Genomic DNA, 70,496 nt, shown 5'->3' with positions numbered 1-70,496 from the left:
GTGTTACGCTCCTAATTGTGTTTCCTGTCAATCATAACTACTTCCACACATTATGGCTGCTAGCTGAATAATTAGGCTGATTTTGTCTGCATTTGGAGGGGTTAAGCAGCATGTCAGTGATTCTCAAATCTACCTCAGAAAAGGGTGGTCCCCAATACGGGGCTTGGGGTCCCACTCAGTGCCACGCAATACAGAATAATGGGTCCTGAGATATTATACAGCAGGGTTCTACGATTAAGTTAATTAAAGTTACTGCCTTGTTATTAAATATGAATTGATTACATACGCCCTAATGTTTTTGAGCTTTATTTCATTCATTTATTTATTTTTATTTCAGGGTCTCCCGTGAAAAGGAGATTGTTAATCTCATTGGCGACTTTCCTGGTTGAATAAAGATTTAATAGATACATTTAATTATGATGATTTTTGCACCACTGATGAAAACATACACTCTTCTTCACCCCTTTTTCCCCTACTGTTCCTAGGTCTGTGCTCTCCAGGTATTTGTTGGAGCCACTCCTTCAGTGTGAGGGTCTTGACCCCCCACAATGACCCCCTGCAAGGACCATGGGTCACAATGGCTAGATAGATAGATAGATAGATAGATAGATAGATAGATAGATAGATAGATAGATAGATAGATAGATAGATTGATTAGATAGGAAGAACAAATGGTAATTGATTGATGATGCCCCCTAGTGGTGATGGCTGGAATTCTGTATATGTCAAGGCTTGCCATAAGGAAATGCAAGGGTATAAAAATAATAAATTTCCTTTTTAATGATGATTACATTGATGTGTGAATTTTGGTCCACTCTTATTTGCAGAATTGTTCTAATTCAGCTCCATTGAATTTTTTTTTTTTCAAACATGTCTATGCCTTCATGTTTGAGTGCCAGAATAATGTTCCTTTTCTTGTCAGAGCCTTCTGGTTTTATGCTTGCAAAACTGCTGTGGGAGACATAGGAGTTTGGTCGTTTGGTCCAAATCTGTCTGATAGATCCGGAAGAACGCTTACAACCCAATTCCCCTGAGGGGTTTTTGCGGTGGCCAAAAATACTTTGTCAAAATACTGCTTGTGGGGCCCATGGGTAGGATTTTAAGGTGTATTTGAGGAAAGGAGGGCATCTGGTATTAGGGTTAGGGTCTTCGAGTCAATACCATTAAGTGTATCAGAGTGATTCACAGCCAGGATCTCGCCTTGAAAAGGGTGGACTGCCTCAAGTATAGGAGTTTGAAATATCTTGATCTCTTGTTCACGACTGGTGGTGGAATGAAGCGGAAGGTGGACAAAAGGATTTGGCCATTTTCTGCAGAGATTCCCTAAGGATATAGATCCTGCTCAAAACAAACAGTCTGAAATCACCTTCCTTTGCAGTGTGGCGGGATTGGGATGTAAGGGACGGAAATAAAAACACTAAATTAGCGAGCCAGTGACCTTTGGCCAAACATAGAAACTGGTTCAAGCTGGGTAAAAACTATGTAGCTGTTTCTGCTATCCTTATTTGCCTTTTAAATATTGTATCATCAGTGTTTGTACTCTCTAAACAGTGATTGTCATGATCAGAAGTGTCTGTTATTGTTTTTCTATTCTTTCTTTTTTTTTTTTTTTTTTTTTTCACACCCAACTAAATCAGAAACAACTGACATATCTGGGTATCTGTAAAATTTTACTTGGAACCCCTAATAACTGATATTGCATATTTATATGTTTATTCTGCAAATCGACAGGCTTTTTGTTGTTATTTGATATTCAAAAACTCAAGTGAAAGAAGTCCTTTGGAGCAGATTAAAGGTGGAAACATACCTGTGCAACTAACTTGAGCAATGGAACAACAGAGTAGTAATTGATTAGTGTTGCCCCCTTGTGGTGATGGCTGGAATTGCGTATCTGTCAAGGCTTGCCATAAAACAAACACAAAACAATGAGTTTAACACAAAATGCAGTTTTAAAATGATGATTACATCACTGTGTGTAGATTACAGGCATTGTTTATCTGTAGAATCGTTCTAATTCAGCTCCATTGAAGGGTTTTCAAACATGCCCACCTTCATGTTTGATTATCAGTATAATTAAAGTTACATTTCTGGTCGCCAATGGAAGCCATTTCTACCCAGTCTCCTTCTTAATGCTTAATCTTGAACACTGACCTTTACTGAGGTAAGTCGGGCCTGCAGTTCCATACATATTGTTCTGGGTACTTTTTTTGGACCTCCTGGGTAAGTCATTAATGGGTTTGGGATGCATTTTTTGTTGTAGCCCAATCCAGGGAATGTTTACCAGTGCTGCCAGTGTTTTCTCTGTTTGTGGATATTTGCTCTCACTAGGGTTCACTTGAGTCCTAAAGCCTTAAAAAAATTACTTTGTAACCCTTTCCAGGCAGGCAGATGAATGATTTTGTTTCTCGTCTCTTTGAATTTCTTTACGATGCGTTTCTTTTGAAGATCTTTGTCGTGGGACTTGTTCTGTTTAAGTGATTTTTTTTTTATTCCACTGCTCAGGCAACAGTCATGCTGAACGATCCTAGGAAAATGTGTATTTTTCTCACAATTAGTTCGTTTAACAAGGAGTTGGTTGTGTTTTATAGGAACAGGTTGGCGTGGATAGCTTTTATTTATATATATATATATATATATATATATATATATATTAATTGGTGGTATATATATATATGTATATATATATATATATATATATATATATTAATTGGTGGTATATATATATGTATAATATATATATATATATATATATATATATATATATATATATATATATATATATATATATATATATATATATATATATATACCACCAATTGAAAATTTCAATTTTAAATAACCCAGAAAATATATGTATATTAAAAATCTGTGTGGGGCAAATACTTTTTCACAGCAGTATAGATGAACGTATGGGTTATGGGTGTTTTCCATTCAGATGGCAATGAACAAGGACACAGGTTGCCACTAGATGGCGCTGCTCTTTGAGCGTGTGTTCTGCAGTTTCCACAGTGCTGCATCCCTCCTCCTCACGCATCCTCCCCAGGTCTCCTCCATTGGTTGAACCCACCAGCTCGTGCAGATCATTTGATTGGCTGCTGATGTGGTCATCATGCTGTGTGCTACCGAGTAACCTCTTCCATTCAATGCCCAGCCTGTTCCAAGAGCCAGAAACACACCTACACGCGTACAATGCACATGTAAGAAACGTTAAATAGAGCCCAACCTTGAGGATGAACGTCAAAAATGGAAAAATAAAGAAGATGAAAAATGGGAACATCATGCATGCATAGGGGGGGAATAGAAAGGAGCCCTGTTTCTATGGCAACCTGATTTCGTTTGAAAGTGGCAGCTATAAAATATGCACACACTTCAATTCACATGCAGGCGCGAAGACGGAGACTCCCTAGATTAAAATAAACGTTTTAAAAGAAATAAACCTGAAGCAGCACCCGCCGCTCTAAAATTAAATGTGTTTTTTTTTTGTTGTTGCAGGAACCATTAGATCTTTGGTAATAAACCTCGCCGCAAAGTGGGACCACTTCGCACAAGTTTCCATACAGTAGACCAGCACAAAGTGGTGTACATTTGTGAGGTTGCATTAAAATAGATGCACGGTTTTTCAAACCTTTTTGCTAATAAAGATCTAGAAGGCAAAGTGCAGCTTCAACTCTTTTACGGCATGCCTCTACCAGCTTTGCAAATCAAGAAACCAAAGGTTTTTTTTATCTATGGTTTTTTGCCAAATAGCTCCGGCTCAGTTGGCTTAGATGAAGAGCCCCCTACAAAAATCAGTATTCTAAATAGTATTCAGCTCTAGACTTTGACTAGGCCATTCTGACACATGCAAATGCTTTGACCCTAAAACACTGCAGCTCTGGCTCTATAGGGTTGTCATCCTGCTGGAAGGTGAAAACCTCTGCCTAGCCGTTAGGTCGTCTGCAGCCTTCTTTCTGTTAAGAAACTAAAGGAAACGCATTCCCACAACATGCTGCTGACACCAACAGGTTTAACATAAGGGTGGGTTCAGGGTGGTGTTTTATCATCAGTCTCCCTCCGCATGTTGGCAGACCCACTTCTTCCAGGTGTATTGCTCTATGCCAGGGGTGTCCAAACTTTTTGTCATGTGGGGCAAGATTGTCAAGTCAAATGTACTCAAGGGCTAACAAAATAAGTAAAATGTGTGGGTTTTTTTATCTGCTCTACAGCGGATGATCATTTCAGTTAAACAAATTAGTAAGATTTTCATTTGGAAATCGGATGTGTAAATTGGTGTAGATGCAGAACCTTAAAAAGGGTTTTGCTCATTTGACTTATTACAAGACGGTCATCCAGTTTGCTAATATATTCAATAAGAATATTGTATATATTTCACACATATATATATATATATATATATATATATATATATATATATATATATATATATATATATAAGTACTGGATTTAGGTTAGGATTTCCTTTTAATATTTGCTGTATTTAGCCAATTTTCATAAATGAATTCAAGCCTTTAATCCACTAAAAATTCTGTATTTGAGTAAAGGTTGTTAGAGAGATGTGGTCATATTTAATATGAGAATATAACAAGTGTGCATTAAAAGAGGATTTTTTTGTGTTGCATTTAACATTTGTAATTTCAAGAATTTAACTTATGTGCAATCATTTTGCCCTAATTAAAGGTCAAATCTTTCTTGAAATGCAGTTAAAGGGCCACACAAAATCATCACCGGGGCCACAAATGGCCCCAGTGCCTGACTTTGGACATCCCTGCTCTATGTACCACAACAGCAATGTTTACTATTGTGATGACCCGAGTAACAGAGAATTTGCACAGGCATGCACTACATGGCATGTGGCTAAATGTAATTGTCAAATTATATTATTTTAAATAACAGACAACCATCCCCTTCCTTTCTTCTTAATTTGGGAGTTATTTTAGTTATCACCTAGATGGATGGATTATTTAAATACTCTAAGCAAATATACAACCAATAAAAGACAGAATGACGTGTCTGTTTAAACCAAGGGTGTCCAAAGTGTGGCCCGGGGGCCATTTGTGGCACCTGTGCTAATGTTTTGCAGCACTCCAGCTGCATTATAAGAAAGATTTGGCCCGACCAGCACTGGTGGCTGATGCAGATAGAAACTTATTATTTTTTATTAGGGTACATTTACTATAGACAAGTTAAAATCTTACAATTGAATGTTTAATTCAATGTCCCTTAATAAGCACGCTTTAATTTCATAGTAAACAGGGCGACCTTTACTCCGATACAGACTTTGGTGCCTTAAAACCTGATCAGAGTTAATTTAATAAAATAGGCTAAATACAGTTTAATATATATATGTTAAATGATCATATTTTGTTGGGCAGGTTAAGGAAAATCACAATATTTTTGTTTATGTTGTTAAATTTTTTTTATTCATCTTTTGGCCCTTGAGTACTTTCGATTTAACAACTTTTGGCCCAATAGGCAAAAAGATTGGGCACCGCTGGTTTAAACCCTATGACCTCTTAAAAGAAAAGGGAGGACATTACTACTTTACTGCAATTTTATGAGCCTTGCTAAATCTTTGACAGATGAGAGAATATTTAGTTTTGGAAAACAGACAAAATCCATCCTTGCCTGGAAACATGGTGGGGACACACTATCATGCTGCAGGCGGGTAGAGGGGGTAAATACAGGGGAGGAAAACCTGCCAGAGCAAGTAAGAGGTGTTTCTACAAAGTATTGAGTCGGGCGGTGGGATTCAAATCATTCTTTTTTTTTTTAAACTGTGCAGTTTTCTTTTGATCTCACCACTATGCGCCCCATGGTCTTGGTCTATGTCATAAAATAAATTCAATTGCATAAAGGCTTCGGGTTGCAATGTGAACATGTGAAAAACTTGAAAGGGAATTCAGCCTTTTGCCGGGTATTGCAAGAGTAGTAATAGCAAGCGGGCAGCAGGTGGCAGTAGTGCGCCGATAGCGCTGATGGCTGGCGGAAAAAGAAGACGAAGAAGACTCAGTTCAAAATTGACTTCCGGTGTTGTTGTTGGTTTTTTTTTTCCCGGCTTCGGTCGGTATCCAGACATGGACAAGTCTCGAACTAGGTACAGTTCTGTGATGTTGTTAGTTTTTTCATGAAGGTGCGAGTTTAGACTCGGTTTATCTCTCGAACTGATTCAACTTGTGGTTTCCTTCGCTGCTGCTCGGATAGTGCAGGGAGAGTCCACAAGGATCAGCTAGCTTAATCCATATCCGCTATTTCATTATTTATGTATTTATTTATCTTTGCAAAGGACGTTCTTTCTAAAACAAACGTTGTGTTCCTTCGTTAATTTTCCTCTGTTGACTTTCAAATGTTACTAAGATGGTTGAACTGTAAGTGGACGTTCTAAGGTACCATATATACTCAGATACTGATGGATCACGAAGTACTAAAAGCAAAATGAATGGTCACATGCCTTCTGCTGTTTGTTTACACTTAAAAAAAAATTAGGGACAGTTTTTATTTCTGATGCAAATGACGATTGGCCAAATTTAGGTCTGCACTTTGCAGTTCTCTCTTGATGTAGCTCTCGCTCAGACCTCAGTGTGGGGTCAAGGGTTGCCAGATCGGACATGCCTGACTAAAAAAAACAAGCAAACAAACAAAATCAGAACCCAGAAATCTCGTCTCAAGCTCTATTGAGCTGACGTTAGAAGCGTAGACCTATTAATAATAAAAAGCACACGACAGCACCATAACAGAGACAAAAGCTGCACACACAGGCTGTGCAATCAGGCAACCAAAAAACCTACACACACACACACACACACACACACACACACACACAGAGTCACGTTGTCATAGCAACCACAAAATAAGCTATCAATAGCCAGCTAGTATGGGTTGTGAATCTAACTTAAATAACTTAAAATAACCCGTCTTTCTCTCTTTCATTGAGAATAGGTCAACCTAACATGTTCACGCCGCCATGAGACGTTTTCAAAGCGATCAGTTGAACTCCTATCCTCGTTTAGGCAGGTTTTACGATTAACGATACCAGTTCATAGGGACGGCTGATCAAGCAATTATTATTAATCATGGAGGATGTCAGCTTTTGACAAAGTCTATGCATCTCATAAGAAATGAACTATAAAAGGAGAAAATGGCATTAAAAAGTGTTTTTTTTTTGTTTTTGTTTTTATTGGCCACACAGTGGCGACTATTTTGATAGAAATTTCCTATTAATACTATCTGAACATTCGCCAGCTGTCGTGAACCCCCACACCCCCCCCCCCCCCAGCCCAACGTGTTCAAAAGAAGCCCACACTGCAAAAACAGAACTAGAAATAAGTACAATTTACTTGAAATGAGTGTATTTGTCCATGATTTGAGCAGGTAGATGAGATTATCTGCCAATGGAAAGAGTAATTTTACCCTTAAAATAAGATAATTAGATATACTGCACTTAAAATAAGTTGATGGAGATGATTTCTTCCTATTTTAAGTGCAAAAATCTTATTCCATTGGCAGATTATCTTATTTACCTCGTTTCAAGAAACTTTTAACTTTTAATAGAATTTGATTAAAGCTACATTTACAAAACTATTACTTTAACTTTTGTGAATAAGGCAGTCAGCAATGGCATCTGACTGGTTTATGATTCCTGTTCCTAAAAATCTTTCATGCTCTTCACCGAAAGCAACAATTTAATGGAATTGATCGTCATGATGGTTGCCTGCCAACTTCTCCTCCCTGAGCAACCAGCGCGTTCGCATCAATACTACCACAGCCAAAAGGGTTGATTTTTTTTTTTGTTTCACAAAGAATATCTTTCATCTCCCAAAGTCTCCGAAACCAGGACCTTTTACCCGTCTGAAAGTCGCGTCTCCTCTGAATAAAGCATCTCTCTCTGCTCTCCAGCGTAACGAGCACCCCCATCAGCAGTGTTTCCACCAGGAGAATCAGACGGCGGAGCTTCCGGCAGTCGACCCGCTCCCACTTCGGCGTTGCGTCACGGCTCGGCCTGACCCCGGGGCAAACCACGCACAGGTTCAACACCAGCAGAAAAGCCCCAAAGCCCCAAAATATCACCGTGAGCTGCAGCCGGTTTCTACTTTGTTTGAAGGTTTCTGTTCGTGGCTCGAGCCTTTGAGTTCTGACCGTGTCTCTTTGCTTTCAGGAGAAGGTGAGTCCCGAGCACCTGGCGCTGCTGGTGAAAACGGAGTGGCACCTTTGCTACGTGACCCCCCTGTACCGGTTCAGACACACGCAGCTGAAGAGCTACGCACGGCAGCTCTCCGCGTTCATCGCCGCGGAGAAGCAGCAGGGCCTGGGGGTGGAGGTAGGGGGGCTGCAGGACACCTTCAAAGTCTCCATGTCTGTGCTGCAGGGCCTGGCAGAGACGAACGACGACCCCGAGACTGTCCTCATCCAGGTACGGGCGGGGACTCGCAGTTTTCAGTTGGGCTGAACGATTTTGGAAAATAGTCTAATTGGGATCTTTATATTGCGATATAATGGGATTTTCTTTTGTTTAATTTATCATGTATTTTTAAACATATACAAGCAACAAATCAATCTGTTTCATTGCTGTGCAGATCAGGTGCTAAAAGAGCCGCTGCGTCTCAGCTCGGAGCAGAAATGATTGCGTTCTGCCTACGATATACAATATAATCTGATTGAATTTGACTTTGGAAAGTGCCTTTAGATGACATGTTTCATGAATTGCCGCTATATAAATAAAACTTAATTACTGATACATTTTAACCAAAATTGCAATTTGATTTTGACTTTGCTCTGCCTTAACCACAAGCAAAAAAAATGGCTTCTACATAAAGATGTTTGTATACAAGGACTATTTAAAACTAGAACTTATAATGTTTTTATTAATCAGAAAATTATTAAAGATAACAGCTTTTAATTGATTTGGACATCAAGCCTTGTTGAACATAAAGTGCAACCAACAAACAAGTCTATGTATTAAACTGATTGACCGGTACTTGATGCTGTGGTGAGATTCCTGAAATATTCTGGTAAAAAAAAAAGTATGATTATATAAACTCTAAAACAAGTAATAAAATGAGATTATCTCACTGCTGTAACTGTCTTCCCTTCCATGTAGAGGAAAACCCACTTTAAACATGTTACTGACACCACAAGGACGCGTCTGATCCATTAATTGTTGGAAATTGCTTTTTTTTTACGATTATATTGCAAATGTGATGAATTGTGCAGCCCCCTAGTTTTCAGTCGTGTCTTCACCGCGTCGTCTCGTTTTCCTTTAAAGGTGCAATCAAGGCCAGCGTTTGCCAGGCAGGACGAGCCTCTGAAGACCGTTTGGAGCGGCTGGCTGTCCTGCATCAACGGTAACCCGGAGTACCTGCACTCGCTTCCGAAGGACTTCACCTGCCTGCCTCTCTTTGGCAGCAGGGGGCTGGAGGGGCTCTCGTCGCTGGTTAAATCGTGGCTGCGCAGCACCTTTGACTGTTTCTTTGGCCCCCTGGACATCAATCAAACCACTCTGCGGTGGCTCGCTGCGCTATGGACCAACTGCCACATGGAGTCAAACATCCAGCACTTAAAGATGCAGTGGACTCTCCCGGCGGCGCCGCCGCTGCACGTGGCTTACACGGTCAACTCTGGCGACGCCCTGGCGCTGTGGCGGAGCGTGAGGAAGAGCAGGGGGGCGGACGAGGAGGCGTGCATCGAGATCGAGGAGGTGACGAGCTTCATGGAGGGACTCACGAGCCACTTTTACAGACACTTCGGTGTGGACCTTTCAGCCGGGGACCTGAACCAGGTCTCCACCGCGCTGGGGTCAGCCAAAGTCAAAGGCAGGATGAAGGTACGGTACCGACACAAACGGATCTGTGTGTGTCTGGGAAGAACAAATCTGATTACGGCGTATCATACGCTCAGAAACGCCGGTTTATGGTTCTGTGGTCTTTTCCCTGTAGTACGCCGGTTCTCACTGGAACATCTAGAAGTTTGCAAACTAGAATCAATTTCCAAAAAATTAGGTTGAAACGGTCTTGAGGGAGCTCTGTGCTTTTTTTTTTTTTATATATGTGTGATATTCTGGCAATGAGAAACTTTTTATGTAAGCCAGCATCTGCACTGCATAAGAAAACTAAAAGTAAGTAATATTTTCTTGAAATGAGTGTATTTGTCCTTGATTTGAGCATCTAAATAAGATAATTTGCCAATGGAATGAGCATTTTGACCCCTACAATAAGATAATTAGATATACTGCGCTTGAAATAAGATGGAGATGAGTTGTTCCTGTTTTAAGTGCAAAAATCTGATCATTTATACTTGCCTGCTCAAATCAAAGACAAATATCAAAGAAAAATACACTTCAAGACAATTGTACTTGCGTTTAGTTCCCTTTTTGCAGTCTGTTGGTTCCTTGGCTTTCTTTGCCAATATTTCTAATAATCCATGGCTTGTTGGCAACATCTGGAGAAAATCTTGAATTCCTCCATCTAATTCATGAAGGAAAAAAAACTATATTTCCACGTCTATATTGAGTAATTAGGACCCCATTAGGTCCTAATGCCCAAATATTTCAGCACCTTGGCAGGTCTTAAACCAGGGGTGTCATTTTGGTTTAGGGGCCGCATTCAGCTCAATCTGATCCCAAGAGGGCCACACGAGTAAACTCATTGCAAGATTAAATAGAACTAATAAAAGTGGACTTTTTGTTGATTTTTATATTTAAATGAATTTCACTTTTACACAATATATTATGAATAACCTCAGCGTTTTTAAGAAAAGTATGCGCAATTTCAACAATACTTTTACTCAGTTAAACATTTAAGTGCATTATGCATAAGAACTGATCACAGTGATTGTACAATGTTGAAAAACATTTATTCACATTTTTTGGAACTTAAAAACACTGTCCTGCATGACAAAATACATCAAACAGATAAAAATTAAGAAATGATTTAAAATCAATTTTCCACATCTGAAGCTCAGCGATACCGTCTGCTGATTAAAACACAGCGCCCCTCGTGGACAATATAGAAACTGCAGATTTTCCAATTAAACGAAGTACATGTTTTTTTCAATAATTGTTTTATCATTCTTTTCCTTTTATCTCCTCTTTCTTTCACCTTTTTTTTTTCTTCTTGTTCTTTCTTTCCTCTCCTACTTTCCCATTATAGTGTCCATATCATTTGAGATCTTCCCCGCATGAATCATAATAAAACTATTCACATTCATAAATCAAGCGGAGCACTATGGCAAAAGCCGTACTGCTAATATATTTGTCTTTTTTTTTTCAGATTTCCAGCAGCAGATATTTAATCAGCACCCTGAGTCTGCTCACAGAATGCGCCTTTCTCAAGATCCCCATCTGACCGCGACACACGGAGACTTTTACTGACCCTCCCCCGGCCCGGGTTCACTGACGCCTTCCCCACCAGAAGAGACGTACTCTACATCTTTTTGGCAATTTTTTTTGTTTTTTCTAAATTACAAATAAAATTAAACGACAAACATTTCCTTTTAAAGTCCTTTATAGGAGGGAGAGGGTGATCTATTTCTGGACTGATGTATTTTGGAGCGTTCCTTTTTTTTTCTGAGTCAATAATTCATCTTAATAATAGTCAGCAAGGCAGAAGCCAAGTGGTCTCTTGGCTCACAGCAGGACACAAGGCAGGGTTGAGATGACCTTAGGGACGCTGAAGGTCTGGTTTCAGTGTCTTCGCAGACATGGGGCACGCGATAGGACGCTTGCTTGTATGATACCACACAACAAAATCTCTATCTGTCGTTTCATTTCAATAAATGTTCTTTGTTGCCTCCATGTGAAAAATACGGTAGTTGTTTACGGTTTTGTTCAAATCGAATCCCGCACCCCGTGCGGCGGACCCCCTCGCCCAGATTGCCCCGGCAGCGTCTTGTCAGGTTGTCCTCCAGAGGCAGTGTTGTATAGTAACGAAGTAAAAATACTTCACTACTGTACTTAAGTGTATTTTGGAGTACTTTATACTTTTCTCAAGCATAACATTTTTTGATAACTTTTACTTTTTCTTCACTATATTTCTAAACTTAATTGCATACTTTTACTCCAGTACATTTTCAATGTTTTGGTTTAGTTACTCGTTGGTTTAGAGACTCACGCACGTCAGTGTTTTGTCCCCACCTACTGATTGACTGCGACAGAGTTGGGACTTACCTGGGCTTGTTCATCACCACCAACAGGATAAGAAGCTGGTTCAGTGGTAAATCAGGTTAAATTAACCTTGTGGTATAGGTAAAGCATCTAATAGCAGAGAGTCCTAATTTTCTTAACTAAATGATAACCTGCAGGTGTATCTATTAGCAGGTTTACCACTTCCTGTAGGTTGGCTTGACCTGGTTTATTAATTAACCATGTTCTTAGTATACACCCCCTGGTCTAAATTTTGCTTGCACTTGGTTGTGTACAGTTTTAAAGTGCACAGCACTGACCTTACTTGAAGAAGGAAAACTGAAAGCTTACAAAAAGGTTGTATTTTCTGTCTAAACTTGGTCTAAATTTCTCCTGCACTTGGCTGTTTATATTATTTCAAGTGAATTTGGCTTTCAAAGTTTACCAAAATCTAAAAATGTCATTTAACCTGCATTTGCTTTGTTTTACTTTTTACTTATACTTTTTATTACATTACTTGAGTACATCGATTTTTACAGTAATTTTCATACTTAAGTACAAGACATTTCAGATACTTTAAGACTTTTACTCAAGTAACATTTCAGTCAGTGACTTGGACTTTTACCAAAGTCATATTTTGGAGAGGTACTTATACTTTTACTTGACTCCGGGATTTCAGTACTTTATACAACACTGTCCAGAGGTGGACGAACCCCCTTCGCCTGAATGCCCGGCGCTGTTCTGTTACGGAAAACTGTCCAACAATTGTCCTGCTGCGACCTCAGAAGTATAATCAGCTGTTGGATCACACTTTTAAGGGCCAGACCTTAGTGAGCGTCTGTGGCAAAGTGTCTTTGTCATCATTCCAAAAAAAGTAAAAAAAAAACAAAGCAACTGGACTTGTTTTTCGTAGTTGAAGACGTTTCGCTTCCTCTTCAGGAAGCTTTCTCAATTCAAAAAGTCTGGAGTAATGTGGAGTACCAAGCTTTATACTACTGCCCAAACAAAGGCCTTGTAATGGTTTAGATAACATGCAAATTCAACCAAAAACAATTGAATACTGAAGAGGAAGCGAAACGTCTTCAACTACGAAAAACAAGTCCAGTTGCTTTGTTTTTTACTTTTTTTTTGGAATGACCATGACCTGGATGACTGAGAATCTTCACCAGCATCTTTGTCATCATCCACCATTGAAAGATACAAAACTGACGCCACCTTTACTTTAACTTGGAACGTATCGTGTATGATTCATATATAAGTGAGGGTGGCACAACGTTTACACCTACAAGACAGTGTCTACTACTTTTTAAGATGGACGGTCGTCATCGAGCCAAACGTTGGCAAAAAAAGATGAACCCACCATTTAAAAACACAAGAGCCCGCCCAGCATTGAACACTAAAGACGACCGAGACAAAATTCACAATAAAAGATAATCACTTTATTCAGGTGTATGTAGGAAAAACAATCAGTACACAACGGTCACAACAACCTATATATGGTACCGAGGATCTGCTTTAATGCCGTGTCTTTTGGAATAAGACCTTCACAATAAAAAAATAAAAAATTAAGGAAAACATCGGCATTTTATAACATCTGTGGCTTAAAAATTGCTTGAAACATAAAAACCCACAGTAAGCTGGACATTTCACACTTTAAAAGCCAAGCATATGGTTTGGTTGTTGCTGTTGTCCTTTTATATATCTAAAAATAGATCTTTTACCAAGGCTGAATTGTGAACAGATGGTTGGTCTTCTTAAAAACACTGTTGAAATCTTGTATCTGTGCTCATCTATTAATGTCTGGCCATAATCTAGCCACATCATAAGCCCAATCAAAACGAAGTCAAAGGTGTTATTTAATTAACGTTATTAGACTAACCGGCTGTTAGAGTCGGTCTAATACCCCTGGACAGGTATTCCAGCCCAGGATGATTGGACCATATTCCACTATTCCACTCTATTTCCTGGCGCCCATCTCCAGCGGACCTTGGCTGAAGAGCTGGGATTCACCCTGGACAAGTCCTCAGGCAATCACAGGACAAACTTGCACACAACTATAAGCAATTTGGAGAGACCAGTTCAACTAAGAGGGATATTTTTGGCCAGAGTACCCGGAAAGAATCCACGCATGCGCGGGGAGAGTCTATAGGCTGGGGTTTGAACTTGTTGCGAGGCGACAGTGCTCCCAACTGTGCCCCTGAGGAAGCCCTAGAAGGCAACACGACCGTTTATACGTTTTGATGGATTTAAATTGCTCTTCCCTGCCGTGTGGGAAATAGGTCGACAAGTTGTGACATCCCATCTTCTGAGGGCCGGAGCCACCGTTCTTCGGTGTGCTGCGGTCTTTAATCCGGTGTTTAGGGGATCGTCTGACAAACCGCTGCATCCAGGCCCAAAGGAAGCAATCTTGCTTCCATTAGACTGTAAAGTGTCGCAGAGTTTCTCTTCGGGTCAGTCAGCTTGTTCTTTGGCTAAATGTGATTCCTCTTCAACCCAGAAAGTTTTCCAGCAATGGGATTATTTTTTATTTTGGAGCTTGATCTCACCTGGAGCTGATCACTGGCTGATTCCTTCATCCATTCAAATGGTAGCTCTCTGTCTTCCACCCTTCTGGCTTCAAAGCCTTTAAGATTCTTTTTAGCTGAGCGGGCTTTCGTTATAGGGAATACTTTATATCCATTCCCCTCCCCAATCTAATCACGCACAATTACTACCAATTACTGCTTTTCCTACCTGAACGGACTCCCTCGTGGACACCTGCGCACAAAAAAATCCCTCTACTCCACACTTTGGCAAATTATTCGCCATTCAAGAATATGACTTCTATTGAAAATAATTGATCTAATTAATGATGCGGGGCTGCATGTGTAGTTCTGGGTACAGCTGAGAAAAATGCAAAGTAAAATCAAGTCTGCGCACTGAATTCAGACAAAAACAGAAGTTAGAAATCAATCATACAAAGCCTAAAATGAAATAAAATCGTTTCTATAGGTTAATAAAATAATTGTGAAATACTAAACCCCTAGAGATAACGTGGGCACCATTTATTCCCAGTCAGACATATTTGTTTGTTAGAGGCATGCGCAAACGTTGTGATTGGAGCCCAAAGATATGATAAATAAAAAAGAAGCAGCAGACTAAGGATTTGTCAATTTAAACAATTTCAGGCATATTTATTCCAAAAAAGAGACACGTCAAATGCAAACAGGATTATCAAAGTAAGGTTCGACATAAACAGAGAGCAAAAACAACACCAGTTTAGGATTTAGCAACCTTTTCAAGAACATAATAATAATAATAATAATAATAACAATACAGCAGCTTATTGCACTTGTACAAAAAAAAATAAAAAGGCAAAAATAGAATTCAAGCAATTCATGATAGACTTCTCCGACTATAAATAATGTAATAAGCTGCTACGTGGTCAGCAGGTGTTCGTCCAGGCCGTTAAAAAAAGCATTTTGATCCGACTGTTTGGTGTGAAAACCAGAAAACAAACTTCTCCACGCAGCTCTTTTTTTCTTTTTTAACTTACACGCTTTGAACGGCATGTATTCCAGACAAATCTTCCAGCCTCGTTAAAAAAAAAAAAAAAAAAAAATTCTTGTGATGAGTTGGGAGTTTGGCAATATACTCCCACCCCTTTCATATGCACCGCTCTGAAGAATGTCTACAACGCAGCGGCAGATGTCAGAACGGACCGAGGGGGGGGGACAGTTGGGGGAAAACGCAGGAATGCCACGGTCACGACAGGTCATGCTTGGACATTTAACATAATCCCTTCTGTCGCCTCGCCATGGGATAAATCAGGAGACGCACGGGGCGAGGAGGTAAAACGCCCGGAGAGCAACGTAGTGATGAGATTCACAGTAAGTGGGGAGGTACGGAGGCGACGGCGGCAGCTTTAGGAGGCCAGTCCCAAAAAGAAGCCGCCAACGAACCCGCTGGACAGGACGATGTTCCTCTTTATGAAATCTGTGGCCTGCATGAAAGGGGGGAATAAAAAAACAATAATCAGCTTAAAGAGTAGATCCGCTGAATCAAGAAACATTTTGCACCATTTCTTTCTGAGCGTTGACTGTAGCTGCTCTCGCATAACACTAGAGGGCACTGTTCTGCTTCTGATGTAGTCCTGACTGAGCGTCAGTAAGGCTTCGTGTTTTAACGTGGAGGGGGGGGCAAATCTAAAGGTAAGGCACGACCGACCTCAGCCAGACCGGGTTTACAAAACGAGCAAGAGGGTGAAAGAAAGAGCAAGCTTTGTTCCAGGTACCTTTACCTCCTCAATGAAAGTGTTTATCTCGGGAGCGGCTTTGTTCGCCTTCTTCTTCAGGTGCTTCTTTGCTTTGTTGACGTCCTTCTCCACTTTCTTCCAGTCCACCTGCACGTAACCGCTGTGGTTGGCGATCTGCGAGGAGAACCCATAGCCCAGTGTTGTTACTTTTGTCTATTTGAGTCCTAACGGGTTGGTGTTCCGGCTCAGACGGACGAACAGACCGACAAACGCACCGACAGATGGGAGGATAAAAAGCCGGATAGATGGTTGGGCTGACAGATTGATGGACGGATGAAATGACGGAGGGCTAGCGTGATTGACAGGCTGGATGGATGGATGGACAAACGGACAGAGGGATCGTCTCTGTGTTTCACGCCGCATCATGTTGGCAACATGAAAGAGAACAAAGTCCGTTCCATCCTCCCAAACCTGGATAATACATACATCTAATTCTCTACTTCAATACTTAAAATTTTCTTTTCTTTTTTTTTTTTTTTTTTTTTTTTTAATATGTGAAATATAACCCAGAATGCTTAAACAGACAAAGTAACAGACAGATATCAACGCCACGCCGCGTGAGGGCCCAGATGGCTCATGTCCGCCCGGCGCACAAAGCTCGCCTCTCTGCTGTCGAGGGAGGACCAGTCGAGCAGCAAGCTGTGCAGCCGGGCCTTCTTCACTCGTCAACGGAGCCGGCCAAACCTCACAGAGGACACGTCGACGCGCACACACACACATACACACACAAAGCCGTCGTGTCCAGGCTCCTACCTGTAAAAGAAGGAAGCCGCCACCGATGGCGGTCGCCGCTATCTTGCCAACTCTCTGGAAGACGTAGCCAGCACACCTGTGCAGGTTGAGAGACACGGCGCGTTGGTTCTCGAAAAGCAAGCGATAAAAAGTTCAGGGCCTTGCGGAAGCGTTCACACTCCTTGGAAGTTCCCATATTTTATCGTGTTACATGACATTTCTTCGGATTTGATTGGGATTTGGTGCAACGGGAAAACAGGGAAGTAGCCCGTGCTTTGGGTCGGTGAGTAAGAAAAGTCGATTTATGGAGCGCCTTTCACAGACGCAAAAGTTCTGTGCAGCGTAAATCTCATTTAAGGTATATTTAGTGTAAAAAAACAGCAAAAAAAAAAATCATGACATACAAGCGTGGCACAACAAAACGGTCAACACTAGGTCTGGACTTTGACTGGGCCGTTCTAACACGTGAACATGTTTCGATCCAAACCCTTAAACTTCAGCTCTGCCGGCAGATTTAGAGGCGCTCTCCAGTGGGAAGTTGTATTCAGCTCCATTAATGATATAGTTTTGCTACTGAATCGAAGGATAGCGTAGAGTTTAAAAACCTCAGCGTGTTCGTTTACGTGAGAACGGCTCACAAAACTGCGCCTCTCCATTAAGGGTTTATCGCAAGCTCATGGTTTGGTCGTATAAGGACGCCCTTCCTGTTCCACTCACTGCACACACATCACATCCCACAGGAGAAAGATCCCCGACCATTCAGAGCGGACGGGTTTAATACGATCGATGGGCTGAAACAAAATTAAAATGAATTGGTTATAAAAAAAGAAATAAGTGGATGAGGCCTGCTGCAGGCCGTTTTGTTTGTTTGTTTTGCCAGCAACTAGTAGCTGCTGTTCTGGCTCCAACACTGTTATGGAACTACGATAAAAAGGTATGAAACTCTCCACAACAAGCATATTTACCTAAATAAATACAACTACATTTAGGAAGGGTTTTGCAATGGGCCGGTCGTCAGCATCATTCATGTTTGATTGTCATAATAATGGTTTCACTGACGTGTAATATTACACTTCCACCATACGTTTATACATTTCTATAATTAATTCTATAATTAATTATAGAATTTGCATGTAAGCCATAAAGTTAAATTATGATCGCATCTGACTGACGAGTCCTCTGCATGGTGTGGGACTTTGTATCGCTGCATTTTATTTAAGGGTCCAAGAAGGAGGGGAGCAGAACATAAATACCCGCCACACTTTTCAGATTTCTATTCGCCAAGGTTTTTTTGGAAAGCACGCCTTCTCCTTCTTCCCACTGTAAAATCGCGCGCTACTTCACGTTTGCCCATCACGCGAGACTCCAATCAAAACCCCTTTTCGGTTGTAACATGGCAAAAATATGAACACGCTCCAGAGGTAGGAGCGCTTTGGCAAGGCACTGTGTGCAGTTCTGTTAAGTCGACTCGATCAGAAGAACAAACAGACAAAACGAAGTGACAGCGATGGCAAGAAACAACCTACCAGCCAGTCACCCCTCCCATCACGATCTGGGTAGCCACGGAATACTTCTCAGCGATCGGCCCGGAGCTGTTCCCGAACACCCGGCTCCACCACTGGTGCCTGCGGGCGTACTCTGTCAGGTCCACCACCTCATAGACCTCGTCTTCGCTGTCTGGCTCTTCCTGCCCTGCTGTGTTGACCGGAGGAAAATTCATATTTTAGCCTCTTAATGACCCTAAACCCAAGTGCTCGGTTTATAAATCAGTAATTATTGCCATCTATAACTCATCATAGCTAATGTTAGCTGGCTAACGCTGAATGGCTCATGATGGGACACCTACACCGGCTTTCTTTACTGTGTTTAAAAGACACGTCCTATTTTCAACATTAGGATTGTGTATAATAATCTAATAATATTCTATAATTGACAATTATTCCGACAAGAACGGCCGCTAACCTTCCCTCTGCTCCGCCGTCGCCATTTTGGAGACGCCAGTTATGTAACCAGGATGTTGACAACTCTAAGCCACGCCCACCCCATAACGGTTGCTACGTCACAATGAGAAACAAAAATCTGTCATTTCATTTATTTAAGAAACGAGCGGCCAGTTGTTGTTTTTTCTTCACCTAAAAATACTTTATAACCGAAATTATGTTTTTTGTTTGTTAATTAATGTTTATTTTATTTATTTATTTTTGGAAACACACGAGGACATAAAAACACAAGGCAAAAACTACTGGCCAAACCTCCTTAGAGGTCGGTTTGAAGAGCTTAATAGCCCGTGCCTACTAATTTTTACACGGAAAACAAAATTACTGACAAATGAGCAAGCAACACATAAATATTTAAATACATTCATGTAAATAATAATAAGGGCCAAAGCGTGCTGGCGAATGATGGATGGACAGCATGCCTTGTTGACTGGCCACAGCAATTAATTAATTAATAATTAACCCACCTTGTTGAAAGAAATGCCAGGAGCTGCACCCAAAGATGGTATGAATGAAATCATACACAATCCAAATATCTACTGATAACTGCAGGAAAAAATAAACAAGTCTCTATATGCCTTTATTCTCTGTGTCAGATGAAAATATGGACGAGCCAACAATAATCATAATGATGTGCATACTGATGACAAAACGGTGTATTAGTGTAATAATGATTTTAATGAGTTAATTAAAAAAAATTATATTATATATATACACACACACACACACACACACACACACACACACACACACACACACACACACAATAATAATGATCATAAAGTGGTTTCCTTGTGTAACGATGATAAAACTTAAAACTAATTGTTAAATCCATACTAATAGTAAATAAATAAATAAAATTATTGTGAATTTTTTTTTTTACTCTTGATGGGGAAAAAATAATTATTAATTTTCAGGCACAAATTTACATTTAAAGATGAAAAAATGGTATAGCAGCGAAGTCAAATGGTAGGAATCGGGCGCTGCTATTGGATGAAATGGGAGGAGAGGGCGTGGCCAGAGCGGCGCGTGGGTCGCTTGGGTTTCACAATTATAACAACTTTATCTTCGCGGCCGAAACGTATTTTACCGTGAAATACCCACACCTTTGATGCTGCGCTCTGTCACGTGCATCGCAACAACTGGATAATATCACTTTGGGATGAAAAATGTGAGGAGAGACCCGGAGAGCGCTTTTGTGCCCCCCCGACCGGATTTACTACACCGAATCGCATCTTCTCATCCCGGGGAAAAGTTTTTGATCATTTTGTTATCTTCGGCTTCCTTCCTTTGACTCGGCGGTGCAGAGCGTTCGTCCCATGCAGTCGTGCGGCGTCTCCCTCGCCGCCGCCGCCTGCGCCGCTGCTCGGAGTCTCGGCTCGGCTTCTTCTGCTGGTGATGAGGGAAAGAAAATGGCGGCGGGAAAAGCGAGTGAAACAGAGGAGGACTTTCCGACACTGACAGCCCAGGAGAGGGAGACTCTGGCCGGGATCGACAGGTCGGGAATTTCAACTCGGCGCACTCCCATTCACGCTCAGATCCGCAGAATTTAATCGCTTTTTCTCCGTCGCGCGTCGGAAACGTCCCCGAACCGCCCTGCAAGTGATACTGAGTCGCCTGTGTTGTCTTCTTGCTTTGCAGCTCACTGTTTGGATTTCAGAAGCTTCATGAAGATGGCGCCAGAACGAAGGCCCTGTTGATGAAGGTAGCTAAGTGCAGCTGAATGCATTGCATTGCCCCGGCCGCGCACTCATTTACACCGCCGATTTAAGCACACGAACCACGGTGCAGGGCTTTCACATTTCCTCCGGATCTAGCGGGCAAGGCCGAATGCAAGTGGCCCACTCTACAGGCACCAAGGCCAGTTAGCCGCAGCCCCGCTCTTAGCCTGTTAGCTCGGCTGCTCTCATCCGATGAGCGACCCTGCACCTGCGGGGTTCGCCTCATGCCTACCGGCTGGTTCACGCTAACCAGCCGGACCCCGCCGTTCTTCTTGCCTGACCCAGCTAGTTAGCGTTAGCATACGTTAGTTTGGGGGGGCAACCGCCCTTCCAAGGAGCTTATCTAGTGTGCACTTGTGCACCGCGTCGTTATGCTTTTTTTTTTCTCCCCCAGCACTGCAAACCTTTTAACTTTTAATAAGTAATTATCAGCTTTTATAGCCGTAAATGCCTCTCTCTAACATTAAGCAAATAAGTAATTTTTCCCTCCCCGGCTATGAAACACGGTGGGGATAATGTAACCACAGCAATAGACGTTTGTTTGGATAAGCCTAGATCGTATCAGAGCCCCTCAATTGGTCTCCTTTTTTAGCTTAGTTGGCTGTTCATGACGATAATGCATTTCTTTTATTTTGTTTAATTCAAACGTAAGAGTGTGTTAAGCAAGTAGGAACCAACTGACTCGCGTTCCGAGTGACGTTAATGGCTGGTTGCCTGTCCAAGATGGCGGAACGACACCGATAGCTTTACAATCAATTTCGTGGTAACGCTCAACTCGGGGGGGTGGTTTGCGTGTGGCCCGGCGGTGCGCCGGGTGTCCTGGCCGGGCTTTGGCGCATTGTGAATGCGCGTCCCTCTCCTCGGCCAAGATGGTGTCAGGGTCCTTTGTTTACAGTTGGGGCATGTGCTTCCACCGGTCCACCTGTACGCAGTGCAAATACAACAATGAGCTCGCCAAGACGACCTCCCGGCTGTGTGAACGTACGAGAAGTTCGTCCGAGGAAGGGGGTGGAAAAAACGGCGAAGGTGGAGCTGTTGACAAGCGATAGTTTTTGGGGAGGGAAGGCGTTCTATGAATTTGCTCGCTGGGTGGTGTGGGATACCTACTAGGAAGTGGAGCTGCTCCTTTGCCATTAGCGGGGCAACGGAGAGGCAGCGGTGCCATACCAGCGAATGCGCCAACTCTCGCGAGAGATGGGAAGCTATGAACGCGGTGGAGCGGTACAAAACGAGCTAATTGATATTTGGGGGGGGGGGCCGGGGGGAAATATCGCTCAACTTTTATGAAATTTGCATACCATTTTCAATTTGAGCCGAAAGCGCATTAAAACTACATTGATACCAAAATCCAGAGTTTATATGGAGTCTGGTTAAAATATGGAGTTTAATTAGTTTATCTGGTGGTTCTGAGGAGGGATTTGTATGAGTAGACTTCGCCTGTTTCGTTGTCTTTTGTGTTCATCCTTCCATCCTCATGCCCTAATTTCTTTCCCTCCTTGTATTTCCTTCTTCTTCTTCCTTTGTCTTTTCTTTCCTTCCTCGTGTCCTTCCTCCCTCCCTCCCCTTGTCTTTTCCTTCCTTATGTTCTTCCTTGTTTGTTTCCTTTTTTGGGGGGTGTAGCAATATGCACAAATTTCAGTTTCAGTCCACGCTTCAGCTGTCAAAAAATCACCACGTAGTTTGGGAATTTTACAATACAAACCCCGTTTTTTTATTCTAGTCAACAGTGTTCAAAGAATGTTATTTTTTGACAATCATGATTTTTATCGTTAAGTTGTGGCCGTTCCAAAAAAAAAATGGCCAAAATACAGTTAAATGGAGATTTCATTTTTTTAATCGCATAATAAAATTGATATGTAGTGATGAGATCCCCTAAATTGGGAGTTTTAAGGTTTTTTTTGAATACAGGTTATGGTTTAATTCATCATTGAAGTCCAGCTATGATCACTGGTGTGTGTGTTTGGGGGGGGGGGGGGCATTTGAATGCTGCAGGAGGCTTGGTTTGCATTATTTTCTCCATACCTGCTCTGTTTACATTCACCTTGGCTTAGTTTCAGGTGAGGTATGTTCAGTAGGGGTGAGCCTTTATCGTATCGTTTTATCGTTATCGCAAAAAAAAAAAAAAAATCTTGAATTCCCACTAGTGATGTCTGAAAACAGCCAATATTGTCAGGATTGTCATTTTTGGTATTTTCTTCACTCTTGGATTCTTTGAGAGCCGCAATAAAAAAAATGTAATTAAATGCAGTTACTTTGAGCAGTTTGGTGCTACATCACACTTCCTTCTGTATCTACTGTTCTGATTACACATATTTTGAGTTTTATTTCGTTATGTTACATTACATACATGTTATTAAGGACAGTATTTGTGTTTATTGCGCTAATTGACATGCAGTCACAGCCACACAGTTACCTGAAACAGACATTTATTTTTATCATTATCACAATAGTACCAGAATATATATAGAGACAGCATTTCAAGTCCATTTCGCCCACCCCTGATGATAAACGCAGATTGGTACCATGTTGCTGCTTAAACACGATGGCGTAAAGCTTTTGTTACCGTAGCTGAATAAGAAACTAAAGGACTGTAGTGAAAGCTAGGAGTCGTAAATGTATTCTTTGGTTTTAAGTTGGGCAGAAAAGCGTGGACTTCTGCACTTCGGGGCGTTAACATTTTACCCGTGTGGGCAATAAAAACGACGCTGGATTTCTTTCATGAGTGCTGAAACAAAAGGTTTAGGTGTGAATAGCTGTAGTGGCACCCATATTCCTTTTCTGTCCGTCATGCATTTTTCTGTGTCTTACACACTGTTCTTCCTTGTGCTCTTCCGTCCTTGTAATTCCTTCTACTTAATGTTGTTTTTCCCCGGTTAATGCATGCAGACTTTAGAAATATCTGCCATGAGTAGTGAACCATAGTGTACCTTCTACGCTTAACGTAAGGGGCGGACGACTGGGGAAACTTGAGACTTAACTATTGTATTTTTCGGACAATAAGTTGCACTTTTTTTCCCAATAGTTTGGCCAATCCTGCAACTTATATTCAGGTGTGACTTGTATATCAAATTTAAATGGTAGTTTATATTTACCAGCATGAACCAAGGAGTAAACATTACCGTCTACATCCACAAGAGGGCGCTCTAGGCTTGTGAAAACCATCCTGCTCTTGTACCATGTAAAAATTAATTGAAGCATTAACTTTTAGACAAAGACTGAACACGTTTGTATGTTGTTTCACTGTTTCAGTGTGCATTCACGCAACGGAGAGTTGCGTGGTGCAGCTCGAAGGACCCAGACCATAACAGAACCCTGTTATCGGGCTGTATGTGAAGCTAATAGCAGCTAGCGCTAGCTTACAGCTCTGTTGTCCATGCGGGTCACAACTTCACTGATGCACGTGAGCTTTATGTTGCTCTGAAACATCCGTGTCGTACCGTTAGCTTAGCACATAGCATCGTTATGTTCACGGTCTAATTTAAACATAATTTTGAGAACTTATGCTGAAATGCGCTGAATAAAGCCGTGCTGGATGGAGTGGCTAATTTACCCCATTCATCCTTCCAGGTAGGTTTCATATTATTCAGACGGTTTTTGACGCAGCTGTATAATTTAATAAATTGGTATACCAGATTAAATGTTAGTTTTGATTCTTGGATTGTATGAAATTAATGTGTAAATAAATGCGTACAGGCCGGTGCGATTTATGTTTTTTTCCTCTTTATGACACATTTTTTGACTGATGCAAGTTATGCTGGGCTGCGACTTATAGTCCGGAAAATACGGTACACACATGAAGGAATCCTGTTAGACTGATTAACTTTTAAACCATGTGTTTATATTTTGCTTTGCTGTATTACACGTTGATTTAAAAAATTGGCCAGTATTGGTCAGTATTTGCTTTTTGGCTTACTGATTGAGTCCTTGCTCATTCAGCAATAAAAAAAAGTCATTTTCACCACTTTCCTTGCTGTCTATACAACATTAGCTTCAGATTGAACTGGACCCGTTTTTAATTTAATTCAAATAAATGCAATAAATGTTCATGTTTGAAGAAGCATATAAAGGTTTTTTTTATATATAAATTATTAAGCGTGTTACTAAATAACAGATTTGAGCTAGGAAAATACTGAATAAAAAACTAAATGCTCAAAAAACATATGTCTGTATGTTTAAAAAAAAAAAGAAGGATGTGGTGGTCAGGTTTTGAAAGTAGTCGTTTACCGTTTAAAACTGGAAACCTTTAACTCAAGTTCCCAAAAGAATATATAAAAAGGGCAAAATTCTTAGTAAAATCTCTGACGAGTGCCACAAAATAATCAAGCAATATTTATGCTTGATGTCGTTTTAGTGGTTAGAATAAATCAGTTAATTAACCTGTAATACTTCTTTATTAAACCATAAGGTCCGGTTTATATTTAAAACGGGGAAAAGGGGACGTCCTTGTTTTCATTGTTCTTATAATGAAACAATTGAGTTGAATCAAGAAGTGAAGCTGTGAATGATGGGTAGTTCTTCCCTACACAGGGTGGGGTGGCATCAGGTCACTTTGATTTTTGTTATTAACTAGCAGTATATTTGTCTGATTTAATTAAAAAAGAAAAAAATCTACTCATCTTTTTAGGTAAATTTGACTCAACTAAACTACAGCATAGAGCCCAGTTCACAGAAATCAATGAAATGATAATGCGTATTTCACTCTGGCTGTTTAGAGCATTGTTCTGCCAGCTATTGCTGAGCACTGCTAGTCAGCTGGCTGAAGGAAGGTTGCTCCTTTTCTCTGGCAGTCTAGAAGGATGAAGTGGGCCAAATCCAAAAACAGAAACGTAGGGTCTTGTATTCCAACCCTGTGATCTAACCATGTAGCTGCAGATATTTGCTACATTGTTCTGCTGTTTTTAACAGCGTAGCTAAAATACATCAGTGCTTTTCAGCTGTGGGAATAATGATCTTTTTAAATAAAGATTAAAACGGCTCAGCGTTTTCAACATCACAATGGTCGGCCTCTGCAGATGAGTCCGGGTTCTAAAATTTCTTTAATCATAGATCCACCACACACTCACTCAAACCCCCTTTACTGCCAGTGGTTGACAAACGAGCCGCTAGTGCAGCAAAAACCCAGAAAGATTTTTTTAAAAATCTCTTTGTTGAACTATAACAGAACAGAACCCTGCGTTCTTAGCTCTGAAAGTTAAATTTTGTTCTCTGGTAGGGCTTATGTATACAGATCCTTCTCAATAAATGGGGATACCATCAATTATATGTTTTTCATTTTGAGTTTTTGGCTATTGTATACCAGGAAGCCTATTTTCAGTCTCTCTGAAAATTAGAATATGAAATAAGACAATAAAAAATAATTAATATTAAGTATTTTATTGTCTGAACTTGTTCTATTACTGCAGACATGTAAAGCACTCTGAACACTGCTGGATGGTTGGAAAGTGCTGTATAAATACACTCTGATTGACTTCATCCCTAAGGAAGCTAGCTGCCCAGGGTGATGCATTATAGCATAATTCATGGAAAGTTAGGTGGAAGGAAAACCCGTGATAACCCCAGGCTGGGGTTCAAACCCTGGTAGCACTGGTAGCTGGGAGTAATAATGACACTACAACCCGACTACATGCATATTACTCAAATGATGAAAAAAACATCTTGTTTAAAAAAAACCTTTTCAGTTTGATCAGAGAAGTTTTTTTTTTTTCTTGGAAGCAGCATCCTAAACCTTTTCTCTCTTCCATCTTATGTTGGAAGAGAGACCAGAAATTAATTGGTCTAGCTTGTTTGCTTTCCTTTTTTTTTTTTTTTTTTTTTCCCAACGCAACCAATTAAACAAGCAACCGCCATGGTCTGGTGTTACTGCTGCCACACATCTTCTTTTCAATATTTCTACATCTGACACTTTCATCTTTTAACCCAGTAGTTTTTACTTTTTTTTTTTTTTTTCTTCATCAGAAGCAGCAGCTTTTATTGTAGAGACAGACAAGAATCAAGGTTGTCTCCATGCGAAGCTCCAGTGTCCCTGGAAAGCGTCCCGTAGTTCCTGACCTCCTTTTGCTGCTTTTTCAGGCGCTGCATTCGGTGAATTTCCTTTATTTTGACATCTTAGGCTGGAGATTTGGGCTATGAATTTGGCTAATTAAGGCGTCATTTTTTTTTTTTTTTATTATTATTATTGTTATTTTTTATTATATATTCTCAGCCAAAAACAGCAATTTGCCAAATGCAATTTTTGGCCCCAAGATGAGGACAGTTTAAAAAAAAAAATCTTTGCCTTTTGGAGAACTGCAAGGTCTCTCGCTGATATAAAGATGGCGACTATTAAATGCACGCCACGATATTTATTACAGAAAAAAACGCAAAATGTAAAGTATTGGGTGTCAATGGTAAAAATGTCAAAACTTTCTGAAACTGTCGATCCTTCAAAAAAACTGTCTTAATTTTAATTTTTTTGTTGTAAATGAAACCAGATCGGGGGATTTGCAGTTTTAAAAAAATGTTAAAAAGGAAAGAAGTCTTTCAATTTACAGCAATAAAACTTTGAGTGCCGGTTTGGTATTTTTGATGAAATGTAGAGCTGGAAGCAAAAATGAGCCGTTTGAGTTTTCGACTGTTCTCCTGTTCACTTCCTCCCTCAGTTACGCAACTTCCCTAATGGTAGTGATATTGCTGCTGCTACATATGAACCAAAAACAATAAGGCGGGTAAAAAAGGTTTTATATAAATCTCATTTTAACTCAACATTTGGAAGTGTTTTTTTTTTTTTTTTCCTTTTGCCACTTAATTAATCCCAACCATGTTCCGTTTAAAAATAGAAATATTACCCATAATTCAGCCATTATGCATCCATTAAGGGAGCTGATGTCTTATGTAGATGAACTATCGAACAGCCGTCCTATCTGCTGTATAATTGTCATTTTCAGAAGATATTTAATATCCATCCAGACTCTCGGATCAAAATGATCCAATTCTTCAAGTCACAGGTGATTGCGTCAGAGTTTTTGCAGCCTGACTCGCCGCCGTCGCCGCTTCTGTGTACGACACGTGCCAAACCGTAAAGTTTTAAGTTTATTCTCGGCCCCCTAACCTCCCCCTCCCCCGCAGGCCGTCCGCTGCTACGATTCGCTCATCCTGAAAGCCGAGGGGAAGGTGGAGCCTGAAATCTTCTGCCAGCTCGGCCACTTCAACCTCCTCCTGGAGGATTATCCAAAAGGTGAGCCTTTCTTTCTCTTCGCAACATCCCCCGCCTCAGCATCCGTGTTTCGTAAGATCAGCATGTATGTGATAAAGTTCATTTCCATCATCCGCTCCATTCAAAAAAAGTGGAATTTAAATCAATACACGTGCAGCTTTTAGTTTTCTTGAAGTTGGAGGTTGGATCTTACTGGAAAGTTGAGTGGAAGGAAAAACTGGCGGGGGGAAATTGTGCAAGCAATAATAAAACGTCCTTCTTTTTTTTATATAGATGAAAGTACATTGTTCATTTTGTGTCCCTCTGCATATAATTAATTTGTTTAATCTACATTTTAACTTTTTAAGTGCATTCAGATTTATTTAGACGCATGTAAAAAAAAAAATGCACTGCCTGCTATGATCTGTTTGTTTTATTTCCAGCATTATCAGCATACCAGAGGTACTACAGTTTACAGTCAGACTACTGGAAGGTAAGGCTCGTGTGTTTCTGACACCTTTCTCTTTTCTTTTTTTTTCACACGCCCACGTCCACACAGCCCACATCTCCACTCCCTCCTTCACAGGAAGCCTTTCTGGTCTCATTTGGGTTAGATGTCAGCTCGCGATGCGGTTTCAGGTTTCGTGGCAGTCACTCTCTGAGCACCTGGTTGTAAAGTTGTGCGGTTAGACTAAATGTCAGTGTGAATAAACCTGTTGTTTTGTTTTGTCTTAAATAAGTCATGAACTTTACCAGGTAGCCACAAGGTTGTGCAACGAGCCGTCTCGGTGTTAACTGCAGACGTCTTCTGTAGTGTTTGACTCAGTTTAACCATGTGTTGTTTTCTTTGTGCTGTGCTTAATCACGTCTCTCCATCCTGTCCAGAATGCTGCGTTTCTGTACGGCCTCGGAATGGTCTACTTCCACTATAACGCCTTTCAGTGGTGAGTCCTACCTCTATTTGTCGCATTTCTGCAAATACAGCGTGCCAAGGGCCCTAAGGGGTTATATTAAACGTAGAAGGACGATGGGGATCAGGGTTAAGAGCCACCGACTCGGTGGATAGCGAGGAGTCAGATCAGCGTGAACTTTTCCCACATCATGTCGCGGTTAAACCGGAAGCTTCAAAGGTTTTAGTCTAATAATTGTGGATATTCAGTCTACCTGAGCGGTAGATCTCTGGCGCTCCTCCAGAGTGGGTCGCCTCTCTGGTCAGTGCTGATTAGGCAGGTGGCTTCATGTCAGGGTTGCAGATTTAGCCTGACCCTGCTTTAAGGCTACGTTCACACTGCAGCCTGAAGTGACCCAGTTCAGATTTTTTTTTTGCCCATATGCGACCTGGATCTGATCTTTTTATAACAGTCTGAACAACACAGATCAGATTTTTTCAAATGCGACCCAGGCCACTTGGACATGTGGTCCTGAATCTGATCTTTTCAAATGCGACCTGTGTCTGTACGGCCGGGTCGCATTTATCCAACCTGTACGTCACCGATACTCGACAAACGTCACTATTCTGCGTCCTGCTATGCAGAAGCAGGAAGAAAGACGACACCCATAGTGGACTACAATGAGAAGAGCAGTCAATGGAGGGAAAGCTCCGGTTAGAAAATAAATTAATGACCGCAAAATGCACGGCAGCATTATAATCCATGTTTACTTCCACAAACACTGAGGACGCTTGCTACGTGTGACGTCATCGCGTCCTCGAGTGCGCATGCGGGACACTTAGGTTGAACGCTTTCAGTTCACACAGGAGATCACATACAAGTCGCATATGTTTGGAAATGTGAACGACCACGCAAAAAAAATCAGATTTCACAAAAAAATCTGAATTGAGCATTAAGAGCTGCAGTGTGAACGTAGCCTAACTCAGTCTCCATCACGCCGCTGTAATGGATGTTATTTCCCTTCACTGCACATCGATGCTCCGTCTCACGTCGCCTCAGACTCCACGGCGTTGTTTCCTAGTAGAGTCGCATGCAGGTTAATCGCTTTCTAGTGAGCTCGGAGCTGCTGTTGAGGAGCCGCGTTTAGCATTCAGGTCCGCTGAACGTTGCCTTGAATCCTCCCCGCAGGGCGATCAAAGCATTCCAGGAGGTGCTGTACATTGATCCGGGGTTCTCCCGGGCCAAGGAGATCCACCTTCGCCTGGGCCTCATGTTCAAAGTCAACACAGATTACGAGTCGAGCCTAAAGGTGCGTAGAAAGCGACCGCGGCATCGTCCGTTAATGACTGTTTTTTATTTTTATTTTTTTTATTCTATTACTCATGTCTGTCTTTTTTGTTTTGTTCTTCTTACAGCATTTTCAGCTGGCTTTGATTGACTCCAACCCCTGCACTTTGTCCAAAGCTGAAAGTAAGGAATAAAGAAAAAAAAAACACGGTTTATTTTGAAGCTTTTGGTTTATTTACGGCGAGGTTTACGTGAAAATATCTCGTGTCTTCTACGCAAGACGTTGCACTGTCTAGTCAGAGAGCTGCCATGACTTAAAATGCTGCCGCTGTCATCCATCCTATCCCCCTCCCTCCCCTTCCCCTCGCCTCAGCACCTGTTACCTTGACGACGGCAACATCCCTTTTAGCCCAGCTTCTCTGTTGCCGTTTGCCTCGGCGCGTCCTCCCCTCCTCATCCCTGCTCTCGCACTCACTGAGACAGCAAATATCAAGGGCAGCCCCGATCTTCTCCCCTTCCCCTCCCCTCCCCCCCCTCCCCACTTTCTCTCCACAACTCCCTCTCTCCCCTCCATCTGCTGAGAGTCACTCAGGCAGCTTAGATCAGACACTGCAGCGCTCCAGACAAAGGAAGGTGCCGCCAGGATCACGGCTACCTGTCTGCTTTGTTGCACCTCACGCAGCGTCTCTTTTTTTTTTTTTTTTCCTTCTTCCTGTTATCGCTGCGCTGCTTTCCAAAGACTTTAGAGGACAATGAAGATTGCTAACTAAGAGATGGGGTGAGGGATGTTAAATTAACTTGTGCCTAACCCGTCTCTTCTTCTGTCGTTTTGCAGTTCAGTTCCACATCGCTCATCTGTATGAGATCCAGGTAAGTTTCTCTGACGCGTCTGAACTTGTGCGCCCGTCGTCCTTGGTCCCAAGGGTACAGGACTGTGTCGTTTTTTTTTTTTTATTTCTCTCCCCTTAAATTGGTCTTTTTGCTTGTAAATCGGCGGTAAAGGCTTCCCCTCGTCTTAGTGACCAAAATGTACGTAAGTGAGCCTCTCGATCGTGAGGGGAAAGCCCGGTTTTTCTCCTGTGTCTCAAACGAGGCGCTGATGAGTTGGGGGGGAGAGCTCGGGGTGCCTGGGTGGGCGGGGGGGAGAGGAGGGGAGCACAAGATTAGCCGATCATCGGGGGTTGCCACGGAAACAGCGAAGTCTGTCTGGCCTTGTTTGGTATGCCGGTGGCGTCTCGCTCCTGATGTGGGCTCCATGCGGAGGGTTACAGTAGCGACCAGCAGCGCGAGGCCGAGGTTTCTGATCCGTTTCACCAACATTCAGACACACAAGTGTGACTAAAGTAGGGCTGAACAATTAATCGCATTTTCAATATAATCGCGAGTTAAAAAACCGCAATTTCCAAATCGCAGAGTCTGCAATTTTTGGCTATGTAACAATTATGGAATCAGACGCGTCCTTTAGGTGTCAGTAAAATGTTTAAAGTGGGTTTGCCTCCACATGGAAGGGAAGAGAGTTGCAGCAGTGAGATAATCTAATTGTATTACTTGTTTTAGAGTTTGTATAATCATACAAAGCATTAAGTTCTGGTCAATCAGTTTAACACATAGAATTGCTTGTTGGTTGCACTTTATGTTCAACAAGGATTGATGTCCAAATCAACTAAAAACTGTTCTCTTGAATAATATTCTGATTAATAGAAACATTAAAAGTTCTTGTTTTAAATAGTCCTTGTTTACAAACGTCTTTATTTAGACGCCATTTTTGTTGCTTGTGGTTAACGCAGAGAAAAGTCAAAATTGCAATTTTGGTTGAAATATATCGTAGGCTGAATGCAATAATTTCTGCTCTGAGTTTAGATGCTGTGGGTCTTTTAGCACCTAATCTGGACAGCGAGGAAACAAAATGATTTGTTGTTTGTATATATTTAAAAAGACATGATAAATTAAACTGGGGAAAAGAAAATCCCATTAAATCGCAATATTAAGAAAAAAAATCGCAATTACATTATTTTCTAAAATCGTTCAGCCCTAAACTAAAGTAAGCAGGTCGTCGGGTGCTTTCCCATTCTTTTGTCGTTAAACGGAGCAGATATGCAGTACCCTATGGGAGTGGTGTAAACGTTTCCACAGTTTGTGGGGAAAAAATTGTTGTAGATCAGCTAGGGCTGGGCAATATATTGAGATTTAAAATATCGTTGTGTTTTTTTGAGATATATGATGAAACTACATCGTTTCCATCGAGATGGTCCTTCTTGCATTAGAATTACACTTCTATGTATTCCAGAAGGTGATTTATCAGCTGTTTTTCATATGCATTTATAGCTGATTGTTAAAAAAATTTGCCTGTGTGCATATGGGATAAAGCTTTGATGCCTTTTCATAATTACTTTATGAAAAGACAAACATATCGAGATAAATATCGTATGTTGGGATTCAGCCAAAAAAATATAGAGATGCCATTTTTGGTCTGTATCATCCAGCCCCAAGGGGCACACATTTGTGCTTGAAAACTGTGGTCTTTTGTATTTTGGCCATGACAGGGCAACACGTTTCAAAAGATGTACATAAAACATAGAAGGTTACGAGTAGGGCTGCGCAGTGTATGGTAAATGAATCGTAATCGCAAGATCAATGTTGCAAACCATGCTTGGAAGCTCAGTATTTTCTGTCTCTCATTTCAGAAAGTGAACCTTGTGTATAAATATAGATTAGTTGCACCTAGATGGAAATATTTCAGGCCTCTGTTTCACGTAATAGTAGCAACAGGTCGAGATATAAAGGAAGAGTTTGTTCCAGATAAGTGGAGGATAGGAACTAAATGCTGCTTTCTGGTTCTGGTTCTGCAGAGTAGACTGCAGCAAGAAGACCTGAGTGGTCTGGATGGCTTATCCACTGATAACAAGTCTGTGATGTATTTAGGTGCTAAGCCATTCAGGGATTTATAAACTAACAGAAGGATTTTAAAGTCTATTCTCTGAGATACAGGGAGCCAGTGTAAGGACTTTAGAACTGGGGTGATGTGCTCTACTTTCTTAGTCTTAGTGAGGACGCGGGCAGCAGCGTTCTGGATTAGCTGCAGCTGTCTGATCCACTTTTTAGGAAGTCCTGTGAAAACACCGTTGCAGTAATCAATTCTACTAAAAATAAACGCATGGATTAGTTTTTCCAGACCCTGCTGAGACATCAGTCATTTAATCCTAGAAATGTTCTTCAGGTGATAGAAAGCTGACCTTGTAAATGTCTTTAGATGCTTTTGAAGGTTCAGGTCTGAGTCCATCACTACACCCAGATTTCGGGCCTGATTAGTGGTTTTTAGCTGAAGCAGCTGAAGCTGTGTGCTAACTTCTGATCGTTCCTCTGTTTGTCCAAATATTATTACTTCAGTTTTGTTTTTATTCAATTGAAGAAATTTTGGCACATCCATGCATTGATTTCTTCTAGGCATTTACTCAGTGCTTGAACTGGTTCATAGTCACCTGGTGACATGGTGATGTAAAGCTGTGTGTCGTCTGCATAGTTATGGTAGCTGATGTTGTTGTTTTTTATTATCTGAGCTAGGGGGAGCATGTAGATATTGAAGAGGAGGGGACCCAGAATGGACCCTTGGGATGAGCTAGAGGACATGTATATATTTATATGCGCTGACTGTGGACGTGATAAAACCCAGCGGGCCAGAAACAGCAGGTCCTCTCCAAACCACTAACTAGTGGACTTCAAGCAGTGTGGATTCTCAGTCTCTCCACAATGCTTCCTGTAGACCATGTGTTGGATTCGTCAGTTCATCGTGCCTCTTGGTGCACCGACTCCAACCTCAGCCCGCTCTTTCCGAAGTTCCCCCAGCTTCCTGAATGAATTTTCCTTCCACTCAATTTTCTATGAACGCGCATGGATTCAGCACTCTGGACAAGCGGCGTCTTTAGCTACGACCTTTTGTGGCTCACCCTCGCTGCGGGCCGTCGCTTTCTCAAATGAGCGATGGCAGATATCGAACTTTTACACAATATTCAGATTTTCTGATTTGAACCCCTGTCGGCTAACTGCAACATGCATTCAAGGTCTTTCTTTTCAACAATCCCAAAGTAAAGGCATCTAAAAGGTGGAATGAGACAAAATCCCACTTTTTCTAATCTGGAGATCTTTACCTTTCTTTTGCAGAAGAGATACCGAGCTTCCAAGGAGGCGTATGAGACTCTCCTGCAGACAGAGGACCTGCCTGCACAGGTGAAGGCCACCACCTTGCAGCAGTTAGGTAAGCCTAGTTAGCGTGTGGCTGTGAAACCGAGCGACTCCGTCTCCCGTTAAAAAAACGACGTCTGAGGGCGCTCATTATTTCCCCCGTCAGGCTGGATGCATCACACGGTGGAGCAGCTGGGGGACAAAGCCAGCCGGGACAGTTATGCTATCCAGTGTCTGCAGAAATCTGTGGAAGCTGACCCCAACTCGGGACAGTCTTGGTACTTCCTTGGCAGGTACGCTGAAAATCAATGATATTCAATATTCAAAATGATAATGGAGGTGCTTTCAGGCTCCCTTTGTCTCACTGCGATGCTTTTCTATTTTTTTTTTTTTTTTTTTTTTTTTTTTTTAAACACGGCTCCTGCAGGTGCTACGCGAGTATTGGCAAAGTCCAGGATGCCTTTGTCTCTTATCGGCAATCCATAGATAAATCTGAGGCCAGCGCGGACACTTGGTGCTCTATAGGGTGAGTTTGCATTTACTGCAGTTTATCAGCCTAATTCGTTTCTTTATCAAGTTTGGTTTTTAAATTCTCATAGCCTCTAGCTCTAAAAGAGGAAACATTTTAGTTTTTCCTTTGTTCATTTTGTAATTCAGATTTTTTTTGTTTGTTTCCTCTATCCGTTCCCCCCTTATGTGCACGGCTCTGTGGCCTCCCCCCGCCTGTCCCCCCCCCCTCTCAGAGTGTTGTACCAGCAGCAGAACCAGCCGATGGACGCCCTGCAGGCCTACATCTGCGCCGTGCAGCTGGATCACAGCCACGCCGCGGCCTGGATGGACCTGGGCACGCTGTACGAGTCCTGCAACCAGCCGCACGACGCCATAAAGTGCTACATCAACGCCACGCGCAGCAAAGGCTGCACCAACACCGCCGCGTTAACCCACCGCATCAAATGTCTCCAGGTGGGTGGAAGGAGCGGTCGAGGGGGGGGCAGAGGGACGGTTTAAGGTGGATTTCTGTGAAACGACGCGATCTGCTGGTTCCTTTACCCGGGGCGGCTGCTTTGTGTGCCTCCGCTATGCAGAGACTGAGGCCAATGCATGCTGCAGACAGGAACATCAGTCTGATTTTTCCCCGGGAGTGAAATCTTTGGGTTCTTTCTGTACTACCATTTCCTCTCTTGTTTTTTTATTTCTTGTAGGACAAAGCTTAATTAATCCATATATTAATCTCAGGGAATGGGGCTAGAGGTTTTGTTTGTGCATGACATTCCTACGAACTAAATTAAACAGGAACCCTCTGTCCTTTCCCACCTGCCTGATGGCTTTGAAGAACCCAGTTATCTTTTTAGCAGTCAGAGCGGGCTTTAGAACGGGCCATACACCAAGTGTGCCGTCTCCCAACAAAATCCCCGTAAATTTTTTTCTGCCTAGTTCGAGATAAAAAGCAGACGGTGAGAATCGCGCTGGAAGTAAAAACAAAACAAAAAAAATTCAGGAAACGGCTGAAACTTCAGCCGCAGCTCGGGGATTCTTCAACTGTTTGCACTACAAAAACGGAACTAAAAATAAGTAAAAATTTCTTATAATTTGTGTATCTGTCCTTGATTTGAGCGGATAAATAAGATTATCTGCCAATGGAATAAGATTTTTACACTTAAAATAGGAACAATTCATCTCCATCATCTTACTTGAAGTGCAGGGTGTCTAATTATCTTATTTTAGGGGTCAAAATACTCATTCTACTGGCAGATAATACTATTTACCTGCTCAAATCTAGGACAAAAACACACATTTTAAGAGCATTTTACTTATTTTTAGGTCCGTTTTTGCAGTGTGTCGTATTTGAACAGCAGGAGTCTGACGCTGTTGAAAAAAAACAACACTTTTTTTATTCTCAGTTAAACCGTAAAACGGAGCTTTAAACTACAGCTTTATTTGTTTAGTTTGATTAGAACAATAGGTCTTTTTCTAAAATCAACAAACTTTAAACTTTCTGTGGCTAGATGCCTGCAAATATTATAAAAACAGCCGGAGACTCATTTAATGGGAGGGTGTGCATTTTATTTACAGCTGGGTTATTCCTGCTGTTTATTCATGTCCCTTTGTTCTGTTAACATCAGCAGGTTAACAGAACAACTATTACCTTTCAAATTTTGTTCAGGCCCGCAGCCGATGATGGTAATATCCATTTCAGCTATAAAATTACTGATCGCAAAGTCTCAGGCTTGAATTTGAGCTCAGGAAGCGAAGGTTAATTTTGGTTATTTGTCCGGTGATAACGAGGGAAACCAGAGAGGTGTAGCCTGGAGATCAAGCCAACCGGCACCCTCTGGAGAGATTTAAAAGCTCTCCGTCTCAAGCTCATCCGGACTGAAATCCAACACAGTCGGCCTCGTGACCGAAGCTTTCCTTTCGGACCCGTGTCGGTCCACTTGTGGCGGACGAAACAGTTGCACTCTCCCTCATTTGGCTCAGACACAGAGGAAAACACAACTGCAGCTAAGGCTAATTACCGTGGCTACGTACGCAGGCCGACGCACTGAAAGACTGAACCTAATTTGCAGAAATTGTGGCTAAAATCTAGCACTTGGATGGGCAGAGATACATTTGCGAGAGTTTCTGTTCGGGACTCGACGGCACAACGAAAAGACAAAAGCCCGGACTGCAGCAGACAAAGACCCAGACAGCCGAGGAACATAAAAGCCCCGCTCACCGGCTAACAAAACTCAGAAGCAAGCCCGTTCCAACCAGCTGGGGTTCTAGCAGTCCCTATATCCCATATATTCATCTTTATTTTGGTCCAAAGAGTGTCATTTGTTTTTACATGTGCATGAAGGAACGTCACATTTCCACCCCGTTTGCTAGCATATTACCACGCGGCATTAAGACAAGCCGACTGGGCTTGTTTTAATTGAGTCGTGACTTGTTGCTCCGTCATGTAAGCACTTTCTTGTGTGGTCAGTTCATGATGTTGGTGAAATGCCCGGTGTCCATGCAGCCAGAAGCCTTGAAAGACCTCCTATTTATATTTACCATTGCTCTGATCATTCCTTGTTTTGAGGTCATCACAACTATGTCCTTTTTTTTTTTCATTTATTTATTTTTCTTTTTATTTCTTTTTTTGTTTTTCACGTCGTTTTCCATTCCCCTAGGCTCAGTTGAGTAACCCCCAGCTCAGTAGCCTACAGGGTAAAAGTAAAATGCTCCCTCTTATTGAGGAGGCATGGAGCCTACCAATCCCAGCTGAGCTAACCTCCAGGCAGGGAGGCCTGAGCAGTGCACCGCAGCAGGTGAGAGACCAGATAGAGCAACTCGCACTTCCCCCTACCTTCCCCTTTCCCTCCCCCCCGCAACCCCCACCCCACCCTTCCTCCGTCTGCCCAGACACAGACACGCCTGCAGGTCGGCACAGGCACCGCTGTGCACTCCGATGGGTAACGCTTGGGCTCAGCGACGCCTACGTCACTATCTTTTTATTGGAGCACACATCTAAAGTAGCAAAACCGCTCAACATAATAACATCGATCAAGTTTCTGACGACGAGGTTTCCAGCCAAGTGTTACCCAGCCCTGCATCCCCTCTCTCCTCTGCAGCAGCCGCTCGCCTTCACCCGTCACGCTCAACTCCGGCAGAATGAAAACCCTAACAAAAGCCTTTTAATTCCTCCCTATTCACTTTCTCCTCCTTTTTTTTTTTATTTATCCTGGTCTAATCTAATGTGGCACCTAAAGCTCACGCCTCCATTCGGTTCGCTACCAATCCGCTGTTTGCTCTGGCTCTGCTGTAGGGCGGACTGGCACGGAGTTGCCTTTCTGAGGCGAGTGCAGCGCTCCGAAGGTTTTATTTGGCTTTTGAGCATGCTCCGGCGTGATCGGCGAGGTCGTGCTGATGTAGAGGGCCTTTCCGTTGACTCTGTCCATCATCCTCCTCTTCCTCTTTCAGTAGCTGACCTTAGATGCAACCGCAGCCACTCAGACTCCTAGCAATGCCCCCTAGTGTGTCATTGTAAATACAAGTCTTCGGCATAATAGCAGTAGATATCAGTAGCTCTGTTTGTGCGTGTCCATTGTTGTTGTTTTTAAAAGTTTTATACAAGGCCTTAATATAAAGTAGCCACACTGTTCAAACCTTTTCCAATTTTTTTTTTGCCACCATAGAAGCACAAACCTCCATTATAGTTTATTCGGATTTGATGTAACGAGCCCACACAAAGAAGTGTAGAGTTACCAAGATGAAGGAAGGTGATAAATGGTTCTCCAGCAGTAACGACTGCCTCTATAAATCTTCTTATCGTTTTCCAGCATGTCATTTAATCTCGGTATCAATCCAGCTGTTCTCTGAACGCCCCAGGGCTTTGTTTGAGAACATTGGTGAACAAACGTCACCATGAACACAGCTCAGGGAGATGTTTAAACCAAGGTCAGGTAAACCATAACCAAGCTAATATCTACTAAAACAGACATGGTGGGTGGGCAAGGAGAGCATAGTTTAGGTAAGCAGGCATTAGTTGCCATAAGAATTTCAGTTTGACACAGTTCTGCTTTTCTAGTGATGCTAAAAGCTAATGTTAGCTGGCTAATTAGCATGGCTTGGTTAGCTAGCACAAGCCAACTAGCTACTGACCGTTAGCATGTGGACTTTGTTTTTAAAAACCACGTTACCTTAACGGATATAGGTGGTGTCCCTTAGTTTCTGGCCCTTTCCAAATATCCGTCTGTCTATTTGGTTTAAAAAAAAAAAAAAAAAAAAAAAAAAAAAAAAAAAAAAAAAAAAAAAAAAAAAAAAAAAAAGGGAAATGGCGTGCGGTATAGTAGGACCCCAAAAGGGGGAGGGGCAACTGTGTTCCAAACTCCGCCCACTAAGGAGCTTTAGCTTGCATTTTACTAAAGTAGCATTGACCAGCTGGAGCTTTGCGACGCAAAGTGTTAATGTTTCAAACTGCGGTATGACCTGGCATTCAGTTTCAGGCCAATGCTTCGTCCCATAGTTACTCTGGATGAGCTGCAGCAACCTGCTGCTCAGGTGAGGGAATATCTAGACAGGGTAAATGCTAGTGGTGCGCTCATATCGATAAGTGGCAAGAAAAAAATAAATAAAACCGCAGCCTCTAAAATATTTGAAAAACATTTTCCTTCTACTTGACGATTGTCTGCTACTTTGTGTTTTGTCCATTACATAAAAGTCCAATAAAACCATTAAAGTTTGTGCTTGTAATGCGATCAAAAAGTGAGAAAAGGCAGAGGGGTGTGGATACTTGTGCAAGGCGCTGTAGCTCTGCTTATCCAGTAGCTGTGACTGTGGGAATGACCTTTTTATTTTTAATTTTTATATTTTTAAATGTTTGTCTGAATGATGAGATTTCAGTGAGTCTGATGTGGCTCCAGCCTGATTCTGACTTCATTTTATTTCAACTAGATTTAAAAATTTGGGCCACCGAAGCAAGAAATTCCAGTTTTTTTTTTTTTTTTTTTTTTTTTTAAAGCGAACGTAAATGGAGACAAAACTTACGAGGTGGTGATCGGTCAGAAGCCACATCTGACTCTTGGCTAGTTTTTTTTATCTCTTTTATTTATTTATTTATTTATTTGATCTCTTGATGCGTGAGATGCATCTTTTTGACCTTAGAGGTCGAGTCACGGCAGCTCGTTCCACGGCGTTGCCTCACAGCGCCGTAATTGAAGCCTGTAAATTTAGCTCCAGTGACTCCAAGGGAGGGGGAAAAAAATAATCCCCAAACAGTAGTGCTAAATTACCAACCAGGATTTAATTTTATTTCATTAATTTATTTTCTTTAAGCGCAAACACAAAATCACCGCATTGTTTCTCCCTTTCTCTCTTCTTTGTCATGTCTCCCACCCCCCCTGAACCCATCTTGTCCTGTTCTCTTATTGCCGCTTTACATCTTGATAACAACCCACCCATAATTTTTTATTTATTTTTTTTACCCTCCCATCATCTCATTTTCTTCTTTGCCTCAACTTTCTTTTTTTCTTCTTCTTCCCCTCGTTCCTCTCGCTCTCCTTCCATCCCCTCCTGTCCTCCTCTGATGCCCCCCCACCCCCCTCCTTCGGCTTCTCACGTTTGGTTTGCTTCACTTTTGCCCGCCCCACCGCTCCCCGTCCATTCCCTCCTCTCCAGGCCTGTAAGCCCAATCACAGTGCAGAGGGAGGGGGCTCAGGTCCGTCTCTACCCCCTCACGTGGGCTCGCTGGGCCAGGCGGAGGACCAGTCGTGCCCGGCCAAGAGGAGAAGAGCCGGCAGCCCCGCCAAGGTAAACGCACGGCAGCTTTGTGGCGTTTCAGCGGACGGCGCCAGCGTTACTTGTGTTGGAGTCATTGTATTCTCTCCCATCAGAACGACTCATGGCCCAGTAATCCACTGCAACAGCCAGCACCCAGCTGGTACCTCTCCCCACAGAAATTACAGGTCGGTGCTAGTTTTATACAACCCTGAGGGGGAGGGGGGGCAGTTCTGATTGGTTTAGTGACTTTAATGTCAAAGTAAGTTCTTGTGAGATACGATGGATCCTCTGAGTTCGGATCGCTTGACATATTCCCCTTTCTGCCGCCTGTTTTCTGTCTTAGATGCTGGAGCAGCTGCGCAGTAACCGCGCCAACCTGAAGCCCCCTCAGCTCCAGATGTTGGAGCAGCTGGAGGCTCAGCTCGCTGTGATGCAGCAGCACCAGGTAATGGGTTTCCCTCACATGCTGCCCATCCACTCAGACCGAATGTGAAGACGCACAACCTTTATTTCCTCCCTGTCCGATGAGAAATCAGAATAAATGTTTTTTTTTGGACAGGAGGACCGAAATTATTGGTGATTGCTTAAAAGCAGAATAATATGTTTTAGTCGTTTTTCTCTTTATGATCTCTTCAGAACCAGAGGTTACCTTTTGACTTGCTGGTGAAGATTTCTTTTCTTTATCGAACTGATAAAGGAAAGAAAGCATTCAGTGTGTTGGCTCCTATAGCGTGGAATCAGCTCCAGTCTGAGCTCAAGATGTCGGAAACTATTTCATTGGACTTATTTTGAGCGGCTCTTAAAGATAGACAACAAGCTTGTATGAAACCGATTCTCAAGATTCTCAGTCATCCAGGTCATGGTCAATCCAAAAAAAAAGTAAAAAACAAAGCAACTGGACTTGGTTTCCATAGTTGAAGACTACGGAGAGGAAGCGAAACGTCTTCAACTACGGAAAACAAGTCCAGTTACTTTGTTTTTTACTTTTTTTGGAATGACTTTTTACTTTATTTTTTTTTTAAACCTTATGCCTTGGGTCGAACTTCTCAGGTTGCCCCCGCCGCACTACATTTAGTTTACCAGCTTTTCCCATCTTTCTTCCAATAGTAGCATTTATTTTGCTTAAGTTTTAGCTTGATTTGGAAGACAGGAGGTTTTTAAGTTGAATTTGGTCTCCGAGGATCAGCAGCTTTGGTTTTGCTAAAGCTGGTGACCCTCTGACCGTCTCGTTTGAGGAGACATCTGTAAACATCTGGTTTCAGAGCTTTATGTTTTGTGTTTTTTTTTTTCCGTTTCCAGATGAGGCAAAATGCGTCAGGGGGTCAGCTTCGTCCCTCGCTCCCCAACGGCCCCACCGCCAACTCCCTCCCCTCGCCCAACCCCAGCCTCCACCCCACGCGGCCCCACCTGGGACCGCCCCGGCACCTTTGCCCGCCCCAGCCGCTGGCCAACGGGCCCGCGGGCTCCGGGCCCCACGGACACTCGGACCCCGCGGGCGACGGCAGCAACGGCAGAACTAATAATCAGCCCGGGCCGGCGGCCACAGGACCCAACGGAGACGTGCCTTACCCGCAAGCTGCCGGCAGCGGCAACGCAGCACTGCTACCTCACACCTGCACAAGCACGACGCCACAGGACGCCACGCCGCACCAGGCCCTGCACCTAAACTCCTCTCAGGTTAGACTCGCCCCCACGCCCGGGTTATCAGAACCGGGACGTCCCAAAGTAAAACGTCTTTCTTCTCTTCAGGGGCTTCAAAAGGAGTGTGTTTCACATGCGACAGGCTCAAACAGTGAGGGGACCCCCTCTCACGCTCAGACCCCCAACTCCGCCCCCCCTCTCCACCCCGCCAATCAGGTTGGACATTCCAGTGACGCCCCCTCGCCGCCGCCGCAGCAGACTCATAACCACCTCCCCTCCCCGCCGTCCCTCCCCCACTCCTCTACCTCAGGTGGTGCTGGACCCGCCGCGTCCGCTACCAAAGACGGCGAAGCTGTCGCCACGCCCCACGGCAGCGGGGGCTCAGACGCCAAGGCGCACGCGCCGCCCCCCGCCGCCGAGGGCGACCCGGCGCCGGCGGAGAGGCTAGCCAATCACGTCCACTCCGGGGACGGCGACAAGGCGGCGGAAGGTGGTGCTAAGCAAAGCCTTAACGCAGACAATCCCAGCCTATCCTCGCTGCTGGCGGTGGAAAAGGGCCCCGAGGAGAGCGAGGCGCCGGCAGAGGGGGCCGCACCCACGACGGCGCCGGAGTCCCAAAAGAAGGTCAACAACATCCACCCGGCCGCTCTGCCCCCCGCGACCCACCCTCAGGGCAGCTCGGCCGCCTCCTCGCCCATCTCCGCCATATCCACAGCAACGCCGTCGCCCAAATCCTCCGAACACACCCAGACGGGCGGCCAGAGCCCCCCCAACGCCAACGCCGCCGCCACGTCCACCGCCCGTCATGCCGTCAACGGCAACGGCAAAGGCGGCATCTCCGAGGACTCTCAAAGCCCGCTTAAGGCCGAGCCTCCCAGCCTCACGGGTCTCATAGCGACGCCGCCGCACGGACACAGCTCGTCGTCCTCGTCGTCTTCGTCGTCCTCGATCTCCATCTATCCCAGCTCCACCGACGTGCTGAAGGCCTGCAGGTGAGACGGCGTCTGCGCTCCCATTACACGCGGCGCCGCAGGTGAACTCTGGCTGGAAGCTAAGCACAGCCAGGGTTGGTGGATGCATCTCTGGCCTGACGTGCTTGGAAATCTATAAAATCTGAATTTAGCGTTGTCCAGTTCTAGAAAAGTTTAGCTATTTGACAAAAAGTTAATGTTTTTTTTCAATATTATTAATGTCTGGCTCAAAACTGTAAAATTAGCTTTTCTAAAGCATCATTTACTACAAAAAAAGTGCATTAACATCCAGATCAGCTTTATTAATCAGATAAATGTTTCTCAAAATGTCCGAGCGAGTCAAACTGAGTGCAGCGAGCATGTTTGAGCTCGTTTGAAGACGTTATCGCAACAAAATGAGCTCAAGATGCTTGTCGAACTTATGTCACAGTGAGACGAAGATAATATGATAATGAGCTTATTTGGACAAAAATTTAGAATTTATGACGGGACAAATGGTCCTTCATCCGCATTGGATCAAGATTGAATGAGAAAATGAAATTATTGCTGCAGAACAAGTTCGAAATCCTTTTGTTTTTTAAGCGAAAGTTGATCTAAGATGATGATGACTATACTGTCATCGCCACATAACGTATTAAAAAAAAGAAAAGCTTTGTTGTCTTTAAGCAATAAAATGATGATCAGACTTTAATGGCAACTAGATTATCTCCAGATACCAACGTGGACGCTTTGTTTTTGGATAACTTCATAGAGAAAGAAGCCCTTGACACGATTTTAATGCTCGAAAACGCACTGTTGCTGAACTCTTTAAAAAAAAAAAACATGTGAATGAAGTGAGATTAAACATGTATAGGAACATGGATCAGCAGGAAGAATGCAACCAAACAAACAAAAAGTGAAACTGGGCAGAGATGGTGAGTGAATAGCAGGAGGCGCTTTGTTTGGAGCACGTCTCCTCCTAGTGGCGGCGCAGTGTAAGCGCAGCTCGGCGGGCAGCCTCTTACGTAACGCTTTTACAGCAGCCAAGGCCGCTGGGCTGCTTGTTGCCATGCAAATATCACTCAGATCAATGGATTCCTCTGACTGCTTGCTTAGGTCTTTATTTTTTTCCTTTTATCTCATTAAAAATATATATATATTTTCCAAAGCAAAGCCACGATTCTTCCTTTCTGTTGTCTGATTTTTCGGGGTGTTTTTTTTGCCGTGTACTTGCAGAAACCTCGGGAAGAACGGGCTTTCCAACAGCAGCATCCTTCTGGATAAGTGCCCCCCGCCCCGGCTGCCACCCCCGCCCTCACCAGCCCTGCCCAAAGACAAGCTCAACCCTCCCACTCCCAGCATCTATGTGAGCAGCTTTTTTTATTATTATCAGTGAAAATGCTCTTATTGTTTTCCTGTTTTTCTTTATTATTATTATTCCGTCGGTTTTACCTACTCCTGCATACTTCAACCGATTTTAACAATTATGGTATCAAAATGTTCGGCTCGTTCCTGGAATGACTGCTATATCTCATGGTTATGCTAACTTTTACACTTTTTAAGAGATTTCACTTTTTGTGCTATTTTTATATATTTTTTTACTGTTCCCATTGAAATCAATGCAAATTTATACAAATTCTTCTAATTGTTCTAATTTAAAAAAAATTTTTAATTCTTCAAATTTTTCAAATTCTTCATATTTTTCACATTGCTTCACATTTTTTCACATTCTTCAAATTCCTTCAAATTTTTTAAACTCCTTCAAATTTTTCTAATACCTTCCAATTTTCTAATTCTTTGCATTCTTCTTTGTTCTAATTCTTAATTTTTTTTTAAATTCTTCATTTTTTTCAAATTCGTCAAATCTGATTTCAATGTTTTTCAGCTACTTTTTCTCTTCTGCATGGATCTTCTGCATCTTCTGCTCAAATCATTCTGCAGATTAGCATTCTCACTCGCTGTTACGCAGGAACAGCTTTTTCTAGTTATTATTATTATTATTATTATTATTATTATTATTATTATTCATGTGCTGATTGCTCTGGATCAGAAAGCTTCAAATGTTTTGGGTAAAATTGCTGCGTTCCAGCTGGAGAACAAGAGGGACGCCTTTTTCCCCCCGCTGCACCAGTTCTGCACAAACCCCTCCAACCCGGTCACCGTCATCCGAGGCCTGGCCGGAGCGCTCAAACTGGGTAAGCGTCTCCTCTCCTAGCCGCCTTGCGCGGCGGCGGGTCCCACGCTGACGCCCTGGCTTTTCGTCCCCTCCAGACCTCGGCTTGTTCTCCACCAAGACGCTGGTGGAGGCGAACCCTGAGCACCCGGTGGAGGTCTGGACTCAGCTGCTGCAGCCGGCGGACGAGAACTGGGACCTGAGCGGCACCAAGAAGATGTGGCGCTGCGAGAGCACGCGCGCTCACACCACCATCGCCAAATACGCCCAGTACCAGGCCGCCTCCTTCCAGGAGTCGCTGCGGGTCGGTGCTGCTTTTGCTTCTCTCTGTAGCGGCGGAGGGGAGGAGCGCTGCTTGCTAACGCTGTCCTGATGGCTTGGTTTCAGGAGGAGAACGAAAAGAAGGCACTGAAGGAACCTTTGGACACGGAGCCATCGTCTGCGGAGAGGTATTTGACAAAACAGCGCTTATGTTTATAATGTATGTTTATCTGTCTGCGTCCTGCTAAATAAGTGTTTGTTTTTTTGTTAAGTGCGACACGAAAACGAAGAGGGCCCTTAAAACACATCAAATTCGGGACCAACATCGACGTCTCCGACGAAAGGAAGTGAGTTTGGCCTTAATCCGTCTGCTCTTCTGTAACCCAGCCGCCGCTTTCAGTCTAAAGCAGCTGACCTGTGCTCTGCTGCGCCCCCGCCAGGTGGAAGCAGCAGCTGCAGGAGCTCAGCAAGCTGCCGGCCTTCGCGCGGGTGGTGTCGGCGGGCAACCTGCTGAGCCACGTGGGCCACACCATCCTGGGCATGAACACGGTGCAGCTGTACATGAAGGTGCCCGGCAGCAGGATCCCGGGCCACCAGGAGCACAACAACTTCTGCGCCGTCAACATCAACATCGGGCCCGGCGACTGCGAGTGGTTCGCCGTGCCCGAGGCCTACTGGGGCGTGATGAGCAACTTCTGCGAGAAGTAAGACGGGCTCGTCTCTCATCCAGATCGTTTTTTTTTCTTCTTCTTGCGTCGGCGTACGGGTAAACGCGGCGCTCTTCCCCCGCAGGAACAACATCAACTTCCTGATGGGCTCGTGGTGGCCCAACCTGGAGGACCTGTACGAGGCCGACGTGCCGGTCTACCGCTTCATCCAGCGTCCGGGCGACCTGGTGTGGCTCAACACGGGCACCATCCACTGGGTGCAGGCCATCGGCTGGTGCAACAACATCGGCTGGAACGTGGGACCCCTCACCGGTACGTCCAGCTCCACTTTTACCCGCCGTTCACTGCTGCTGCTGCTGGAGTCGCAGCTTTTGACCCCGGCTGTCGTTTTTCAGCCCACCAGTACAAGCTGGCCGTGGAGCGCTACGAGTGGAACAAGCTCCAGAGCGTCAAGTCCATGGTTCCCATGGTGCACCTCTCCTGGAACATGGCGCGGAACATCAAAGTGTCCGACCACAAGCTGTTTGAGATGATCAAGTAAGCCGCCAGGGTTTTTTTTTTGGGGGGGAGGTTGTACGCTGACGTTGTTGGGGTGCTAACCCTAACGCCGGGCCGTTGTCTTGTCGCAGGTACTGCCTGCTGCGGACGCTGAAGCAGTGCCAGTGGGTGAAGGAGGCCCTGACGTCGGCCGGGAAGGAGACGGTTCTGAAGCCGAGGTCCAGGGACGAGCCGGCACACTACTGCACCATCTGCGAGGCGAGTAAACCCAAGAGAAAAGTCCCAGTTCCTTCAGATTTATTTTATTCTGCTCACTTCTTTATTTGTATCCATGCAAACATTTATAAACCCGGACATAAAACATCCATAACAAAAAAAAAAAAAAAAAAAACAGGAACGTCGTCACACATCCGACGTCTCAGGACACCTTCAGGACTTTTCTTTTTTATATATATATATATATATATATATATATATATATATAATATATATATATATATATATAGATATATAGATATATATATATAGAGATATAGATATATATATATATATATCTCTATATATATATACTATCTATCTATCTATATATCTATCGATCTATCTATATCTATATATATCTATATATCTAGCTATCTATCTATATCTAGCTATATATCGCTATCTCGCTCTATCGATCTATCTCTCTCGATCTCTCTATCTATATATCTAGCTATCTATCTCTCTATATCTATCTCTATAGCTTCTAGATCTATGGATATAGCTCTCGATATCTCTGGCTCTCGATCTATATCTCTCTCGATATATCTATATATATCTCTATCTCGCTCCTCTCCTTTGTTTTCTTGCGCCTCCGTGCTCCATTGTCTACTTTCCCTTCCCCGCCCCCTGCTCCTCCTCTTTCTCTTTTCCCCCCTCCTCCCCCGCACCTTTCACCCCCAATCCAGCAAGAGTAAATAATTGAAGGTAATACAAAAATAAACAACCAGAAACCCGATTAGTTCAGAGTCAGGCAGGACAGGTTGGACCCATGTTCACCATACCCAGAACGGAGGAGGTGCCTTTTTATTTAATTATTTATTTATGTTTATTATTATTATTCTTTTTTTTTATTATTTTTTTTTTGGTTCTCTACCAGGAAACCAACCCGTCTGGGGATATTTGATACACGTTTACAACAAATCTGGACTGTAGTGTGGAGAAAAACAAACAAACACTGAAATATTAACAATTATGGCTCCCTCCCCTCCCCCCCCCTGAAACCATATAAAAACAGCAGGTGGAGGAACATTCAGGCACTGGGGATAAAAAAAAAGACAGAATGAGAAGATTGGAGATGAAAATAACTAAAAAAAAAGAATCTAAACTAATTTTTTTTCTCCCTTTTTTCTTTTTCTTTCTTTTCTCTTTTTTTCTTTTTCTCTTTTTTTCCTTTTCTTTCCTTTTTTTTCTCTTTTTTTTTAACTAATGATTAAGTGACAGACAGACCGAGGTTCAAAATGTCTGATTATTTCTTTTTTCCCCTTCAGATTTAATGAGAAAATCTGCAAATTGCTAGCTAAAAACGTTACTGCTATAAAAAAAATACATTTGGAAATGTTGTGCAATTAGCCGCCGCACTGATGTAGGACGGCACCCAGACTAATTTGCCTCCAATTAAAAGCTCAGCTAATGGCTTTAACTAGAACAAAGGCGCTTTCAGCCGCTAAACCATCGCCGTGGTCGCTCCTCTTTAACGGCCGTCTGTAAAATGTGCGCCGCCGTCCGCAGGTGGAAGTCTTCAACCTGCTGTTCGTGCGCCGCGAGCACCTGTCCAACAAGCAGTGCCTGGTCCACTGCCAAGACTGCGCCCGGAAAGGCAGCGCCCGGCTCGACGACTTCATGGTGCTGGAGCAGTACAGGATGGAGGACCTGATGCAGGTCTACGACCACTTCACATTAGTAAGTGGTCCCGCTTAGAGGGTCCTGGACCGCAGGGGCACGGAAAACGACGGGAGATGAAGGGTTGGTCATTATCGCAGGGTCAGCTCACGTGTCAGTAGTTGCTTAAATGAGGAAATCACAGAAGCTCTTTAGGACTGTATTCTGGGAAGGATTCATGGCTTGGTGGCAGGAAAAGCCTTCAGATTGTCCCAGTATCTCATAATGCTTTTAGTGGGGAAACCGGCCCGTAGCACCACAGGTCCTCCACCGTGCTCCACAGTGGGCAGGAGTTGTTTTTTTTTTTTTAGGTTTTGCCGGGGAAAGATTAGTCTTGGTTTTAGCATGCAGTTGCAGTAAAATTTTCGCTGACTCGACATGTTGACATTGTGTGAAGTTATGGCAGAAAAGGCCCTTTCCTGACGCGGGGAATGACACGTGTGCCTTATTTAAATGTTCGCCTGTCTTGCCCATTTTGGAGAGTGTCTAAGGGAGGGGCCTGCAACCTTTACAGTCTAAAGAGCCATTTTGCCTACAGTCCACTTGAATTAAATTCGTTCAGAGCCGCAAATGTTGCCTTGTCTTTTGACAAAAGACAAGTTATAATTTTTTATAAAGATCTACTGTAGGAAAATGTTATCATTAAAGAAACGCCATTTTATGACTATGTTGGTTTAAAAAAAAGAGGATGGATGGGATGGTGATATTCGTGGATAATGTTGTAAAAAAAATCAAACTTTTGATTTAAAATTAAATATTACTGGCACTTTTAGCATCATTCTGTTGTGAAAATTAAAAGCAATTAGAAAAAAAACTGCTAAAACCTGCATTTATTATCATTCTTATATTTAAATACCATAATAAAAATATTAATTTGTAGCCAAAGTTGTTAAGAGCCACTGTGGAAGGTCCAAAGAGCCACTTGCGGCTCCAGAGCCACAGGTTGCAGACCCCTGGTCTAAGGGAAACAGGCTTCTATCGTATTCAGACATCCGTCATCATGTTTTATTCTTCTTATTATTGCTGGTAGTATTTTAATTTTAAAGGTTGGGTTAGTTTTATCCCTTCGACATGAAGTAAAAGGTGACTTTGTTTTCTGTGTTTCCAGTATTGAGATCCCAGTAAAACGGGCGTGTGTTGCTTCAGAGTTTCTAGACACACTAATTGACATTTAAAATATCTTATTTGTTAAATGTATTTGGTTTTTTTTACACTAAATAAAGGGGACCTGTGCCAAAGGTTGATTATGCTGAGCTGAATTGATTACACAGCTTTAACAGAGGTGGCGATATTTATGTAGCTGGCCCTATTTGGACTTTAAGCGACAGGATATTTAGTAATTTTTTTTTTTTAGTGGCGCTGATCAACCCGAGACGTTTCTACAGTTTATCTCTGCAGCGTTTTTAACCGACTGAACCCGTGTCGTTGTCTCTCCCCAGGCCCCTCCTCTTCATTCATCTTCATCTTGACATTAGGCCTCTCTCTCTCTCTCTCTCTCTTTCTCCTCTTCTGCTCTGGAGCCACGAAGCCCGGCCCGCAGACCCGTGTTCTCAGAGACCGAATAAAAGAACAGCCAAACGTAAACGGACCCATTTCTGATATTCAGGAAAGCTAAGGCCGTCTCCCCACCACCCCCCTCCCCCCGCGCACCGCCATCAACCCTCACCACCGCCCCCTCCGTCACGGTCGCCCTCCATCGCAACGGCTTGAGGCTGAGGCGGCCGAGTGTGTCTGTCTATGCAACCCTGTTTGAAGCCAGAAGGGGGCGCCACCTGGCCTGACAACAGGACTTTTTTTCTTTTTCTCTCCACCCCTTTCTTCTAAAGACAATGGTTTTAATGTTTTACTGGAGGACTTAATCAAATACGGTTGGGAGCGAAGAGGCGAGGGATTTTTAAAGCGTGGTAAAAAATGTTTTTGTAGATACTTGTTAACCGTCACAACTGGCAACACCCACCGTAAAAAGACTACTGACTCGACTCCCTCTCTTGTCTTTCTTTATTTTTATTTTTTTTATCCTGGTAACAGGATGAAATGTTGGCTTTGATTTGTGAAACTGCCCCATGTTTTCTTCTCCCTCCTCCCTCTTCTAAGGAGCACTAGCCTAACCGGTCTTTTATTATTTTATTTTTTTTAAATGGTAGATAAGTCGTTTTTTAAGACTCTCTGGACAGCAAAATCTCCCAAAAAAAAATTGTAATGTGAAGAGTTGAGGTCATTTTTTTTTTCTTCTTCTTCTTCCGTTTTAACTGCTTTTTATGTTTGTCTTGTTCTTTTCCAATTTTTTGTTTTTTTTGTTTTTCTTAGTTAAAAAAAAAAAAAGCTTAATGAAAAAACAAAACAAAAAAAAATACGTACTAGCCAAGTCACAAAGAAAATGGGTTGCACATAGACTTACGGAAGTTTAATTTGTGATTTCTGTTTTTATGTTTCTAATCTTGATGTAAATTTACACTATTTATAAATACATATTTATTGCTTGAAAATATTTGTCGATGGAATGCGGTTATTCCCCCCCCCCCCCCCCCAGAATACCTGCCATTACATTCGAAGGAGTTTTGTCATTTTAACACAACTCCTTTTACATTTTCTATATATATATAAATATAAATAAATATATATATATATAAATAAAGTTGCTTAGCAAGTATTGTACAGAAACAGACATTTAAAATTGTTTTATTGTTTGAAGAATGTTTTATGAGTCAATAAACACAAAGTTGTCAATTTATCCGAGGTTTTTTCTTCTTCTTCTCCCATGTCTTCATGTGAAAGTTGAGTTTAAAGTAAAAACGACGTAGGCATCGAGCGCAGGCCTGAAACCCAGCAGACAATGTAGCTGTAGACGGACACACACAGGATCCTACACTGTATGCCAGGTCCAGAACTCGTCCAAACCCCATCCTTCCCCCCCATCCCCCTACGGCGAGCTTGGTAATCAAAAACGACGGGAGATTCTGGGACTGGCTCGGTTATCAGCAGAGACCCAGTAGCCAGATGTAGCTGCTGCCAGCCCCACAGGATCTACACTGACTACTGAGCAAACGCTGGCCACCCGGGGGACGGCGTCGAGCTGCGACCGCCGCTGACGTAACTCCCTGTGAGATGCAGCTTGTAATGATGCAAAAAAAAAAAAAAAAAACACAATTTCAGCCAGATTTTCCTTACAGAAACCATCACAATGTTGTGAATACAGATTTTTTTTTTTTAAAAGAAAAACATGGTTTTAAACAATTCAGCACCCAGACACCCTTTTCCTACTTGCACCTTCACCTCTAAATGTCCTGCCAATTTCCTTTTGTCGGCAACAAGCATGAAAAAGTCATTTACTGGTGTCGGCTCTTCAGGTGAGGGTGATGCGGATCTTATTTCACACTTCCTGCAACAACCCCGGAGGAGGATATTGTTTTTTTTTTTGTTTTTTTTATTGCGTTGATTGTTAAAGCAATCTGAGCGAGCTCCAGACTTAATATGTAGCACTATGCAGACTTGGCATAAATAGTAAATAAGTGTATTTGGTCGATGCTGTCCTTGCTTTAATGAAGGGGCGTCTCTCCATAATTAAACTAGACTTCGTTTGAGGCATTCCTGGTGAGGAGGAAGGTGTCAGGCTGTTCTGAATTCGCGCGATTGCCCGACGCACCTCTGAGGCCCCAGTTTGATACAGGAAGAAATGCACCAAACAGCCGCCATGTCTCGTTTCTTCCAATTTCAATCAGGCACTCCACGACACGAGCCTGCAAATGTATTTTTCTTACAAACGTGGCACCATTAAGGGGGAAATGGACCCAACGTTTCCAACATTTATAAGGTTTCTCAGCGAGCGGCGCTCTTACAATAAAGAAATGAGCAACTAAACGTAAATTTCCTGCTGGCGGCGTGTGCTTTTTTCCGTTGTCATTCTTTTTTTTTTTTGTTTGTTTGTTTAATAAGCTAATTATTCAACACAAAACTAACAAAAACACTTTAAAAAAAATTAAGAATTGTCACCACATCTCATAAATTAGCATTTCAAGCTAGGGATAAATTGTACATTCGCCCTGTCTGAGCTCATAGGCTGGGTTATCTGATGCATTTCGTTGGAAGGAAATGGCCAAGAAACTGGACAGTCACCAAATTAGACAAAAAAAAAACATCTGGTTGAGCAACAGACAAAACAAAAACCAAATCTGAACGAGCTGCAAAGCTCTAACGGCACAGACTGACCCCTATCTGAGCATTCAACAACTTCAAGCCTCCACAAAGCTGGACTTCATGTCCGAGTGGCAAGAAAGGGGCTATTCTTTAAAGGGGAAAACCCCCGAAAGAATCCACCCACAGACAGGCAGGCAGGACACAAAGATGTGGAAAGTTATACCAGGGCCAAATTAGATAAAAGCTAAACCATGCAAAGGGTTACCCTACAAACACCGTCTGCATAGTGAAGCACGGCAGTGGAGTATCATGCTGTGGGATGGTCAGAATGGACGAAAGTGCAAAAAAAGAAAACTCTCAGAGTGAGTTTATGTATAAATTTAAGTGGCACTTCAACATGAAGAATTTATTAACCATTATTGACTGGGAATCATAACCTGGAGAAAATTAATTTAAGAAGACGTTTGTTATATAGGGCTCTGTGCCCGGGGCGGCATGCTGCCCGGGGTGGAGAATTATACAAAATAAGTTGTGTTTTATATATATATTATTCCTGCGCGTCCAGTCAGTGGGGAGCAGCGCCCCCTGGTGTTTTGCACTGCAGGAAGTACAACTGTGCACCCCTGCTGACTAATGATGCTCAACTTGACGTCTGATTAAACTACGGTTTTGCTTTATTATTATTATTAGCAAAACATCCTTAGTTTAAAATCCTAAATAGCTACAGGTCATCTCTGAAACTTGCTGCAAAATTCTTATGCGATCCGATAAGTTAGATGATGAATAGACTGGGTTTTTTTCCCCAGAGTAATATTTTTCGCTGAGGAGTGGCGGTGGGCGTACAGAAGGAGGGGCTCGCTCAGAGAAGCGCCAGTGGATGCTCGCATCACTCATTACATAGAAAGAAAGAAAAAAAAAAAACATGCAAAGACCCAGAAGTACAAATGCTAAAAAGGAGCACTTTTTTTTTTCTTCTTTACTTTTCGGCGTTTAAAAGATTTGCTCCAAAACAAGATGGCCGTCCAGATGTTGACTGTGACAGCCGTAGACGAATGCCTCAGACGTCCATCGCCTCTCCTGGAGAGTCAGTCTCCTGTCCTGAAAAAGAGGGAAGGGAAACATTAAGGTTGGACTTTTGACGGTATAACTGCAAACACGAGTAAAAAAAAAAATAATAATTATATAAAACATTTAAATCAGCTGAAGGTTGCTCGTACTTTTTTTTTTTTTTTTTTTTTTTTTTCCTTTTCCGCCCACCGTCGTTTTTCATTCTGGTGGAAACTCACGGGAACAAAAAGCGAGTGTGGGCTGAGAAAACTGGTGATTTCTAGGAAACGAGGTGGCAGCTTTTTTAACGTGAACGTCAGTTAAAGAAGACGAGGGCTTCCTGTCGGTTGTCTGTAACAACAAAGGCAGGAAACTTCACGTTTTTTTTCCTCTCTCTCTCTCTCTTTCTCTCTCTCTCTCTCTGCTATACAGTGACAACATGTTATATGGAAGGGCAGGAAGAGGGGGGGGGGCATCTGGCAGGCTGGATGTGTAATTATTTAGAAAGCAGAACGCTTTCCTTCCTTTCTTTCTTGCCTTCTTTCACCATGTTGGGTTTGTTCAAGGTGTTTAATGGCTCCCGGGCCTCAATATGTCCCCTCTCCTCATATATATATATATATATATATATATATATATATATATATATATATATATATATATATATATATATATATATATATATATATATATTCCACCTATGTGCTCTGAGAAATCTGGCAGTGCTCCAGCCAAGCGGTATGTGAACTCCACTTGGCCTGGACCTCTAAACCCCCCCCCCCCCCCCTCTTCGTCCTCAAATCCTAACCGCTTAACAATGTCTCCCTGTGTCGCAGTGGGGATAAAAAAAAAAAAAAAAAAAAGGAGAGAACGAGCAGCAGAGTGATCAATGTCTCCATCCCGACCCCCTTTTTCCTTCCTCCCTGCTCCCTCCGTCCCTCCTCGGCCTGCTCTGATGTTTCCGCCTTTTTGTAAGAGGCGCACAGGTGGCCCTGACTGCTAATTTTAACCGGGGGGGTGTGATTGTCTGCCTGCGTTTCCCACAGCTATGTATAGAAGGCCGCAGTGAACCAAGTAGGTCAGCGTGTGAGTCGCACACACCTACAGTACGGAGGCAAACAAAACACACTACGACTGGGGGGGGGGGGGGGGGGCTGTTGAGTGCGGGGTTATGACCTTTAAAAACTGTCTGACTTGTCCATTCATCCACCCCCATCTCTGTTGCCGGTGAGCTCCCCCCCCTGATTGGCCGCGGCGCTCAGCCAATGAGACGGCCAGATGTTGCCCATTCATAAAAGCCAGGGTCACTGGCGTTAATGTGGTACAAAGGCACGTGTGAGAGGGAGGGAGGGGGCGGGAGGGGGGAAGCGCTCCTTCTGCTTTGCTTTACACACTGCCGTCTCAAATCGTAAATATTAAACTTAATATGTTTAATATTATGTTTAATATTTACGAGGGGGGTGGGGTGTAGGAGGAGGTTTCATCGCGAAACGTTTTGTCGCGGCCCCTAACAATCACGGAAGACGTGTGATTGGGGGAAGTTTGGTGGAAGGAAAAAGTGTGATAGAAGAAGAAGAAGAAGAAGAAGGATTGACGTGAGACAGCGTGAGGAGGAAAATAAATCAGTGTTGTGTTTGCTTCAAAAACTCTAATATTGCTGGTTATCGTTATTTTTCGGCAAACAGACCTGAATCGCGGGCAGCGACCCCCACTGCTATGTCGCTCAGTGTGAGTGGAGCGTTCGGCCTTTAAAGTCCGAACTGAAGTGCTGAAATATACATAAAAAAAAAAAAAAATATATATATATATATATATATATATATATATATATATATATATATATATATATATATATATATATATATATATATAAATGACATTCGGATGAATGAGATCTACTTTTAGGGCTAACTGGGTTTAACTAGTATTCATTTTGGGGAATCCAGACTGCTGTTTTGCAGCTTTTTAGTCCAAATTCTCCAAACCTGGCCAACTTGCGATCCAACCTTAATCGACTGCATGTGCTGCTCACTGTGCAATGACATTCCTGCGTGTTTAATAAGTGAGGAATCTGCAGAGGCATTCCAGTCTTTTCCCCCAAACTCCAGCGGGCTCACGTATAGAAATGTGCCACCCTACCATAAGAAGCCCGCTTAGATACATATCTATGGGGGATCCGTTGATACGAGGGTGAACGGATCCTCGACAGAATGTCCCCATTCAGTTAATCAATAACCTAACGTGGTTTCCTCAAGACCTTGGAGAGAGGTAATGAATCACAGCCCTTTGCAGGGAGGTCGGAGCCGCTCTGCATCATAAAAATTTGTTTCAGAAACTTAAGCAGAAAGACAATGTTGGCGAGTCCTTTTTTTTTTTTTTTTGCAGAGACAGAAAGCAGCTCAGGGCAGAATGTTTGCAGGGTTTGTTTGCTGTCTGCGCGGACAGAAATTGGATTATGAATTATGCAAAAACTTGAATGCGCCACGGCCAGCGTACAGAAGGGTCGTCTGTGAACTTTTTGGAAACGTAAAACGCAGATTTACAGCCTATATTTTTCTTTTTTTGTGTGTGTATGTGTTACTTAAAGAATGGCAAGCAAACCTGTCCGCTTCTAAAGCGTTTCGTCCATCCGACGAAGAGATGTCGGACGCACGTCTTTGTGTCTGTGATGGGCTAGATGGCCAAGTTAACGCACAAAAAAAAAAGAGGTGCTACCCGTTGCCATGGCAGCGGCAAGTAATTAGCACAGAGAGGAGGCCAGAGGAAGAGAGGCAGCATGTTATCTTTTTTTTTTTTTTTTTTTTTCTTTGCACGAGTGGGATGTTGGCCTGCTTTCAGGAGATGAGGAGGAGGAAGAGGAGGAGGAGGAGGAGGAGGAGGAGTTGGATGAATTAACGCCGCAGGTTTCAGGTGTTGCAGACGACAACATTCACAGACGAGCCGGATTGCAAAACTGGCACTTTTTTCCCCCCCGTGTTCCTCGTTCTCAAGCCCTCCTCTGGTGTTTACACAGAGACACCGAGAGAGGAAGAGGAGGGGGGGGGGATCTGGGTTCAGCTGTTGATCCAGATCATGCTGCTACATCCCCCCCCACCCCCCCACCCAATCCCCCCTTCTCGTGTACAGACGGATGTGTCTGTCCATCTGTTGGTCATGTGATGCTGCTGCTTTTTTCTTTTTTTTTTTTTTCTTTTTTGACAAAAGCTAAACAGAGATTATAGCTGACGGTTCACAAATGGGAAACTATATCAGCGTGAACGCAAAGGCCCAGAATTCATCTCCTCCATCAGTCTGCTCCATCAGATCCAATAAAAAAAACAAAACAAAAAACACTTATAATAAAACAATGCCTTTGTGCGTTTGTTCCCTCTCACCAGGCTGAAAACACCCACACACGTTTGGGAGCAGAATTTGCCCCCCCCCCCCCCCTCTGCTCATGAAGCGCATGAACGTCTCCCTTCCGTCACCGCCGCTAATGGCAGCCGGGGAGCCCACGAGCGCCTATATCGCTAAGAACAATTATGCAGATGTGCGCTAAAACCACTTTGGTGCCATAATCCAAACAATCAGTCCATTATTGTAATTGTCGTTACAGGCGAGTGGGCGATTATAGGCTTCGGCGGAGAGACGGCGAGGAGCAGGCGGAGCGGCGTTGTTATTTTACTTTTTATGCAAATCCGTCTGGGCCCGTTTAACGCGTCGGACGCGGGGGGGGGGTTCACAAGTTCCGGGGCCCGCGAAGAGAGAGAGAGAGAGAGAGAGAGAGAGAGAGAGAGAAGAGGAGACCACCTGAGGAGTCGAAGGCAAACGTGGTCAAGCACATTCATTCTCTAAAACGGCCTAGTCAAAGTCCGCACCTAAGACGTGTCGTCATCACCAGGGCCCAGGTCAACTGACCGCTCTCTCCACGGCGCGAGGCGTCAGCTGAGAGCTTCGGGGTGTCATGTGAGGGACGGGACGGGACGTGACGTGGGGGGTGGGGGGGGGAGCATGTCAGCAGCTCCAAAGAAAAAAATGCAATCACCTTAAAGAGGAAGGCGAGGAATGCATCTCCTCCTCCCTCTGCTCCTCCTCCTCCTCCCCTTCAGTCATGGGTTCTCCGCTGGGTAATCGCATACCAAAAAACACAAGAATTTCTGCCTCTCTGGTCTCTCCAGGCTGGGACTACCCCCCCCCCCCCCCTTACCCTCCCTCTCTCTCTCCCTCAGTCTGTCTGCTTGCTGTTAAGTCAACTTCGGCGTGACGAGGGCAAACCGGAAACCGCGCTGAGCGTAAAAGCGGTTCGGCTCCGTCAGTCTGACTGGACCGACGAATTGAACCGATAAAACTGCTAAACTAAAGCGCCTGCACCGTAATTCATTTAAACAATTAAATGAATTCCGTTATCGTTTGAGATGATTAGTTGTTTTTCTGTCATTCCCTCTACAGCTAATAATCTGACAATTTTCCAAATAGCCAAAGGACATAGGAGCTAAAAACTGAGCAGGAGTGGAAGCTGAGACTCAAAGTCAAGCATCTTCAGGTTTTGGCCGTTTGCTGCCTGATTTTTTTTTTTTTTTTTGTGTTACAAAAAAAATTATAATAATAAAAAGAAACCATCTGCCACCCTTCAGACTCTGCGTTGAGCGAGGACATTCCGGCCAAACGACAGCTAAGTCGCCCTGTTTTTATCCTCTTAATCGTCCGACGAACACGCTGTGCGCGAAGCAGCGCGAAAAGTTTAGTGGAAGGAAGAAATGTGGTTGGAGACTGCACAATTTAAACGGAGAGCTGTCAGATTCTTTTAAAAATCGTGACGCTGTTATCGGTGATGTCTCAGCGAGCGCGCAGAAAAGCAGAGAAACCTTCAGAACGGCGGAAAGTTAACAGCTAGATTTTTCTCTTTTTTTAATTAGCTGGAATATTGCACTCCCATGCTTAAATAGGATCGCTAACTTAAGTACGATTTCTGAAAAGATCGCATTTCATTTAAAGGTGCTGGTATCTCGATCACAAAAAAAAGAGAGAGAGGAAAAAATCGTGTCCTGGATTCTCTGCTTTTACTTTGAAAAACGTCGACCGGAAAACTCGCTCTCTGACCCGCGGGCGGCTTGACGGCGGTGGCAGCGCTTCTGAGAGCGGCTTCTCAGAGCGATTCCCAAAGTGGTCCTAATGTGAAAAATACAGAGAAAAAGCCGGGCGCATTCCTGAGACAGTCATGCCAAACCGAGACAGACCGAGCTCTGATGCTGGTGTGTGCGTGCGTGCGCGCGCGCGGGCACGAGTACACGCGCGCGAACGCGCAAACTGTGCGTCTCTGCGGGGGTGGAGGGCTTGGAAGACCACACACTTTGCGCATTGCCCCCACCACACACACACACACATACATACACACACACACACACACACACAATCGCACGCTTTACTAAAGTCGCAAAGTAACAAAGAAAAAAGTGCAAATAATAATAAAAAGCACCTTAAAGCAAGCGCTTATAGGGTAGAAAGTTACTTTTAACGCGTGAAAGAAAGGGCCCTCTTCTGGAACCAGTGGAGGGACTCAGTGTGCTCCCTGGAGGTCCCCGCATGGTTAAAGCAACGCACAGCCGCGCCGGAGGAGCTTCAGCCCCGGTGCTCCCCTCGCTTTTCGAGCCCGGTGGTAAATTCCGATCCCACGATCCCAAAGTGATTCTCACGCTTTTCTGCCCGATCACACGCCGGCGTTGCGCAATCTGCATGGAGAACAGGAGCGAAGAAGCGGCGAGGGGGAACAACAGAGAGGGGGGGTGGTGGTGGTGGTGGAAAGTGTGTTAGTTCAACTTTCCCTTTATTTCCAGCGACAACGGCCGAGCGAAGACGGAGAAAGTTGCTCCCACCCTGCCCTGGAGATTAAGTGCCGTCTGGGAAAAGAAGTGGCTCCACTTACCGTGACTGCCGTCTGCCTGGCCGCATGTCCCCACGAGAGTGCTCTGTGTATGTGTGCGTCGGTGTGTGTGTGCGCACAGGACGCATGCCGACACCAGCGGTCGGAAGCGCGGCGCAACACGTCAACGCGTGTTGCCTCCATATGTGAGGAGGGAGGGAAAGGGGGGGGGGGTTCTTAAAGCTGCTGCCGGGTTTAGGGGTGCACAGACTGAGGTCTGGGGACTTCTAGGGGACCCCTACAATGAGGAAAAAAAACTAAATTATTACCATCATTACTGCTTTTTTGTATCGTTTTCTTCGCCTCCTCCTCCTCCTTCTCCACCGTCTCCTTCTATTTTATGATTATTCTAGTTAAAAACAAAACATTTACCTCCACAGAACTGAGCCATCTCATGTGCATGATGTTTTTAAAGAAATCATATTTAAGAAGAGGACAATTTTACATTAGATCCAGCATTTTTTATTATTTATTGCTTTGTTTTTTATGCTTATGTCTTTGGTATCTATCTATCTATCTATCTATCTATCTATCTATCTATCTATCTATCTATCTATCTATCTATCTATCTATCTATCTATCTATCTATCTATCTATCTATCTATCTATCTATCTATCTATCTATCTATCTATCTATCTATCTATCTATCTATCTATCTATCTATCTATCTATCTATCTATCTATCTATCCATCCATTCCATCCATCCATCCATCCATCCATCCATCCATCCATCCATCCATCCATCCATCCATCCATCCGTCCGTCCGTCCATCAATAATATGGCATCAGCATATCAAAACTCCTGGAGTTTGATTTTTGATTCTGCTGAGCCACCCTTAGATCGTTGTCACCCCCCCCCCCCCCTCCGGCTTGCCCTTTACAAAACTTTCTGGAGATGTCCCTGCATGGAAAAGAAAAAGTTTAATAAAGTTAGAGAGATCTGCATTTACCCAGCTATTTACGCCAGTACTTAAAACAAAAACAAACAAAAAAAAAACAATCTAATTTACGGTTAAACACATTTAAAATGAATGGGAGAAAAAACAAAAAAAAGCTTTCGGTACTGCACACCACCATCAGATGATCTGCGGTCGTCCCGGATTACTTTCGCTCGCCTCACGCCCGCTTAACACCTAGCGGCTCCCGTCCATCAGAAAGAGGAGCAGCAGATTAGTGCAGGGTTGTTGAATTAAAGCGCCAGTCCCCTCCCAGCCTCCTCTCGTTTGCACTCCCCGTCAATAAGAGCAATAGTGTTATTCAAGATGCCCCTCGCTGCACAAACCGCATCCGAGGACACGCCGAGAAGTCTTTGTCTGATTTTCCTCCCCACTCTGAACCAAACGAATGAGCCCTGCAGCAGCAGCAGCATCAGCATCAGCAGCAACGCCGGCTCACTGCTGCTGCTGATGCTGCTGCTGTTTTTAATTGAACAGATAACAACCCTGAATGGTTTTGTCTGCAGTGGAGAGGGCAAGCCTCCTGCCGCTGCACTCCTCACACAAATGCCTGGCATCTCTTCTCTTTTTTTTTTTTTTTTCTCTCTGCAGAGAGACACGGGCAACGTTGAGACGCAGACATAAGAAAAAAAAAAAGAAGAAGAAGAAAGAAAAAAAAAAAGATGGAGCAAGCGCTCCGACTGTACGTGCAACACATGTACAAAAGGCAGAAACATGAAGTGCTTACCAACAAGCTTCATCCAGATGGGTAAAGCCCCGGGTTCCCCCAAAGCTGCTGTGATCTGCCTTCTTCATTTCAGGACTTGCATCTTTCTGTCTATCCTACACACACACACACCCTTCCACCCCCCCTCCACCCCCTCCAGTAGCCTCTTTCTGCTCTCCCCCTTGTTTCTACACTGAATCCTTTAAGTCGACCAACCTCTCCACTGATCAATGGGCAGCCGGTGAAGCCGGCTCTGCTGCCTCCACCTCCCTCGGATTTGTGTGTTTGACTGTGAAGAGAGGAGGCTTCCAACCCACACAGCACTCTCCGGAGCTCTCAGCCTCCACGGTGCCTCATCAGTTGACCACTCTACACCCCCCCCCCCCCCCCCCACCACCACCACGCATCAGTTGTGTTCGCCTACACCTACACAGAGTAGTGCCATTAGAAGTGAAGTGCACATTCCGCCTTCACCTGAAGTTGAGTCTTTATTTTCAAAGCATCCTCCGCAAAGGGCTCTGAACACCTGTGACTCACGTCTGATCACCCGCAGAGTGCCTCATAATGGACGTTAGCTGCATCCGCGTGAGCGAGAAGAAGGCCAACTTTTGGGGCGAGCTTATTTTAAATGAGGCGCATCAGAGCAACCTGCACTGCAACAAGGTTATAAATAGGGATCTAAATGCATCCCGCGCCGGCTGCGGCGGTGAGGCTGGGGAGCCGACGGACGAGGATAAACGCAAGGGGTTCAATCTGATAGCTGACCCGACGCCTTCCACAGATTTCCGAATGATAAAGAATGCATGGTGTGAGCAAAAAAAAAAAAAAAAGTACTTTTCTTGTAGCTTTAGGATGAGACATAAATAGCTGTAATGAGCAGTGAGTGGCATCGGAGGGGGAGAGCTGACAGATGCCATTCAAAAGCAACAATAATTACCATGCAGAAGCAGAGACGTCGCCGAAATGAACGTTGAAATGAGCTTGGAGGTGGTTACTATTTAGTGGCAAGGAGGTGTTTTCCAACTCCTTGAGCGAAATCAGCGCGAGAAAGGGTAACCGTAGTGTATCGGGTTTTGATTGGGCCAAACGGGGCAGTTGCCCAGATTGGCATGGGAGGAAAAAAAAAAAAAGAAGTTACAAAACAATACCTACTGGTTTGATCTCGGAAAATGTTTTCTTTTACCATCACCATGTCAAATAAGTCATCATTTTTGACTAATTGTGTAGAAAAAAAAGCCTTAAGAAGCCCTTTCCGTATTTAACACCAGCCATGTGGGGGATACAGGCAGCAGACACATGCAACAAAGTTCTCAAGGCGGACCAAAAGGAGCTTTTGGCTACTAAAGCTTAGTTCAATTATTAAAATAAAAAAAAGGAGGGGAGTGGTGGCCTAGTGGTTAGAGCACAGATCTTCGGTCCCAGAAGTTCTGAGTTCAACTCCCACAAGCTGCCATTCTGGGTCCCTGAGCAAGACCCTTAACCCCCAATTGCTCCCCAGGCGCCGCACGGTGGCAGCCCACTGCTCCCCAAGAGGATGGGTTAAGATGCAGAAGTGTATTTCTCCATTGTGAGATCAATAAAGTTCAATTATTATTATTAAAGACTAGAAACGAGGGGGGAGGTTCACCTTTGCATGTCAGATTGGCCTAGTCAAAGTCCAGACGTAAATCTAACTGAGGATCCGTAGGAAAAAAGCCCCCCAAAATAATCCAATCGGATGAATTTTGAGCTATTTTGCAAAGAAGAATGGCAACAATATTTTTGTCTCTTGATTTGGGTGAGATTGGGGGGCGCTCCCTTGACGCTTTCCAGTTCCCCTCACCATCCTCTGTAACCTGACGCCGCCAGATAGATTTGCTCCGCATATCCATCTGGAAACCTTCCGTTGAAGTAATTTTGGGAAGGGGCGAAAATACTGGTTAGCTGATTGGCCTATGTTGGTGATAGACGGGCCAAATAAACCAATCAGATCCACGAAGCATATGACGTACTCGTCAACACAACCACAAGCCAAGCTAGTCTTGCTGCTGCAGGTAAAGGCTCGTTAGCTCAGCAAAGAAATACTCTGTAATTCCGATAAAACTTGCTCGATAGCCGCGCTAACGCTAGTTTCATCGGCTGAAGCCGCCATGTTCTTTAGACTGAACTGTCGCGCTTCTGGTTGCGTCACACCTCAACCCGCCTCAAAGCCAACACTGATTGGACGTTCGTTTGGTGAGCGGCTCCAAATTTTCTTTAACGGAGAGTAGCCAGACTGATCTGCGAGTGAAACCTTGAAAGCTCGCGAGATCAGGACGGTCTCACGAGGCTACATCCTCTGCAGGGAACACAAAAGCTAAAAGGGATCCTTCAAGTCAGCGTTGAACACTAATGCCTCAAACTTTTGTCTTGCTCTCAAAACTAACCCCTATTAGCAATTTATTACGAACCATTAGGCAAGACAACCTAACAAGTTCATTTGACTAATCCTCGGCCCTCGTTTCTTTTTCCTTTTTTTCTTTTTTTTTTTGATCCACGGCGATGCGTCCCTAATTTCCAGCTAATAAACTAACTATCTGTTTCGCTTCCCGCTGTTCCGTCGCGCTGCCATAATGAAGACAAAACTCTCCGTGTGGGCTTGACTGACAGCACAAATGTCCTCGCCAGACGCGTTTACAGAGGGAAAAAGCGAGCACGTCGACAGGTACTGGTCTAATCAATCAACGTGAAAACTGACACACTGGAAACACTTGAGTTATTCATGAGTTCACACTCAAAAAATCATAACACAGCTCAATTGGAAGAGCAAACTAATAATGTCAAATTGCTCTGAAAGGCAACGTGAGTGCAGACGGCGTTAAGTGCTGCCGTTTAGAGAATGTTTCGTTGTTAAAAAAAAAGACAAGCCTGCTGTGGATATTTAAAGAATCGATCACATTTAGAGGTGGAGACATTACATCCGGCTTCGCGTTCCCACAATTCCAAGGAGTCAGGGGCCACGAACTGCGTGGAGGCTGTGATAACACACGACTCCCACACCGGGATCCACTTCACTGAACGCGCCGCCGCAATTATTCGCAACAAAGTAATTGCATTGAATTTTCAGAGCAATAAAGGAAATTATGAAATGGGAAACCTCATCCTAAAGTTTTTTTTTAATTATTATTTCCAGCTGAAACGACTGAGCCCCCCCCCCTGAGGTCACGCAAGTATTAGAGTTACCGCTCCAAACTGGCGCTTTTTATTTTATTTCACTGTGTTGCAGCGATGAAAGATTATCATCAAGTGGATGAAAGAGCGGGGATGGCCTGGAAGTCATGAAATGTTAATCAAAGCCTATCTTAAATCTGAAAAAACTTATAGATCATTAAAGAAATTCTAACATCAGAGATAAGATACAAATAGAGCTTCTGAACCGTTTACTATATAAAAAAAACATCCATCCAAAACAACCTACTTGGAAAAGTAGTAGCTGCTATTTCCACCCTTAATAAAGCAATTGCGTTAACTTGTAATGAGACCTTTATATCGTAATGGAGTAAATTTGGCCCAGTCTTCTCTGTATAGTTGTTTAAGGTCACAATGGACTGAACTAGTCCACTCCCATACCTCCATATTGTTCATTTATTTTCTATTTCTAGATCACCTTGGTTGGCTTCGACATTTGTCTTTGTAACATTTTTCCAGACTGTTTCTTATCCATTCTTGAATTTCTTTTGATCGGGCCACAATGATATGCTTATTTGAGATCTTGGTTTACATCATGATTGCTTTTGTTTTCAGGTCTGGACAGAGCAGGTGAAACTAAACCAAGTAAGTTGGTTTATTCACAGGTAATTCACCATTTTCTTTTCTTTTTTTTTTTGCACTCCATGTGAAATATTCATTTAAAAACGTAGATGAAAACAAAACGAGACATATAAAAAACACAAAAACCTAAGCGTGCAAAAACTACTCGAAGTTGCACATTGTTACGCCAATAAAATAGTTTTTAAACACCAAATAGACTGAGACCATGTGACTGTAACTCTTCCTGCACTAAAGACAAAAATCCGTCTGGCTCTTGGTTCTCTTTGTCCAACTCCTTGAACCCTTGAAAACTTGGCATAGTATTTTATTCTTCTCAGGACTTTGACTCGTGTATAAATTATCTGTCTCATTACTGTTTCTTTCATTTAGGGAAGATTTCTAAACTGTAACAAAAACTCTCTCGCTGAAGTAGAAAGAATAAACTTTTTTTTTTTGCCTCCAAGCCATACGAACAAACAACATTTAATTCTTCGCTACTAATACTGGTGTAAATTCTCAACAACTTTTCCAGCTACAAATTATCTATGTATACCAGCTAAGCCACATATATATGAGATTCAGCCCAACCAAGTTTTAAACCTACTCAAGTAATTCTGTTAAATTGTAACTAATCTGTGAGGTTATTTTGCGCCCGTGGTCTAAATATGACTCATTAATTAGAGTCACTTGCTCCTTTTTTCCACAAATCTGAACTTGTTAAGTTGTTTTGTGACTTTAAATTCTCGCTGGATCCAACAAAGACATAAGCATCCGGGACAAGGTAACTCTGGAAGAGCTGCAGAGATCCACCGCTCAGGTTGGAGAATCTGTCGATAGGTCAATTATTAGTCCTGTAGTCAACTAATGTGGTCTATGTATGAGGGGCAAGATTGTTAAATTATAACAATCTGTATGTGCTTTGTTTTGATGGTCAAAAAAAAAAATCCAGTATATTGAAGACATTCTTAAGATTTCTAAACCAGAGCAAAAATTCAACAGAGGAAGAAGCATAAAATACACACAGTACACTTGTTTTCTTTTTTTAAAGGGCCATGTCATGCTTTTTCATGCCTTCCTTTTCGTTCAGTAACTGAAGAAATCATTCAGTTGCTATATTAGACTTAGACCTGGACTTAGACGACTTTATTTGTCATTTTGTATGCACAGAGTGCGTACAGAACGAAAATTTAGTTGCATACAGCTTGTAAATTGCAGTAAAATTAAATTACAGTATAAGGTGCAGCAGTGATTTAAAAGTAAACAATTGAAATGTAAACAATGCAGGAGAAAGTCACAGTGTACAGGTGAGTATTTTTAAAAAAACATTTGTATGTATCAACAGCAGTTCAACAGTCTGATGGCAGCAGGGAAAAAGCTTTTGCAGGACCTGGTGGACCTGCAGCGGATGCTGCGGAACCTCTTTCCAGAAGGTAGCAGTAGGGAGAACAGTCCATGGTGGGGGTGTGAGGGGTCCCTGATGATGTTACGGGCTCGGGAGATGCAGCGCTGAGATGAAATGTCCTTAATGGAGGGAAGAGGAGCCCAGATGATCCCTTCTGCTGTCCTCACCACTCTCCTCTCGTTCTGCCAGTCAGCGGCACTGCAGCCTCCACCCCACACAGAGAGACAGCTGGTCAGAATGCTCTCTATGGTGCTTCTGTAGAAGGTCGTGAGAATGGGCAGGGGCAGGTTAGCTCTCTATATAAAGGGGAACTGCAATGTTTTGATCTGAATTCCTCTTTAATTTTGCCCCACAAGCCCTTCATTTTGCCCCTTTTTCTGAGGTGTGTCTGAGAACAACTCGTTTTGCTGCTGTCTCTTTAAATCTTAAGCTGCACAGCATTCCACTCCACCCCGTTCGGCCATTTTTGTAGCGTACTGGAGAGCGGTTTGATGAACACCAAACATTTTGACTTATCCACTTGGAAATGTAGCATCCTTTAGCTTGAACTATCACTTCGAGAAATAAAAATGTCAGATACACCAAACTGGTAAGCGGTAAGCCTGTGACCTTGTTTAGCTGTTCCGCAGCAAATACTGTGTTATAATTGTTGAAAAAAAGTAACAGAGAATAGAGAAAACTGAATAGATGAAAAATATGACTCAAACAGAATAGAAAGATATTCAAGCAGCTCCTGGACCGAAATTTTCTGCACTCCTAGAATCTCCAAGTACACACAAAATGTATTTAAAAGCTAAAAAAAAAGTGGATTTGGCACAATATCTTGTGTATTGTTATCTTTGAATCTGTTTTAAATGATTCTGGGCATCCAGATGATAAAATGTAACCAGTCTATCAATGGTACCCCCAAAACTTGTTGCTCGTTACAATAATCACAAAGTCGGCACCCCTATGTTTGGAGCAGACGTCTCATGCTAGCTGCACCGCATTTCATCTGCTCTAAAATCTCACGTAATTTCATTTTAAAGGGTTGGAAGACATAAGAAGGGGCTTGCCGAAGGCACTACCCATGTGAGAACCGCCACTCTCTCTGACATTCATTTATGAAAAATCCCTTTCTTGATTCTTCTTTAATCTGTTTACCTTTGGATTGTGGAACATCAAATTTTGCTGTTGTCTTTCCCGCTGCTGAGCTACTGCAATGAAACCCCCCTCGCCCGTTCAAATCTCTCCTAAACACAAACGCAGAGTTTTCTTGAAAATCCTTTGCCAGGGATGTCGTCTTCTATCCCCCATGCACATGGAAAGGTACTCATTTATCTTTGGATGGTTAGTTCTGTGAACTGCCTGTCTGAGCCCGAGTCATTTACATAGGTAATGGTAGGGCTAGTGCAGAAAAATGTGCGGGGGTGGAAAAGATACAATCCTCTACCAGCATTCAAAACCAACCAGGAGGAGAGAGAGAGAGAGACACACACTCACATACAGAGGGAAGGAAGACAGAAACGGAGATGTAGGTATCAGACTCCTGAAGCACTCGGAAATGATGGGTAATTACATTTGAAATTACCGATGGGAACAAGAGCAAACCCGCTTGCTTTGGCGGGCGGGGAAATTCATCAAGAGTGCTGAAATCAGTGTGCAAGAGGTAATTTCCAGAATTCGTGCTTTTAGGCGGCGCTGATATGCGAAGTTGGAAAAAGGGTCAGTGCAGCAGCAAACAGGCCAGATGTGTTTTGCATCTCATGTTGAATATCTTTAGTTTGGAGACCAGAACCATCCTGCTTGTTCAGTGTTGGATAAAAATCCAAAACAACACTGAGATATTTCAGCCACCCAATGGAGCGGGTTCATCATAGTTTTTTTTTAAAGGGTCTCTGAATTATTCATTCTCTTTGTTTTAATAGAAATCCAGCATACAGTAATGTTGTCTATATAAACAATTTCAAGTTATTTCTGTGTCACAATCAATAGTATTTTTCTACACCTTGATTACCAATAAAGTTTAAGTTAGTTTGAAGTCTCCTTGCCAAAAGCGAGAAACTTAATAAACACGCAGCAGTGTGCAAAAGGTTTAGGCAGGGTGGAAAAAATGCTGCAAACCAAGAATGCTTTTAACAATTAAAGTGTTAGTTTGCTATCATCAATTGGCAAAAAGCAGTGAATAAGCAGAGAGGAGGCAGCATCGGTTCTTCTAGGTATACTTGAACACGGTTTTTGAAGGAACTGGTATTGGTAGGTTGTTCCCAACCTCTTCTAGAACCAACCATGGATCATCTGTGGATGCAGGGTTCCTCAAATCCTTTTGTCTCTTCATGAAATCCCAGACGCGCTGCACGATGTTGAGATCAGGTCTCTGTGGGGTCCGTGGCATTACTACCATAGAAGTACCCCTGGCACCTCCTGCAGAATGATGGATTTATGGACATACACTGCTAAAGAATCCACTGTAAAGCAGAGATCCTCAATTTGGGTCCTCGATGGTCCGGTGTCCTGACATTTTTAGATGTGTCCCTGGTCCAACACACCTGAATCAAAATATCAGATCATTAGCAAGACTCTGGAGAACTGACTGCATACTGAGGAGGCAATGCAACCATTTGATCCGGGTGTGTTGGACCAGGGACACATCCAAAAGTACCAGGACACCGGACCCTCGAGGACCAGAATTCAGGACCACTGCCGTAAAGCAACACTTTTTAATTGGAATATAATCTCAAGTCAGTTAAACTTCTGGAAGATTAGTGTCAGATGTTCCGGAGTTATTGAGATTAAAAGCAGGTGCTCCGCGGACTAAGAGGCACAGCAACATGTGCCACTGCCAGAAGGTTTGCTGTGTCTCCCAGCGGAGTCTCAAGAGAACGGAGGGGGATTCCAGGAGACAGGGGATTACTCTAGGAGAGCTGGACAAGGCCCCCCGAGGTCCGTAACTCATCAGAAGGATCGGTATCTGCTCCTTTGTGGAAGAGGGAACTGAATCGGCACTGCTGGAGCCCTGCAAAGTGACCTCCAGTTGGCCACTAGCGTGAAAGCCTCTGACAAGACCGTTAGAAACCCAGCATCCTCTAGTAAAACCCTGTTCATCATGATGCTTGACTGGTTTTTGCCAAGGAACCGATGCCACTGTGCAGCATCCATGTTCCCCTGACCTAAATCCAATGGAACATCTCTGGGAGATCATGTTTAGGTCCATCTGATGCCACCAAGTTGCACATGAGAGTGTCCAGGACCTCAGTGAAGCCCTCGTCGGGATCTGGGAGGAGGTAACGCCCATCTCATAAGGAGCGTGCTCTGACGTTGTCAGGCATACATTAAAGCACAAGAGGGCCATATATGCTACAGAGTGCCGTTTTGAGTTTCTGCAGTGACATTTCAGCAAATTGGACTCGCCTGCAACATCAGTTTTACTTTCTATGTGATTTTGGGTTAAGCCCTCTGCAGGTCGATCATTTTTAATGTCATTAAATGAGGCGTCATCCTTTTCCCCCTGACACATTACCTCTTCCCTGTCAGTATGGATGTCCAGCAGGACCTTTCTCCCCAACTGAGATCCGAAGTGTTTTTTTAATTCCAGCAATGGCTGGAAAGTTTTTGATTGATTTCTGGCTTCTTCAGTTGTCAAAATATGCACTTGTCCTGTTGTGGACTCGGAAATTTGCTTCATGGTTGTTCGGCCGACGATTCTGCAATGACTGTATGATGCCATCATCTTAACAGAGACAGAGGCTCTGATGAACGTATCTGAAGGCAAGTTGAGCCTGTGGCAGAAAGACCCAGGGCAGCCAAAAGTAGGTACGACAATGGGGTCTAGCCCTAAAATAGCAAATTCTAGTTCACAAATTGGCCGC

The 70,496-nt window shown here is 43.3% G+C and overlaps 3 protein-coding genes and 1 long non-coding RNA gene across 11 annotated transcripts; 2 read left to right on the top strand and 2 right to left on the bottom strand.

Moving 5' to 3' along the window:
- The first annotated feature begins 5,997 nt into the window (after positions 1–5,997).
- Positions 5,998–11,366, top strand: cenpl (centromere protein L). Its single transcript, XM_012857304.3, has 5 exons — positions 5,998–6,094; positions 7,894–8,065; positions 8,153–8,407; positions 9,260–9,817; positions 11,262–11,366. Exons 1-5 carry the CDS (start codon positions 6,075–6,077, stop codon positions 11,334–11,336), a joined length of 1,080 nt encoding a protein of 359 aa, XP_012712758.2. The 5' UTR covers positions 5,998–6,074; the 3' UTR covers positions 11,337–11,366.
- Positions 11,367–15,256: 3,890 nt separating this feature from the next.
- Positions 15,257–22,046, bottom strand: LOC105921520 (FUN14 domain-containing protein 1). 7 transcript variants are annotated; one of them, XM_012857299.3, is made up of 6 exons: positions 20,242–20,331; positions 19,101–19,192; positions 18,665–18,833; positions 17,160–17,235; positions 16,386–16,520; positions 15,257–16,094 (listed from the first exon to the last, which is right to left on the bottom strand). In XM_012857299.3, exons 2-6 carry the CDS (start codon positions 19,123–19,125, stop codon positions 16,017–16,019), a joined length of 483 nt encoding a protein of 160 aa, XP_012712753.2. In that variant the 5' UTR covers positions 19,126–19,192; positions 20,242–20,331; the 3' UTR covers positions 15,257–16,016. The 7 variants fall into 7 exon arrangements, with proteins under 7 accessions (XP_012712753.2, XP_021169081.2, XP_021169082.2 ...); XM_021313406.2 differs by lacking the exons at positions 19,101–19,192; positions 20,242–20,331 and adding an exon at positions 21,964–22,046; XM_021313407.2 differs by lacking the exons at positions 19,101–19,192; positions 20,242–20,331 and adding an exon at positions 21,964–22,036 and having other exon boundaries at positions 16,392–16,520.
- LOC105921518 (histone demethylase UTY) lies at positions 20,425–51,075 on the top strand. Of its 2 annotated transcripts, XM_021313404.2 has the most exons (29): positions 20,425–20,633; positions 20,777–20,840; positions 27,961–28,069; positions 28,471–28,520; positions 28,913–28,971; positions 30,106–30,226; positions 30,333–30,387; positions 31,040–31,074; positions 34,363–34,456; positions 34,550–34,676; positions 34,811–34,909; positions 35,127–35,346; positions 37,539–37,676; positions 40,525–40,656; positions 40,740–40,811; positions 40,970–41,071; positions 41,926–42,303; positions 42,376–43,259; positions 44,454–44,583; positions 45,307–45,412; positions 45,489–45,694; positions 45,778–45,839; positions 45,924–45,998; positions 46,092–46,355; positions 46,444–46,631; positions 46,715–46,856; positions 46,949–47,075; positions 48,585–48,755; positions 50,174–51,075. In XM_021313404.2, exons 1-29 carry the CDS (start codon positions 20,455–20,457, stop codon positions 50,201–50,203), a joined length of 4,419 nt encoding a protein of 1,472 aa, XP_021169079.2. In that variant the 5' UTR covers positions 20,425–20,454; the 3' UTR covers positions 50,204–51,075. The 2 variants fall into 2 exon arrangements, with proteins under 2 accessions (XP_021169079.2, XP_021169080.2); XM_021313405.2 differs by lacking the exon at positions 37,539–37,676.
- Positions 51,076–53,243: 2,168 nt separating this feature from the next.
- LOC110367466 lies at positions 53,244–61,616 on the bottom strand. The gene is made up of 2 exons (XR_004928015.1): positions 61,500–61,616; positions 53,244–53,966 (listed from the first exon to the last, which is right to left on the bottom strand). It is a non-coding gene; the product is annotated as an uncharacterized LOC110367466 (long non-coding RNA).
- Positions 61,617–70,496: the final 8,880 nt, after the last annotated feature.

Source organism: Fundulus heteroclitus, chromosome 24 (assembly GCF_011125445.2).
Source record: "Fundulus heteroclitus isolate FHET01 chromosome 24, MU-UCD_Fhet_4.1, whole genome shotgun sequence".
Classification (NCBI taxonomy): Eukaryota; Metazoa; Chordata; class Actinopteri; order Cyprinodontiformes; family Fundulidae; genus Fundulus; species Fundulus heteroclitus.
This window is presented reverse-complemented; position numbering and strand designations above follow the sequence as displayed.

What these genes read in the sequence shown, in the direction of transcription:
- LOC105921518 (XM_021313404.2), top strand. Translation starts at nt 20,455, where the DNA reads ATGCAGTCGTGCGGCGTCTCCCTCGCCGCCGCCGCCTGCGCCGCTGCT. An exon ending in ACTCTGGCCGGGATCGACAG is followed by an intron (nt 20,634 to 20,776) that starts GTCGGGAATTTC and finishes CTTGCTTTGCAG; the next exon opens with CTCACTGTTTGGATTTCAGA. An exon ending in ACCGCATCAAATGTCTCCAG is followed by an intron (nt 35,347 to 37,538) that starts GTGGGTGGAAGG and finishes CCATTCCCCTAG; the next exon opens with GCTCAGTTGAGTAACCCCCA.
- cenpl (XM_012857304.3), top strand. Translation starts at nt 6,075, where the DNA reads ATGGACAAGTCTCGAACTAG. An exon ending in ATGGACAAGTCTCGAACTAG is followed by an intron (nt 6,095 to 7,893) that starts GTACAGTTCTGT and finishes TCTGCTCTCCAG; the next exon opens with CGTAACGAGCACCCCCATCA. An exon ending in CCGAGACTGTCCTCATCCAG is followed by an intron (nt 8,408 to 9,259) that starts GTACGGGCGGGG and finishes TTTCCTTTAAAG; the next exon opens with GTGCAATCAAGGCCAGCGTT.
- LOC105921520 (XM_021313406.2), bottom strand. Translation starts at nt 22,021, where the DNA reads ATGGCACCGCTGCCTCTCCGTTGCCCCGCTAATGGCAAAGGAGCAGCT. An exon ending in AGGAGCAGCTCCACTTCCTA is followed by an intron (nt 18,834 to 21,963) that starts GTAGGTATCCCA and finishes CGGTCAACACAG; the next exon opens with CAGGGCAGGAAGAGCCAGAC. An exon ending in CTTTCATTGAGGAGGTAAAG is followed by an intron (nt 16,095 to 16,385) that starts GTACCTGGAACA and finishes CCTTTCATGCAG; the next exon opens with GCCACAGATTTCATAAAGAG.